The following is a 72,089-nucleotide window of genomic DNA, read 5'->3' on the forward strand; positions in this document are numbered from 1 at the left end:
TTAGAATAATAGAACAATATAACTTAATTAAAATTTGAGGATGAAACATGAGATAGAAATGAATACAATAATTTTATCTTTCTAGATAATTTTAAAAAAGATGAAATATACTTTTTGTTCCTAATATTTTCAAAAAGTTTTAAAATTAATCGTAACTTTTAATTTGATTCAATTTTATCTTTTATATTAATTTTTTGTCAGTAAAAAACTTTTCTTCCAATTATACCCTTATCACATACTCATCAACACATCATACTATCTTTTCTCATTTCTCCTCATTTTAGCAACCTCTTTCTACTTCTATCATCTCCATCAATATCCTCTCTTTATACCTTCTTCACTACATCGCCACTCACTCTGCCTCCACCACCCACTTCTATCATCAACATTATCCTCTCATCTCTCTAATCTCCATCACCACACCTTTCTCACACTATTGCCACTCACCCACCTCCACCAAGCCCACCTTTGAGGAAGAGAACCCAAGCTCAGCATGTCCACTATCTTCTCTATCCTCCTCTCCCTCTCCTGATCCTTTCGCTATCCGCCATATCTTCGCTGAAATCAACCCTAACGACAATAGCATCCTCCACAAGTTACGAAAAGGACTTGATGACCCTAAGCTCCTTCCATGGCCTGAAGATGGAGGCAACCCATGTAGCACTCCTTGCTGCGACTACATCTTGTGCGACAGAAACAAATTTGCTCAGATTCAAGCCAAGAATCTCAATCTCTCTGGTTCCTTGCCTACCACCTTCAACCAAATTACCACACTCACCAACGTTGACCTCCAGATTCTCTACCATTAGATTGCTTCAACGGTCTCGATAGCTTGGAGGTTCTTACATTGGATCACAACAACCTCAATACCACTTGTTCCTGTCTGGAACTAGGCTCTAAGGTATAGGTCGTTTGCAACCAGAAGAGTACTATCGGCATTGTCCCCCTGTGTGCTGCACCACGAATTCCTCCTTCGTCCGAGCAATGTGGAGAACCTGCAAAATGAACTCCGATACTTAAGTCAGTTCGTGATCTCGAAAAATAATCATAATATTCGTAGAGCTCTGTTTTGTGATTTGTATGTTGCGTGTGCTAGGTCGTTCGTGTTTTGCTATTTATCTTTAAAAAGTGCGTTGGTTGTAATTCCGAGATTCTTGGGACTTGAACCGAGGTGTATCGCGGATCCCTTTCTTTTAGTTTGGCTCAACCGACTTTGACCTAGCAGTTCTGAGGTATAACGTCGGCCTGAATTGTCTGGATACAGATCACAGCCCCCAAGCTTGACTTGCTGATGTCGGTAGCAAGTTGAGCTTTTGTTTGAAATTTTGATGTTATACCTATTTTACTTCTATCCCCAAGCTCAACATGGTACCGATATCTTTGTTACTAGAGCTTTTGATGTTTGACACTTAATGTGCATTTATTGTTTTAGGGGGGCATGAAGGCACATTTTGCAATAAATGATTAGTGGGGTATTGGTTCGAGGTAATCATGGCCGTTAAGTTATTGATGACCTGAACAGTTTTTTAATATGATGGCCAGGAGTAATTGTTGAAGTTGATCGTGCGATAGTGTTTATTAAACTTAAAATCTCTTCAGTTTACTTGGGTTGGAAAAAGGTCTTTGGCGTACTAAAAAGAAGATGATAACGAAAGGTTAGTCTTTTTCACTTGTTCTCTGTTCTTTGTTCTACTTAGTTCTAGCCATGAAAAAACCACAAGACAAAGTAGTAGAGATTAAGGATGATCTGTACAAATGGGTGCATGCAGATGTTAAGTGTCACGCTTCCCTCTTCCAAAGTGCTAAAGCTTTAGCTGAGTTTAACCCCGCGAGTTGGGTTCATGGTGGTTCTGGTGTTGGTATCGAACTTCTTCTCTATAATGGGAAGAGAGGGTTTGTGAAAAAAGGGGTGATTGGACTTATTTTTATGTGTACACATGTTTAGTAACAAAGCTTAATGTAAGGTTTCCTTTATCAGAATTTGAGTGCATGATTTTGACAAAGTTAAACTGTGCTCCGTCCTAACTTCACCCCAACTCTTGGGCTTTTCTTCGTGCCTTCGAGTGTTTGATGGGGTTTCTGGAATTTGTCCCTTCTTTGAACATCTTCTTCTCACTGTTTCAGGCGAAAGGGATTCGTAAGGGTCTTTGGATAAACTTGAGCAATTATCTAGGGCGCTCTTTGTTTGTCTTGTATAAATCTTCTTTCAAAAACTTCAAAGAAATGTTTGTGAAAGCTCGTTCTTGTGAGACAGAATATCCCTTCTTAGATGATGAATTAGGTGAAAAATTTCCCCTCTACTGATGCCCTGAACCCATGCAGGTTCTGGATGCTATAAGGAGGTCTGAAGAGGAAGATTTGTTGTTACAGTATCTTATTGAATGTTTTTCTACCAAAAAATTATTTTCTATTGCTAATATTTTAAAGTTTGAAAATGATGTTGATGGTTTAAGTAGATACATTGGTAAGAGTCATGGTAAATTTTCTTTTTCAGTTGGATTATTTCCCATGTTGACATTCTATTGTACTTTAGTTGTTGTAGGTGGAAGGGTTCTGAGCTTATCATCGGCAAGGATGTGATCTTTTCTTGATCAGAAGAAGAAAGAGGGTAGGGAGGTCTCGGCGAGCAGGGTGGTGAAGGAGACCATTGCTGATGCCGCATAATCTGGTGCGCATCCTCGGGGTGAAGAAAGGAAAAGTCTCAAACCCGAACGCTCGCTTGAGATCCTTTATGGCGTTGACTTGGTATTTGGCTCTGGAGTTAGGAACGAAGTAAAGAAGCAAATGTGTTTGCATGGCTTTATGTTTGGTAGTAGTGTAGAGTCCACTTAGAGTGATCGGTTTCCTTTTGCTGCCCTGGCGGATAGGGTCGCTCAAAACCTTCATGATGTTCAGCTGTTAAAGGATGTTGGGAAAAGAAGTGATTGGGCAGTATCTGTAGGTGAGTTTTGTTTCTTTTCTTTTTTTTCCATCTTGTTTGAGCATATTGACTAAATTCGTGCTGTCTGAAGGTTGTTGGTACAATGTTGATCTATATGTTGGCCTAGTATAGAGTTATTGGGGGTTAAAGAACAAAATCAGGCGAAAAAGGTTCAGAAACTTGAGAGGTCAATTGCTGAGAGGGATGGAGTAGTGATCGATCTTACTAAGAGAATGAAAGACATGGAGGTGGAAGTTGGTAATCTGCAGGATCAAATCCAAACACTTCAAAGTGAGCTGAAGGAAGTTGATGTGGAAAAGGGGAAGATGACATCTCAGATCCAAGAGCTTGAAGAAGAAGGATTGGAGTTGTTTACTGCAGGATTTGATCATGCTATAAGTCAAGTTGCTGTTTTTCCTCCTGACTTTGATGTCAGTCGTTTTGATGTTAGTTGTAAATGGGCATTTGGTTGACGATGAACCTGGAGGGGAAGTCCAGGATGAAACTGCAGATGCAGTTTATAAGTAGATTTGGATTTTGGCTGGATAAGTTTGTTAAGATCTGACTCTTAACTTTTTGCTTTGTTTATTTGAAATCTTTTGAATTTGTAAAGTGATTTTGACTTTGTGTGATATTGCAACATGTTTTGTTGCTATTTTGGTTGCATAGAAATTTGATATTGTTTGCTGTATATAGTATTGATAGATGGTTTAAATAAAATGCATGAATTGGTATTCTGAATAATATCTGGTATTTGAAGTGGTCGGCCTCGTTAAAACCTCCCCGAGTAAAACCCTTTTTGGGAAAAACCTTGGTGGTAGGAAAAAGAGTGCCTCCTGATATTCAAATTGTTACAAACAGTCAAGTATGGTACAGACGTAATGACGAAATATTCCATGTATTTGGTAAATCGACCCCTTCTAAAGTCTGTAGGGAATATGCTCCTCGGCCATGAACTTGCAAAACTCGGAAGGGACCTTCCCAATTTGCGGCGAGCTTGCCTGTCTTGGGGGTTTTCTGACATCTTTAAGGCGTCTGAGGACGAGGTCTGCTTGTTGTAATGGCCGAGGTCTGACCTTCTTGTTGTACTTGTGTTGTATTATAAGCTGCATTGCTTCTTGTCGTATCCTTGCGGCTTGTTATTCCTTTTCTATGGTATCCAGCTTGGCATTCCTCATTTGGTCATTTGCCTCTTCATTGAAATGGTTGGTTCTGATTGATCCCTGGGATATTTCTACTGGGATCATGGCATCAACTCTGAAAACTAGCTTGAAAGGTGTTTCTTTGGTCAAACTTTGTGGGGGTGGTGTTGTATCCCTAGAGTATTTCTGGTATTAACTCGGTCCAATGACTTTTGGCCAAGGTTAGACTTTTTTTCTTAATGTCTGCAAAATGATCTTGTTAGCTGCTTTGGCGAGCCCATTAGTTTGTGGGTGCTCGACCGATGAAAAATGATGCTTTATGTTCAAGTTTTGTAAAAAAGATGCTATTTTCTTATCTGTAAATTGTCTACTGATGCGTGAGCATCTTTCCTATCTTTTCCTAGTGAAGTTGCATCTAATTTGTTGAGTTTAATAAAGAATTAATTATCTTTTAGCCAATATGGATGCTACTTTGAGTCTTTTGTAATTTTGTTTATTTTAGGTAGCATTCGGCTGGATTTGATGGAGTTTCTGCAGCACAAGAATCAAAGGAGATGGCAGTGAGGAGCGATGCGTATGCGTACCTTAAGCGTACGCGTGATTTAGAGCTTTTTATGGCGATGCGTGCGCATGACTGATGCGTACGCGTAATCTGAAGATTTGCACAGCGACGCGTACGCGTGACCGACGTGTACGCGTGACTCGCGAAAAAGACCATCGACGTGTACGCGTGACTGACGCGTACGCATGACATGCGTCACGTGCAAAAAACACAGAAAAATGCTGGGGGTGATTTCTGGGCTATTTTGATCCAGTTTCCAGCCCAGAAAACACAGATTAGAAGCTACCGAATGGACAAAACAAGTAGTCCCTATCCATCAATTGAAGACTTGCTGATTAGTTATTTAATTCTGATTTAAACTTAAATTAAATTTTAAAATAGGAAAAGATATTATTTTAGTTTTAGAAGATAGATTTTAAATAACTAGGATTAGATATAAACAGGGGATTCCACCTCAACATTATTCGATTTAGACTACCAAAATACATTTTATCAGAATCCTAGTTTTCTCTCTGCACCATGAGCAACTAAACCTCCATTGTTAAGGTTAGAAGCTCTGTCTATTTGTATGAATTGATTTTATTGCTTTTTCTATTTTAATTCATGTATGGATTTATAATTTAAGAATTGTTTTCGCTCTTTATCTAATGAATTTAGGTGGAACGGAAGTATGACCCTCTTTCTAATTGAGTTCTTGTATAACTGGGAAAAGCTCTTTACTTGAACAACAGCTTGAAAACACATTGTCCTAAATTTTAATTATCTGGACTTAACGGGATACATGACATATAATCCTTTTATTTTTGGGTAATTAGAGTTTTTGTGGCATATAAACTGAAATTTGATCATCACCCTCTAATTGGAATTAATTGACCAAGGAATTGGCAGTTGATGAATTTTAGAGGAGACTTGAAAGGTCTAAGGAATTAGGATCTAGTCACATATAGTTTGCCATAAATTGAATCCTGCATGATTGAAATAGTTATTAAGAAAAATTAATCCGAAAAAATAGATAACTCTGAAACCTTAACTGCTTTCTCTATATCTTATTCCCAACTTATTTATTTGCTTTTCTCCAATATTCTTGATATTGTTTAATGTCTTTGAACTCCCAACATTATTTTCTGTTTGCCTGACTAAGCCTATCACTCAATTATTGTTGCTTGATCCATCAATTCTCATGGGATCGACCCTCACTCACCTGAGGTATTACTTGGTACGACCCGATGCACTTACCGATTAGTTTGTGGGTTATAATTTTTTCACCATCTACCATTATCAGTGATAATGTCCATAGGTAACCCATATTGGTATATAATAAATTTCTAAATTAAACTTTGTACCTTGTCTACTGTTATTTTGGCGAGTGGCTGAGCTTCTATCCATTTCGTAAAGTAGTCAATTGCTACAAGTAGGTATTTTACCTGGCCTTGTGATACTGAAAAAGGACCAAGAATGTCAAGCCCCATCTGTGGAACGGCCATCCGATCTCTGATGTGTGTAGCATCTCGGCTGGGTTGTGTATTACTAGTGCACACTTTTGATAATTGTCACACCGTTGGACCTTGTTCATGCAATCTCTCTTGAGGGAGGGCCAATAATATCTTGCTCTTAGTAATTTTGCTGTTAGGCTTCGACCTCCTATGTGTGTGCCACAAATGCCTTTATGTGCTTCTGACATTGCTAGGGCGGCGTCGTCGTCTCCCAAGTACTTTAGCAGAGGTCGGGAGAATCCTCTTCTATATAGATAATTTCCAATAAGAGTGAAAAACTAGCTTTTTTTCCTGAAGATCTTTGTATTTTCCACTGTTGTTGGTATGGTTTCGTTTTTTAAATAGTTAACATATGGAGTTCTCTAGTCTTCGTCCTGTGACAAACTTAGAACAAGGTCGTTGCATATACTAGCTTGCTCCAGGGTTATCTGTGATAATTTTGGTGGTGTATCTATTTTTCTTAATGTACCTAGTTTATATAACATATAGGCCCAATTGTTTTCATGCCTATGAACATGTGTGTAATTTGAAAATTTTGAAATTATTGAATTAAATGTTATATCGGTGTTAGATATTGTTCTAACAAAGGCTCACATATCTGGAAGATATTGTTTACCTGTTGAACCACGAGTAAGGAGCCACAATAGACCTTGATGTGATGAATTCTGCTTTCTTTGGCTAGGCGTAGGCCGGCCAAAAGTGCTTCATATTCAGATTGGTTATTGCTTACTAGGAACATGTACTTTATTAATTGCTTAGCAGAGATCCCTGCTTTGTCTTTGAGCACAATTCTAGCTCCCCAACCATCTTCATTTGAAGCACCGTCCACATATAATTCCCACTCTGAATAGAGCTCGTCTATTGGGATGAATTCTGCAATGAAGTCGGCGAGTACTTGGGATTTAAGGGAACCCTGAGCTTGATAGTTGATAGCGTATTCAGATAACTCAACCGACCATTTTGTTAACCTTCCTACCAAACCGGGTCTTGCGAGTACTTGCCGCAATGGCTAGTTAGTTCGTACCACGATCTCATAGCTCTGAAAATAATGTCATAGACGCCGTGCTGTAATTAACTGAGCATAGGCTAGTTTTTTAATAGTTGGGTATTGTGTTTCTGCATTCTGAAGCATTTTACTAATAAAGTAGACTGGGTGCTGCTCCCCATCTATTTTTGTTACAAGCACAGATGAAATTGAATTAGCAGAAAGTGAAAGGTATAGATACAGTGGTTTACCATGTATTGGTTTTTTCAATATCAGAGGTGATGCTAGGATTTTCTTGAACTCGGTGAAGGCTGTTTCGCACTCGTCCAACCATACAAATTTGCTAGACTTTTACAGTGTGTTAAAGAAATGGCTTGATCATGTTTCTAGTGTTGGTAGGAATCTTGATAAGGCTACCAATATTTCTGTTAACTGTTGTACCTCTTTGATCGTTGTTGGCGACTTCATCTGTATGATCGCATTGCATTTTTCGAAATTTGCCTCAATTCCTCTGTAGGTTAACACGAACCCTAGGAATTTTTCTCCTCCCCCAAATGCACACTTTTCGGGGTTTAGACGCATGTTGTACTTTCTCAATTGCTTGAATACTTCTTTGAGATCGATCAGATGAGCTTCTTTATTTTGCAACTTGACGACCATATCGTCTACGTACACTTCCATATTTCTTCCGATCTGGTTCTGAAAAACTTTGTCCATCAAGCGTTAGTAGGTGGCACCTGCGTTTATAAGGCCGAAGGGCATTACTTTGTAGTAGAAATTCTCATCTTCGGTTATAAAGGTTGTTTTGTCCTCATATAAAGGGTGCATAAGTATCTGGTTATAGCATGAATAAACATCCATGAAGCTTAAAACTTTGTAACCAGAAGTGTTGTCCATGAGCTTGTCGATGCACGGTAACGGGTAGGAGTCTTTTGGACAAACTTTGTTTAGATCGGTGAAGTCAACACACATTTTCCATTTTTCGGAATTCTTTTTTACCATGACAACATTTTCTAACCAAGATGTAAAGCGGATTTCTCGAATGAAACCTTCACTTAGTATTTTTTGTGTTTCCTTGACGGCAACCTCTGTCTTTTCTTGTCCTAGGTGTTGCTTCTTTTGTTTTATTGGGCGAGCTTTTGGATCTAGAGTGAGTTTGTGGCATATAACTTCTGTGTCTATTCCTGGCATGTCGGTCGGGGTCCAAGCGAACAGGTCAGCATTTGCTTGGAGTAGATCAGTAATTTGTTGCGTATATCCTACAGACAAAGCGGAGCCGATGTTAGTGCTTTGGGTTTCATTGACGGTAATGCTTACCTTATGAAAGTTGTCGATCGGGCAGGTCGCCCCTCTATATTTGTCCGAGGATCTAGCTCGGCTAATCCTGGTACATCGTTGGTGTTGTAGACCGAATTGATTCTCGACATTGGTGGTTGCTTAATTTTGAGTCCGGCATTGTAACATTGCCCTGCTTCCTTTCTATCAGAGTGTACTGTTGCTATGGTTCCGTCCTGTAAGCAAAACTTAACACGGAGGTGAATTATAGAGACTATAGCTTTGAAAGCATTTAAAGATGGTCTCCAAAGTATGATATTATAAAGACTAAAGCAACCGACAACTAAATATTGAATATCTAAAGTTTTAGAATAAGGATACTCCCCTAGGGTGGTCCTCACCTAAACATAACCTGTTATTGACATTCTTTCTTCGGAGAATCCGACTAATTCGTCCGAGGATGGTTGTAACACCTTTTCACTTAGCTACATCTTTTTGAAAGTGGATAGGAATAAGACGTCGGCACTACTTCCTGGATCCATGAGGACCTTTCGGATTGCTAAATCTACTGTTGTTACCGAGATTACAACTGGGTCGTCAAGGTTAGGATTTTTGGATTGAAAATCTTTGTTTGGAAACGTGATTTTTGGGACGTGAAAAGTAGATATTTGTGATGTTGGGTCATCTTGAAATGTTAGCATAGTCCGGTATCTTCTTTTCCTGGCCGAGCTTGTGTCGCCGCCACGTGCAAATCCTCCCGATATGCAGTTGATGACTTTCCTTGGTGGGTGAGGTTGACTAGTGTTCTACCACTGGTCCTTTTCTGGGTTTGGTATCTGATGTTCTGTGGTTTCCGAGGTTGATGAATCTTATTGCATTTGGCCATTGACGTATTTGTCCAACAATCCCTGGCATGCTAGTCGTTCTAGAAGATATTTGGCTACCACACATTCATCAGTCGTATGTCTGAACTTCTGATGAAATGCGCAGTGCTTGGTCTTGTCCACATATTTTTGGTCCTGGTAAGTTCCTGCCTTACTTGGTGGCTTTATGAGTTTATTGTGAAGGATTTCCTTGATTATGTCCTCTATTTTTGTGTTAAATTGTGTGTAGGAGTTAAACTTCGGTGTCAGCTTGAAAGGCTTTTTGAGATCCTTGTTAGTTTGAGATTTGGGCTGCCTTTCTTCATCTCGGTGGCGTTGTTGTTTCTCCATTCGCCGAGCTTCGAGGAGTTCTTCATTCTTCATTCGGCCCGAGGCTTTTTCTCAGAATTTTGCTAGTATTTTTGGCTTGGTCACAACCTTAGTCTCCTGAAACTTCCCAGGGCGAGGCCACTTTTTAGTGCGTGCAAGTGCACCTCGGGACTAAGGTCGGGAATTTCCATAGTCGCTTTAGCAAACCGTGTCATGTAGTATTTCAAGCTCTCATGCGGACCTTGCTTGATGGTACTAAGGTAATAAGATCCGTGCACATAGATTTTTGAGGCCGCAAAGTGGTCAATAAAGAATCTCACCAACTCCTCAAAGCAAGAGATTAAACTTGCAGGTAACTTAGAATACCAAAGTAAAGCAGCACCATTTAAAAACGTTGGAAAAGATCAACAAAGTATAGATTCAGAAGCACCGTTAAAGAACATCATTGATTGGAATTTTGTAACATGGATACAGGGATCTCCGAACCCTTCGTATGACTTGAGTGTAGTGGGTAGTACAAAGTTCTTTGGCCTCTAGAACTTCACAATATCCTCTGAAAAAGGGTTAAGTATGGTTTTGGTCCCAAAGGTTTTCAGCCAGAATTCAAACCGTCTCTCATCTAATTTTTTCTTTAGAATCGTCATTAACGTTTTTTTTTTTCGTATTAAAATTGTCCTTTTAACTTTTTTTGGACAAAAATGCCCTTCACTACTATGAGCACCTTTATTTTCATCACCACCACCACTTTTGCCTCCACCACTACCACTGATACCTCCACCACCAAGAAAGATAACATTTCAACAAATCAAACAATCAGAAATTCAACTCAACAACCAAATCAACACACAACAACAATAAAATCAAAAAACAAATCAAAATCAGAAACTGAAGCAGTCACAGAAATAGAAGCAGAGGCAGTAACAGAAGAAGAAGCAGAGGCTTAAGAAGAAGAAGAAGCAGAGACAATCACAGAGGAAGAAGCAGCGCCGGCGGGTCCCCCTCCAAGCTTAGCCAGCACCGTCCCCCTCCCCCTCCCCCTTCCCCCTCTTCCTTTCCCCTTTCCCCTCTCCCTCCCCTCCCCCTTCACATTTCCTTTGGGCTCCCCCTCGCCCCAACCCCCAAAACGCGTTTCCTTCCCCCCACCCCACTCTTTCTTGTTGCTGCTATAATCTGTGCTCCTTGGAGAATCAGATTAATTGCTTCCAGTAAACAAGTCTCAGTAATTAAAATCTAAATTCACTTTATCTACTATGAGTTAAAATTTTAGATTCAGAAAATTGAAGAAAAATATGAGGTCTAACATTTCAAGCAGAAGCAGAGAGAAAGGTTGAGTGAGAATAACAGAAAGAGAAGTTTTGAGAGCTTGAGAGGGAGACAAGAGGTTGTCTTCCCTGGAAAGGAGGCAAACAATATCAACCATGCACACTTTGCCAACGCATCTACAGCACTCTCCTCCTTCTACTTCTCCTTCTTCTTCCTTCTTGCTGCAATGATCGCAGGTCCAGACACTGATGTTGTCTTCAGAATTGTTGAGAGCAGCCAAGGCGTGTGCGATGTTGGAGGAAGCAGAGAGGGGCCTCAACGGTGGTTTTCCAAGGCAGAGGTTGTTCCCAAGGCAGAGGTCAGATACCTCGCGTTCCTGCAGAAAGCTCACTGCCATGCACGACGGAGCGAACGCGAGAACGCAACGGTGAGGAGCAACGGCAGAGGAGCAGTCGTGAGGAGCGCCAGCGCCGCCCCCTCCTCTTCCCCCTTCCCCTTCCCCCTTTTCCTTCCCCCACCCCCGCGTCCTTTCCCTTTCTCCCCTCCCCCTCATGTCTTTCTTTCTTTTTTTTTTATTTTATATTTTTTATTTAAAATAACAATTTATAAAAGAAGGATAGTTTTGTCATTTAGAAAAAAAATTTATTAAAAAGGACGATTTTAATACGAAAAAAAAGTTAAGGATGATTCTAAATCGGAAATTAGATGAGGGACGGTTTCGATTCTGGCTGAAAACCTTTGGGACCAAAACCATACTTACCCCTTAGAGAAATGAGAAGATTATATTGACGATGAAAGTGGGGTGGTGGAGGTAGAGTGAGTGGCGGTGGAGTGAGGAAGATATAGAGAGAAGATGTTGATGATGATGATGGAAGTGGAGAGAAATTATTGGAATGAGAAGAGATGAGAGAAGATGATATGATGTGATGATGAGTATGTGATAAAGATATAATTAAAAGAAAAGTTTTTTATTGAAAAAAATTAATATATTTTTAAAATTAAAATTATTTTAAATATTAAAAATAAAATTAAATCAAATTAAACGTTAAATATATTTTTAAAATTTTTAAAAAATTTAAAAGATAAAAGTATACTTTATTTTTTTAAAATATTATAATTAAGTGAAAATTTACCAATTTTCAATTACAATTGAAAAATGTAATACTTTTATATATGCGGGAACAAAATAACACACTAGACCAAATTAGAAGAGACCTAATATTTTTCTTTCTAATTTATTTTAACACTCACTGGAAATTAGGGGTGCACATGGGTCGGGTGAAGCCGGGTTTGATGTGACCCAGACCCGACCCGAAATATATACCGGGTCTATTTATTAGACCCGAATCCGGCCCTAGACCCAATGAAACCAATACACTTTCGGGCCACAATTATACCGGGTGAAAACCGGGTAAAAACCGGGTCGTTAACATTACATTACGTTGATACCTTCTTGTAAGCTAACATGTAAAAAAATTCAAATTTTCAAGGCTCCAACTATTAGTTAACATGGTAAAATTCACTTAGAAAAATATAACAAGAACCAACCCTTCTTCAAAATTAAAGCATAACCACAATCAATACTAAAGCATAATCACAATCAATACTAATATTGTCTAATAATACCAAATATTTAAATCAATACAAATAACACAATATTATGTATTAGTCTAAAGTCTTATACATTCTAAACATAAAACATTAATTTATAGTCTTATAATGACTAATAACACAAAATATTAAAGTTTACAATACTTAAATTCCACATAAGAATAGTCATGATCTATCACTAATAACACAAAATATTAATTGTGTATGATGACCGGGCCGACTTCGGATGACCCGAGCTATGGCCCGGACCCGACCCGAAATAATGACCGGGTCTATTTTTGAGACCCGTACCCGATCCTAGACCCGATGAAATCACACCAAATTAGTCCCTAAAGTATTCGGGACCCGGCCGGACCTTCGGGCCGGGCCGGGTCTGTGCACCCCTACTGGAAATCTCCCTATACTCACTTGTGTCTCTCTCCTCTCGAACTTCTATGCTACAGATAAAATTTTCTTATCCTGTGTTTACAATTCACTGTCACAACATGAATCACAAACTTGATTCTTAGCACATACACTATGGCGCACTACAACATTTTTTGTCTATTGCAACATATATTCAAAACAACACTTTAAAAATGTTGTCTAAAATATATATAGACAACACTTGATACCATTGACAAAAAAATAGAACTATAACAACATATTTTAAATCAACACCTATAAGTGATGTCTTTGATAAATTAAAAAACACTTATTAAATGTTGCCCCATCAAATATACAAAAGCAACTATTATAAAGTTAATATCTTATTTTTTATACGAGTTGTCTTTAAATTTATTTTAAACTTTATTTTTTAAGTGTTGTCTAAAATTTTATCTTTAATACATATTTTAACTTTGATTATCATTTTCTAAAACAAATCTAACTTAATAACAAAAAAACAATAAAACACAAAGTTAATTAGGATTAGAAGATCAGAGAACACCACAAAAAGAGGATTAGGGTTCTCCATTGGACGGGAAAAAGAGAAGACAGAAGAAAAAAATACACGGTGAGGGAAGAGAGACAGAGAGTGATGAAGAGAAGAAAAGAAAGGAAGAACTGCCATCAAAGGAGGAAGAAGAGAAAGAAGGAGAAGAAGACGACGGAGAGAGAAGTTGCCACCGCCACTTTCTTCACCTCCAGCGCCGTCTCTGCCTTGCGCTGTTGTTGTTGTTTCTACCTTGCGCTGCCAGATCTGCCACTACTGTAATCCCTCGTCTCTGCTCGCCGTCGTCATGTTTCTCATTGCTCGAGCTCACGCCTTGTTCTGCTATGCTCCGTCGTGTTTTTCTGCTCGCGCCGTTCTGAAACATGTGCTCTGCTCCGCGTTCTGAAACCTTTGCTCTGCTCCACCGTGGTGCCGTGCTCTATCCTCTCAGGCAAATCGACAACTCTCCGCTGTTCACCTCTTTCACTCAAGCCTTTCGCCTCAGCCTCGGCCCTCAGCATCTCTTCCTCCATCGTCGTCGTTGAAGGCTTGTAGATTGATTTTACATACTACTTGATTAATTTAGTTGAATTGTTGAATTAATAACAATAGTTCCAGTATACATCTCTCTATCTCCATGCACATCTCTTTCAGTTTAATCGATTGAAGAAGCTCACATAATCATTTTCTTCTTTTCATTGTTTTTGCAGTTTCGAGTTCGATCATGTCGAAGGACAAAGACTTTACCGATGTTTCGCTCACCTTCAAATACCTCTTAGGTTTGATTTAAATTGTTGTTTCTTTTTTGAGTAATCACAATTTAGCAATGTGATTATAGTTTAATTGTTTCATAATTTTTATAAAATAGTATTGCATTCTTAGGTTTGTATTTTGTTGTTCTGTTTTGTGTTTGGGAGTGCTTAGTTGCCAATCTTTGAACACAGGCATCTTATGGCTCTGTGTTTTCCTCTGAAGGTTATCAAAGAAGTGTTACTAATGGTAAGCTTCAAAAAAAGATGAATGATGAAAAAAAAAAGATTACAAGGTGCTGCACTTGCTCTATTCTATTTATTTTTAAGAACATTGTCTTACTCCTCTACACAATCAGTGGTTTGAGTTATGTTCAGTTTATTTATCAATAAAAAGTTTGCAAATATTGATAGTGCACTAATTATATATAACTAATTCACATGAATTAATTTTTATGGGATAATCGATTTCCCTTTGTTCTTCACAATGCACATTCATGTATGGCATTTTACTAAGCTGATGAAAAGCTTTTTTGTTAGTTGAATCAAAATGTATTCTTATTTCATTTATTTATGTATTTTTTTCACTTTGTGTCAAAATATGGAAGATTGTGCATGTTGTTATGGTTATTGAAATTTTGTGTTGGACCATAGCAGCAATCCAACTCTGAAGCCCGTGGCCGACTTTGTCCATCTCCTCCGCAAACAAAAGCACTTACTTGTCTGGTCTGATTTTCATGTAAGAGACGGCATTGCCATATACATTTACAAACCTTATAAAAGAATGAAAATTGATGCTAGAAGAAAGGCAGAGGCATCAAGCAATAGCCAATTTCTTGCAAACATGAGGTTGATTTTCTCAGTTTCAATCTTATTGATTATACTAAACTTGTGTCTAGATTTTGGTATCTACTTTTGTTTTATCAAACATGTAATTAGGATCCTTCTTTTTGGTGCATTGCAGCCATGAATTGAGGACACCTATGGCTGCAATAATTGGGCTACTTGACATTCTTATGTCCAACGACTGTCTAACCAACGAACAGTGTGCAACGGTTACTCAGATAAGAAAATGCTCGACGGCGCTGCTCCGGCTTCTTAATAACATCCTGGATCTCAGCAAGGTGACATATTTAATTATTTTGCTCAAGAACATTCAATTATAAGTTCCTTGAAAAAAATATGCACTTACTTGTTTGGAAAAACTTTCTAAAGATTCATAGAATATAGGTGGAATCAGGAAAGCTAGTTCTAGAAGATGCTGAATTCAACTTGGGAAGGGAACTTGAAAGGCTAGTGGATATGTATTCGTTACTTTACGCGAAGCATATTAATATTTGCCATCATGTTATCTTATATTGTATTACATAAAGTGTTAAACACCATCTTAAATTATTGAAAAGCACCGTTAAAAATGTGATTTTAACATCCTTTTATATATTTCTTTTATTTTTTTTAAGTATGTTATACAAAGTGTTTTCTATAAATATACGCAGGCTTTAATAATACACATTATAGTTCCTGTATGTGGTCTTTAGACATGTTTTGTCATTTCATCTTATCTTTAATTTGATCTCCTTAATGCATCTAGATGTTAGTACCTGTCATACTTTGAGACAATTTTCATTAAGTGTTGCAGATTGGGCAGTAGTTTTGCTTTAGATCAAATGTTGATTTTGCTTATATCATAAAATGAGAGGGTGATAAATTAAATCTCTAATTAACTTGACTGTTGACAGAGTTGATGTTAGTCTATGTTGAGAAGGTATTTTGGCACTCATCAATAGATTATTAGCAATTGTAGTTTGTATTTATACAAAATATACAAATTCATATATATTACTCAAATATACTAATTTGTGAAAGATGAAAGAAGCAGCAACATGTTGATAGCTTGAGTAATTAGTAGAAAGGAAACCTTATCTGATATGAAGTGAGGCACAACCATGCATTGTGTAGACAAATAGTGTTAAGTATCAAGTTTGACCAATCAAACTTGGCACATGACGTCAGTTTGTAGGTTAATTAATGGTCCAAAATCCTTGTGGAGAATATCATCTCATAGAGGAAGAGAATCCAATCCGTTAAAATAGTTAGAAGCTCCTATTAACTCATGTATCCACCCTTGGTTTTAGTTTCAGTTTGAAGATTCTCTGAACCCTTGTGCACTGTGGTAGGTGATGGCCTTATCAAGCTCACATATACAAAGGTTCCTCTTGGGCAAGCTCCATAGTTTCAGTTCCAACTTGATAATTCACTATATGGTCTGCAGATACTTAATAAGAAGTGGATCTGTTGTTTTTTAAATTTTCTAAATGGAATCCTATGTGAATGAAAACACCTCATTTATGCTGATCCTGTTTTGAATGTTGGAAAACATAAAGTTTTTAGTCTTGTTCTATTTCAGGTTCTTTTGTCAATTTGCTCAATGTTGACGGATCCCAACTCTGATGATCCTCTTGTCCCTGAAATTACGCACATGTACAAGACTGACAGGGCTAAGTATGAAGCTACTGCACGTAGCTGAACACTAAGTGCAAATTGTGCATATAGAAAAATTGTTGCGGCATGACCTCGTAAGATATTTCTATCTTATACTTATTTGCTTTTATATGTTTATGTTATTCTTTTGCAATTTTTTATGTAACAAAATACTGATTGTTTAATTAAAAAAAAAAAGAGAAAAATTTAATATAGCAGCAACGTTATTTCCTTCCACACCAACAGTTATGTAAGTGAAGTCTCTTCCTGTGAGCTTGTTCCTTCTGATTCTATGATTCTAAATAAGAACTACTAAGCTAATACCTTTTTGGAGCAATCATCATTCTCTAAATTGCATTTCTATTTCTCAGTTTACTCAGGTACTTCATCAAACACATACCATGCATCATTTTCCGTTATTGCACCTTTTATGTTTCAATTGTTTTTTTAAATGCAACTTTAACTAAACCCCAATTCATTTATGTGTTTGTTTTTCATTTGGGAACTTCCGCTTTCATATGCTGTAACTTTATAAGTTGTTTCAATGGATTCTACACTAAAAAATTGAAGTATATGGATCCTGAATTATTTTGTTCCTTTGATTTTATTCTATTAGTATTGTTTTGCTATTTTATGGATAATCATAGAGTTAGAACTTAGAACAATTTGGGAGTTTTCTAACACCTGTATTTTCAGCTGACACAGGTTAAGAATTATTGATTTAATAGGGAAGTTTGATGTTACTCGCACATAGTTATTAGGGGAGTATAACAATGGCTACTGCAGCAGTTATTGGACTCAGTGGAGGCAAGAGGATTTTGAGTTCATCATACCATTACTCTGATGTTACCGAAAAGCTTTCATTTGGCACTGATTTTAGATCCACACACTATCAGATTGTTCCAACAAAGTTAAGCATGGATATAAAATATGCAAGTAGATTGACATCTTTTTGATAAATATTAATTACTATTTTGTTACGATAATTATTGTTAGACAAGAATTTTATTATTTTGTTGAGAATTATTGATGAACATGTATTTGAAATACTAATTGAACTTTTTAATATCTATTTTAATTAGAATTTTATTATTAGTTATTTTGTCTCTTTTATAATTTTTTTCTATTGTGCACAAATTTATTTATTAATTAAAATAATTACACATGTATGAACAAAAAATTTTATTATAAATTTTATTTTTTTGTATTTTTATTAGTTGCATATTTTGAATATTAGACAACACTTGTATGGTTGCATATCTACAAGAAAAAGCAACACTTGTATAGATTGCATATCCAAAAGAAAAGACAACACTTGTATAGGTTACATATCCAAAAGAAAAGGCAATACTTTAAAGGGTTGCATATTGAAAACTAATAGGCAACACTTCAAAGAATTGCAAATTCCAACTTATAAGCAACACGTAAAAGAGTTGCATTTTATTGCAAAAAGGCAACACTTTTTAGTAGTGATCAAAATACGAGAGAAGAGACAACACTGCAAAAGTGTTGTCTCAAACACACCTTCGAAGTGTTGTTGTTTTTCAACCAAAGGCAACACTTACCAAGTGTTGCTCTCAAAAGCGTTGCTTTTGAAACAAAAAAGTGTTGCCTTGATCTAAGGCAACGGCTGCATATGCAACACCGCCCAAAAATGTTGCCTTAGGTCCAAAAGTGTTGCCATAGATCAAAAGCAACATTTTGTCAGTCTTTAGGCAACAATTTTTAAATGTTGCCTCAACTTAAAAATGTTATAGTGGCGGTGCATGCAGAAGATGATGATTATTATTATTATTATTTTATTTTATTAGTGACATAATTATTATTCGGAGGTTTGATTGCGTTGCTTTGATTATTATTGTGGGTTGTCTTAAAAAAAATCTTCCGCCAAAATCCCATAGCTGGCTAAATTTTTTATTTTTTCACGTGAGATTTATCAACATATTAAAATTTGTTGGTAAATTTTGTCAATATATTAGTGAAAAGGAGAAATTATTAGTAATCAATTGAATAAAAAATACACATTTTTTTAAATACAAATCATTGGTACCGATTAGAATATTTAAAAATTTGATTTTTTTAATATAAACAAATTAAAAAAATTTGTGAAATTATAAAAACGTTTGTCACGATTAATATGAGGTAATAATAATAATAACCCTTCAAAATAGTTGAAAACTCTATTAACGATTTCATGAAAATTCAAAGGTAGTGTTTGGTAAATAGGACTGACTGAAAATTTGAGATTTAATATTGTATTTGGTAGTAAAAAATTGTAATTAAAAATTTTAGTTTTAGAACACAAAATTTAAATCTCTTAAGCACTGGAATGGCTGGTACAAAGTCCTCCAGCTTTTCATACTTTTGGAGAACTTCCAGCTATCAAGGAGACGAAAAGCTATGTGAAGTAAAAGAAGAAAAGGTCGCCGACTGCTACTAAGAACCTAACAGAACTTTTCCAAATTTGGGTTCCAACGAAGAAGAGTTGAGGACCAACTTCGACCTAATTTTAGAGTTAAGAAAGCAAGCACAGTTCAGAATGGCTACTTACCAATAGAGGATAGCGAGGTACTACAAGGCCGGAGTGCCATTTTGAAATTGGATCGAGCTGAGCCGGAGCAGCTCCTACTGACTATGACTGGACAGCAGTGGACTCTTTCTCAAGACCCTGCCACCCATCTTTGATTTGAGGAAGCAACCATCACTGAAGCAATGGATTTTGTAGCCAGCTCAACTCCATTTAACAGGTTAGTAGCGAAGGGTAAGGCTTCATTCCCGAGTGCCAAAAAGTGAGGACACAGAGGATTGAAAGTTTTTAGGACGATGACTAAAACATTAATAACATTTTATTCCTAAAATATCCTCATCCAAAATTTCATATTCCAAGTCTATCATTCACTTCCAATCTCACCCCACATTTCACTCCGCCACCACACCTCTACCACCAACAACAACAATATCGCATAAATCAGATTCAACAACAACACCACCACCAATCTCATAATAACTTATCGAATTCCACCACCAACAACAACAATAATACCAAAAATTACAACAATCTCGTAAACATATGTAAAAATCAGATTCAACAATCATAACATAAGAGAATTTTAAAATCAGAATAGAAAAGAGAAGAATAGAGGTGCTGCAGCAGACACAGTAGAAAACAAAGGCGGCACCGCAAACCACTACAAGAAAAGAGAGCTATTTTAACATGATTTTTTTTAACAGCCATAGTTAAGTGGAAAAATTAATATATATTTTTGACAAATATCACAAATGTCAAATTCTCTATTTTTTTTACGAATAATTTGATTGTAGAAAATTACTCCTCAATTTTGACACTCATTTGTTTTCAACTTATTCCATTATTCCTTTTCTTCGTTGAGCTCCGTCAATTTTGGCATCACACTGCTCTCAGTTTGGGATCATACTACTCATTCTTCATCTTCAAAATCTCAGTTTATTCTTCAGTTTCAAGATCTCATCTTATTCTTTGTTAAAAATTTTTGTTGAGAATTTTTTATGGTCAATAAGTGTCAAAATAAATGGTATTTTTGACGGTTAATAAGTATCACAAAAAATATATTCTCAAATTTTTCTAGCAAATTATTTTTGACGGTCAATATTTATCAAAATAAGATTTAAACTTTTTTTACAATTACTTATATGTTAAAAATACTATTTTTGACAAAACTTTTATTAACATATTTTCATAGTTAAAATAGTGTCAAAATTATTTTTTTGACGAATTTTATTTTTTTGACACATAATAATCCTAAAAAATAGTTTATATTGTTGTAGTGAACCTAAACAAAGCGAAACGGTCCGAATAGAGGCAGCACAGTGGCACGACATAACAGGAAATGGAACTCGAATATGACGGCACTCAGCAGACACGATGTCGTCGCTAGGTTGGAACTCGAACATGACGAAGAGTCTCAACAAACACGATGTCATCATAACTCGAACACAACAGTCGTTGTTGGGTGCTGGCGGAGAAAGAGGAGGACAGAGATGAGAGAAAGGGGGGAGAGAGAGAAGAACTAGGAAAGGGCAAAGGCCAGGGGAGGGGAGTATGGGGTGGTTGGGTGGCTGGGTCTGGATAGGGTTTTGTTTAAATTTTTTTTATTTGGTGAGGGTATTTTAGTAATTTTATATATTTACATTTTTATTTTATCTTAAATCAAACAAGATACTGAAACATAACTCAGTCATGTACACTTTATATCAAATATAATATAGAGGCTTGATTTAGTCTCTATCTTTGAGTCTTTGTCTCCTTTTTAAATACTACCAAAGAGTTCAGTTTGATGAAATATGTCCATATGCTTTGTTTTATTGTGGTCTTGATTTTTATTATAGGGTGATTTTATCTTTTTTGTTGCGGTAGAGTAGTAGCTTCTTTGAGTTTTTGGTTTGTGTACCAAGAAAGTGGTGGGGTTGTGTTTTTGTTTTTGTTTTGTATATTTGTAAATTATAATTATTGTTGCCCTCATGTCCATAATGAATTTTAGGGGGTGCTTTTCTTATAAGAGCTCTGCTAGGTAGACAACGGAAAATCTAAACAACGTGAATAGCGGGCAGATTTCTTGGTCCAATGAAGATAAAAAGAAAATTTACCCAAATCAAGTAACAAAAATCCCTTTTACCTTACCTTTTCAAATTTTAACCATCCGCCGTTACTGCCTCCTCAAGAAACCCTATCAGCGCCATTGCTCCCCAACCAGCCCCCTCACTAGCATTGGTCTCTCCTCACCGATTATCATCGTCGCCCTCTGACTTCTCAGTGCCGTCACTGCTTCCGTAACCAGCCCCTACACAAGCGTTGCTCTCTCCCTAGCCAGACATCATCAACGCCACCGAGCTCGTGGGTACCGTCGCTACTTCGCTAACCATCCCCCTACTGACGTTGCTCTCTCCCTCACCGGATACCAAGCTCATCGCCGAAAGGTTAGTTGATGGCTGGGATTTAATTGATAACCATCCACGTAACTATTAAAATGAACATCCAACAAATTTCATTGTATCTACTTAAATTCAATCCATATTAAATGAACACCCACTTTAGAATGAAAATAACTATCCACATAACTAGTAAAATGAACATCTACATCCAAAAAAGGGGAAGAAGAAGAGGAGGAGGAGGAGGAGAACCATGGTGGCGGATGGAGGACGGCGATGAGACAACGCGAAACAACCGCAGTGGCACATGGGGAATGCGTGTGATGGCATCATTTGCGTGGCAGTAGCCGACAGCGGCACCGCAACAACTCCATGAGAAAGTGACCTGACACCATAGCAATGCTGCCAGGGAAGAGGGGCATGAAAACAGCAAGACAACAACTGCAGCAGCAGCGCTCCTATACACGTGAATGAGAGAGACGGGAACAACATAGGAAGGTGATTGAAACAGACGGGTGTGGCTACACTGCGTCTACCCGGGCTGCGCGGGGGAGGGGGACAACGACGTTCCAGAGTTTTGTCACAGTTAAGGATGGCCTTTTGGTCTATGCCACAGAGTTGTGTTACTTCCGCCATTACCCAAGTCACCTTTTGAATCATGGTTGTCCCGTAAATTAAGAACAAACAATAATGTGAATAAAAAATTTTTTAAAAAGATGATTTAATTTAATTAATTCAAACATTGATTTTAAAATCTGATAATTAATTAATTAATTCAAAATTTGATTTTAAAATTAATTTTATTCTTCTTTTTTACTCCATTGTTCACATTATTTATAATATGCATTGTTCACCTATATTTTCTCCTCTTATAAAAACTAAAACGTTCTACATGATGAAAGAAGAGATGAGAGTGAATGTGTTTAAATGAAAATTAAACTATGTAGAAAGAGCAAATCGTAATTCACCGTTTTCATGTGCCATCTAGTCGTTACCCATGATTTTTTGTTGCACAAGAACGTAATTAAATCATCACTCACAAATCACAATTTCTTCCATAGTTATGTGTACTACACCATTCTAACCTAACTCATATTAAAATATTGTATCAATTTTACAGTCATTAAAAATAATTAGCGAGTTGCTGCCATCTTGATAGCACAAGAGTTTCATGCCTACTTGAAGATGCTGAGAAGTGTTCAGAAAGTGAAGAGGTTAGGCTAGAATTAGTGAATGAGGTGAGAGATGGCCCAAAGAGAGTGAGAAAAGTCCCAAAATGGATGGAAGACTATACTAATTGAGGGAGTACACTATACTAATTGATGAAGTACACAGTAGGAGATTACACTTGAGAGGTGAGATGGCTAGTTTGTTAGAATGATTGGAATTTATGATAAAAGGAAGGAACTATAGATTTTGAGAATAATTTGGAAATCATTGTGGAATCTATTAGGAGTTTCTCCCTCAACTCGAAGGAGGGATTTCTTTAGATTTCTTCATTCTTAAATACACAGTCCATTCATTCATTCATTTCTACCAATTGTTTCTTTTATACATTAATTTACATACAAATTATTATACAATTCTTCTTCTTCTTCTTCTTTGTAGTGTCCCTCGTGAGTTCAGAAGGTTGTCATAAGAATGACCTCCTCACTCATATAAATCAATCTTAGAAAAATAAGCCGCACCAAATAACTCATCTAATATCTCTTCTATGGTGGGAATAGGAAATTTATCCTTCACCGTGATTGCATTCAAGGCACGATAATCTACACAAAATCTCCAGCTCCCATCCTTTTTTTTTTTACCAACAGCATAGGGCTAGAAAAATCGCTCTGGCTCTCTTGAATCACCTCTGATTCTAGCATTTCAGCCACCAGTCTAGCCATTTCTTTTTTCTGAAAATGGGGTATTTGTAAGGTCGTACATTCACTAGCTTTGCTCCCGATTCAAGAGTGATTTGGTGGTCAATATCTTTAGTTAGGGGGTAAGCTGGTGGGTTCCTCAAAGACCTAATGAAACTCCTCTAAAATCTGTTAGACTTCATCCACCAGTGCAGTTACCTCGACTTTCCCTTTTTCCTCTTCCACCACTTTCAAGTGATAGAATCCGTCAACGACCTCGCTTGTCACCATCTTCTGCAACATTCTGTTACTAATTCCCTCTGATTAGAGGAGTCGCTCACCTTGCAAGGTCACTGAAACTTCATTAACCACAAAATGCATAGTGAGAAGTCCATAGTAAGTTGTCACAAATCCCAAGCCCATCAACTATTGCACCCCTAACACAAGGTCCGCACCATGTAGGTCTAACACATAGGCACCAATGTTAAATTGATAGCCCTGCATCACTAGAAACATATTGTCACATCTGGCCTTACACCCAATAACGTCTCCATTACCAATCAATACTTGAAGTGGTGTTACTTGTTGCATCGGCAAGCTGAGTTTATTGGCCACACTAGCCTTGACAAAATTGTGGGTGCTGACGCCGTCAATTAAAATCATAACAGGCTACCCCAAGTATGTTCTCTTTAGCCAAAAGGTGGTGGGATGGTATTGGCCCACCATAGCATTAAAGCTTATCTTTGGTGGGTTGGCTGGACGATGATCGGCTTCTCCGAATCAGTTGGTGCAACCACCGCTGGTTCTGGTTCTCGCAGAATTTTATGCATCTCCTCTTTTTCCACCAGTAAGTAGCAAGTTGTTTTGCATCAATGAGTGGGAGACCACTTATCCTCACAATAATAGCATAAACCCTTTTCCCATTTTTGTTTGATTTCTGCCGCGGTAAGCTTCTTGAATGGGTGGGATTGGTTTAAGTTTGATGGCTGGGGGTTATGTGGGGCTAAATGTCTAAGAGCGCCTGATTGGGGTGTCAATCTAACAGGCTTCAATGGTTGTTTAGGTGGTTATGGTCTATTAGTAGGCATTGTGTGATTGGGGTTATGGGTACTCATGATTTTTTCTGGGTTGATCTTTGAGGTTGCTTGGTGTTTTTGTTCATAAAGTTTAGCAAGGGAGACAACTGTGACATTGAAGGTAGGTTTAGCTAAGAGTAGCTCACACTTGAGGCAGTCTTGTAGTCCAGTCACAAACAAAGAAATTAACCAATCTTCGCTTAAACCAGTCACTTGATTTGATAAATCTTCAAATTGACTCTGATATTCAGCAACAGAATTCACCTGCTTCAACTCTTTAATAGCAGCTTTAGGGTCATAAAATACATTTTGGCCAAATCGAGTAATTAATGCATCTAAGAATGAATTCCAAATATATTGAATATTGTTATTGACTCCCTATTTGTACCAATTATAGGCAAGTCCAGTGAGATGGAAAGAGATCATACGTACCCTCATCTCTTCCGGAATCATATACCACTCAAAGTATTATCGGACCTTGAATGCCTACTCTTCCACTCCATCACCATCGAACAAAGGTAGCTCAACCTTAATTCCTTTCAAGGTCGTCAGCGAGGGTTGAATTGGCGATCTCGATGATGATGTAGTCCATTCCCATGGTGAGTCACACTTGACCTCCTTCAGCTTAAGAGCTCCCTTTAACGTAACATTGAGCTCTTTCAAGGCCTCTTTCATGGCAGACAATTGATTGTCATTGGATGTAAATTTGCTGCTCAGCTCGATGTGACTTCGTTGCAAGGCGCCAATCTCCGTTTGTGAGAGGGTGAGTTCATTCGAGATTCCCATACCAGAATCTCTCAATGAAGCACCAAATGATGGTTCTGATTATGTAAAGAAGAAGAAGAATTGTATAATAATTTGTATGTGAATTCAAATGTAAAAAAGAAATAATAGGTAGAAATAAATGAATGAATGGACTGTGTATTTAAAAATGAAGAAATCTAAAGAAATTCCTCCTTTGAGTTGAGGGAGAAATTCCTAATAGATTCCACAATGATTTCCAGATTATTTCCCAAATCTATAATTTCTTCTTTTTATCATAAGTTCCACTCATTCTAACAAACTAGCTACCTCACCTCCCAAGTGTAATCTCCTATTGTGCACTCCATCAATTAGTATAGTGTACTCCCTCAATTAGTCTAGTCTTCCATCCATTTTGGGGCTTTCCTCACTCTTTTTGGGCTATCTCTTACCCCATTCACTAATTCTGGACTAACCTCTTCACTTTCTGAACCATTTTTAGTATCTTCAAGTGGGCCTGGAACTCTTGTTGTGCTTCACGTTTCAAACATTATTATTATGATTTTTGTCTTTCATTGTATTTTTCAAAGATAGTGATGCGTGAGCATCTTGTACCATTTTTCCTTTATTTTCTAGTTGTTTTTAGTTGGAATTTATTAAGTTTTACTACATTTTAGTGCAAAAATCATCTTTGGATATTACTTTGAGTTGTTTTGGTATTTTTATTATTTCAGGTGAAATTTGGGCAAATTTGGCAGAGTTTTGTGCAAAAACAAAGGAAGAAAGTAGATGCTGTCAACCTTGATCTCTGTACATTCCAATGAGCATAGCTTGAGCTATAGAGGTTCAATTGATGCGGTTTCAACAGCGTTCGAAAGCCAACTTCCAGAGTTTTCTAACAATATATAATATTCTATAATTTTCTTCTGGAATCACTGCCAAATCTGCCACTAAACGCCGAGCCTGGCGTTTAGCGCCCAAAGAGGACAAAAAAAAAATGCTAGAACTTCCCCTTGCCAGCGCTAAACGCCATAAAAACGCCAGAATACGGGTCAAACTCACCCAAGAGAGCTTCTTTAGTGGGATTTAGATTTTAATTATTATCTTTTATCTAATTTTTGTAATTTTTACTTAAAAACAAAATATTTTAGATTTAGAATTGAATATTTTATTTTAGTTTCAAACCAAATTAGGTTAGATATATAAAAAAAAGATTTACCTTTGAGAGGGGCATCTTGGCTCTCTCTTCCGCACGTTTTTCAGAACCCTTGTTTTCTCTGTAAGTCATGAGCAACTAAACTTCTTCGGTGAAGGTTAGGAGCTCTGTTTATTTCTATGGATTAAGACTATTACTTTTTTATTTTAATTAATGTATTGATTCAGTTTCAAGGATTGTTTTCGTTCTTAATCTTATGAATCTGGATGGAACGAAAGTATGACTCTTATTCAACATGTGTTTTTGTAATTCTCGACAAAGCTATCACGCTTGAACAACAGCTTGAAAACAAATTCCTCCTAAGTTGCTAATTACATGAACTAATTGGGATATATGACATATAATCCTGTCAGCTTTGGGTAATTAGGGGTTTTGTAGCCATAAATTAGTTTTGAAGTTAACCCTCTAATCGGAATTAAGTGACTACGACGGTGGCGGTTAATGAAGGTTAAAGAAGACTAAATTACTAAGACATTAGGGTTTAGTCATTTACAGTTTGCCATGGAATGAATCTTGCATGATTAAAATAGTTGGTAAGAAAACTTAATTCGAAAAAACAAGCATCTCTAAAGCCTTAACTATGAGTAAATAGTCAAATTGGTCCCTGAAAGATAGCCCGATCTTCAAACGAGTCCCCGTAAGAAAAAGATAATAAAATTTGTCCCCGAAAAATTTAAAATTGGTAACGTTAGTCCTTCCGTCAAATGTTTGAGTAACGGCGTGAACATATGCTGACCTGGCCGTTAGTATAACACGTCAGCAAAGGCTGAAACGGCGTCGTTTTCGTTGCTCCCCGTTACAACGCTTGGGTTTTCATCAGAACCCCTGCAGTCCCTTCGTCTTAGTTGTTTCCTCCAGGAAGACGAAGCATTGAACGGCGACGACCAGGCTTGACCGACGACGACAGTGTGCTGGAGTTGTTGGTGACCGGTTTGCGACCACGTTGGTCAACCAAAAAGGGCACTCCGTCGCCTTGCATAAGAGGTAGGTTAGCTTTCTTTTCTTATTTTGTGAGAGTGATTGTGGTTTTATCTCCTGATCAATGTGGTTGTGTTATCGTTGGAAATCCATCTGATGAAAGAGAAAAGCAGAGTGAACTGATTGGCCTACTTTGTGGTTGCTTGCAAGTAATTATTCAGAAGCTAGGGTCTTCAAAGCCCACCAAATATGTCTTCCTGCAGTATGCTGATCAGATAATGGGGCTTTTCTACAAGGTTTTTGCTTGCAGAAACGCCACAGCACATAAAGAAGCCATGCTAGCCATTGGAGCCCTTGCCTATGCTATAGGCGCCGATTTTGCCAAATACATGCCTGAATTTTACAGGTTTCTGGAGATGGACCTTCAGAATTTTGAGGATTATCAATTTTGTGCCGTCACTGTTGGTGTGGTGGGGGACTTGTGCAGGGCATTGGAAGATAAAATACTGCCTTACTGTGATGGGATTATGACACAACTTCTGAAGAATTTGTCAAGTGATAATTTGCACCGTTCTGTGAAGCCCCCATTGTTCTCTTGCATTGGTGATATAGCTCTTGCAATAGGAGAAAACTTTAATAAATACTTGATGTATGCAATGAACACACTGCAGCTTGCCTCAGAGTTGTATGCCCACACATCAGGTTTTGATGATGAAAGGACGGAGTACATTAATTCTTTGAAAAATGGAATATTAGAGGCATATTCTGGGATTTTCCAAGGGTTCAAGAATTCATCAAAAACCCAGCTGTTGATTCCTTATGCACCTCACATCCTCCAATTCTTGGATAGCATATACATGGAAAAAGACATGTAAGAAAGTGAAAAATGTTACCTTGAGTGTTTTTGCTTTTTTTTTTTTAATACAATAACCAGTTTTAATGGCTTTTGTTGCCTTCACTATGCAGGGATGAAGTGGTTATGAAAACAGCAATTGGAGTCCTTGGAGATCTGGCTGATACGCTAGGAAGCAATGCAGGTTCTTTAATTCAGCAGTCTTTGTCAAGCAAAGAATTTTTAGATGAATGTTTGACCTCAGAAGATCATTTGATTAAAGAATCTGCTGAGTGGGCCAAATTGGCTATCAATCGTGCTATATCTGTTTGAGGTTCATCTGAGTTGCATATTCTTTTTCGTAAACTACCTGCATGCATTTGGGTGTCAAAATCGGTATTGGGAGATTGCATGAGTCAAGTTGTCACTAACACTTGCATCATCACCAATGCATCACTGACTTTTGCATGAGCACCATCGAGTCCAGTTTGGTCAAGAGGAAGAAGGTAGCAATGAGTTTGCAAATGCGGGTGTGGGTCTTCATGGGACACATAATTGGTTGCATGGCCGAGGGGAGGCGGTAACTGATCCATGATTGAAAAATTAAGATACCTTTGATGCTGGGTCTGAAGTTGGTCTTATTAGAAGATAAACCCATTATAGCCTGACAATGGTTTTCCCATAAACTAGCCATGGGTTGTTAGAATGGTGGAATTCACAGGGTTGAACTGGTTTTCATCAACACCACCAAAGTGCCTTGTTTCAAAAGAATCTCTTCCTGTTTCTGACTTTTAACACTGCATCTAGTTTTTTTTTCTCTTTAACATTGTCCCTCTGCACAACATTAGGGTACCAAATTGTCAAAATCCAACTCACTGTCTTCAGCCCACAAAAGCAAACTTGGTCGGAATTCTTCCTCCGCCACCGCAGCGAAGAGCTCGAGGCATGGCTTCCGTGTGATTGCGACACTTGTCCACTGCGACCCCCACCTATGCTACCCATCGTGCAACCGGTCATGAATTTTCGGCCTCTGCAGAATCAAGCTCAAGCTGCAGCAACAATGGCAATTTAAAACGAAGAGGGGATTAGGATTTACAGACCTAGGACTAATTTGACATACATATGGAAACATATCTTGTCACCAGCCACTCTGCGCCAAGTTGGCATGCTCATATGCCACACTGACAGCCACCTAAGCAACAGTTAACGGCGTCACTGACGGAATTGACGGAAATTTGACGGAAGGACTAACGTTACCAATTTTAAATTTTTTGGGGACAAATTTTATTATCTTTTTCTTACGGGGACTCATTTGAAGAATGGGCTATCTTTCAGGGACCAATTTAACTATTTACTCCCTTAACTATTTTCTCTTCCTATTTTTGCACCAACCTTTTAATTGCTTTCTTTATTCTCTTATTTACTGTTTTATGCGTTTTAACCATCAACAACCATTTTCTATTTGTTTGACTAAACCAATTAGATAATTATTATTGCTTAGTCCGATAATTTTTATAGAATCAACTCTCACTTACTTGAAGTATTACTTAGGTGGCCCAATACACTTGTACGAGTTCACAATTTACGCACCAGATAGTAAGATTTTGTTGATACAAAAAGAGTGGTCCGAAATGGGCAAAAGGCAACAGTAATTATAGAAATATTCCACCAAAAAATAATCCTAATAGGAAATATAACTACAAATAAAATAAGACTTCGATTTGGGGGGAGAATGCTAAGTTCATCCTCTTCCTTTTTGTTTTGTTTGATGTTATATCAAAAGATAAGTTTAATATTTTCAAAGTTACCACAATAACATTAACAACCAAATAATTAGAGTTTGTTTGGAAATTTATCAATTAAAATTTATTTAAGAATTTTTTATTTTGAAACAAATAAAAAAAATAATTTAAAGCCAACAAACTATAATTTAAATAATATAATTATTCTGTATTTATTTAGAGATCTTGAATTCTTTTGAGAATTCTAGTTTTTACCTTTTTTTTTTCAATTATAAATCAGATCAAAATGAGTCTCATTTTAAAATTAATTCTCACACTAATCAAATTTAATAAATTTTATTCTTAAAAAAATAAATTTTTTTTCACTAAGTTAAAATAGTTTCCAAATAAACAAGCTTTTAAAAAGTTCTTAGCAACAAAATGTCTAAACCATTCCAATTAAAAAAGGTCACAAGCTAAGGGACTTTATGGCAACGGTGTAAAAAATGCATGCTCATCACCGGATAACAGACTAAACGAAAGATAGCCAGCTAGGTAGCAGTTGCAGGTGCTTTGAGCGCCACAAGCTTCTGAAGGTGATCAATAAGTTCCGTCAAAGTGTTGTATGAGGACCCACCTTCCTCAACCGCTTTCAAAGCCTTCTCTTGCAACTCCTTGGCTCTTTTCCTGATCTTCTCCGCTTCATCCCCTCCGTCCATCAACCTCTTCACCGCCTTCTCTATCATCTCCGCGCTCACCACTTCCTTCGGGGTGTCGTACTGCGATATGATCCATTCCACTGCACCCACCTCCACCCCAATACCGTGCACCTCACTTATCACCTTCTCAATGAAGTATTGATCCCCAGACGCCGGCATTGTTATCATGGGAACCCCAGCAGCTACCGATTCATTCACAGAGTTGGTTCCACAGTGCGTCAAGAACGCTCCAATAGCCGCATGATTCAAGATCAACGGTTGCGGCACCCACTCTTTTATCACCATCCCTCTCCCCTCCTTCTTCATCGTCTCTTCAAACCCTTCTGGCAACCATTTCCCTTCTGTTTCTTCAACTCTGTTGTTCTTGTTCCGCGAAACCACCCAAATAAATGGGTGCCCTGAGCGCTCCAGGCCCAACGCTAACTCGTAAAGCTGCTTATCAGTTAAACGGGTCAATGAGCCAAAAGCAACGTAAACCACGGAACTATTCTTCTTGGTTGAAAGCCATTTCAGGCACTCGTCTTCGCTATCAACGGCTCTTGGAACGGTTTTATGCACCATGAGATCCGTGGGACCGATATGCCATACTCTCCGACCCGTGATCTTCTCGTAGTGCTCGGCGTACTCTGCGTCAAGCTCCTTGAAGCTGTTCACGATGACTCCGAGGCTCTCTTTCTCTGCATCAATGGTGGGCTCCATGACTTTGTTGAAAGTCGCCATGGGCTTCACGGGGAAGGTGATCTTGTGAGGTAGGCCCGGGATAGTGTACGGGCCCGTGTCGGATTTCAAGATCTCGGGATGAGCTCTAATGGCTTCTACCACGCACATGTCAAAGATCAACAGAGGGTTGAAGGTGAGCCTCGGGATCTTGAAGCGTCTCGCGGTGGCTTGGCTCCACGTGAACATGATGTCGGCGATGAGAGCGTCCGGCAGGGACTCCTCAATGAAGGACTCCACTTGCGACTGGATGAGGTGCGATGCAATGCAGAGCTTCCGGGCGGCGGAATTGTCGGCGACGTCGGAGAAGTTCTCGACGCCGGGGGGAAGACCGACTTGTTCGGCGGGGAAGTTGATGGTGTGCATGCAGATGCGGTCGGAGGCGTTGTCATGATCGCCGCCGCCTCCGATGATGGCCTTGTCAATTAGACGGGCGTTGGAAGGGGTGGTGATGATGGTCACATGCTGTCCACGTGAGGCCAGGAAGCGTGCTAGGTGGACGACGGGGATTTGGTGACCCCGCGCGTAGTATGGCAGCAAGTGTATCTTCAATGGCCGCGACGTCGACGTTGTCATTTTTGTTGCACTCCAAGAAAACTGTTCCTGTGTTAATCTCTCAAATCTCAACATATATTAGACTTGGGAGTTGGACTAAAATCATTTAAAAGTGGCATTATTTACTTGGGAGTCAGTCTAAAATCATTTAAAAGTGGCTTCACGCATTTCGCGAGGGAATTGAGTCGGACTAAAATCATTTAAAAGTGGCATTATTTACTTGGGAGTCAGACTAAAATCATTTAAAAGTGGCTTCACGCTTCTCGCGAGGGAATCTATTCTATCTATCCTATCTATCCTATTATATAAAAATTAGATTTCTACATTTAATAATAAAGTTGATGATGTAATATGTTTTTAAAAATATCTTTTAATTTATTTTTTTAATTCATTAAATTTAATTAATTATTATAAATTAATTATATCAACTAATTAATTTAATTAAATATTTAAGTATCACACTATTTATTATAATTTATATCAATCAATTATTATCAATTATTTTAATTCATTACTTTATAAGACGCATAACAAAATAGATGATTTATTACTTATTCTAATTGAATATAATAAAATAACAAATACATATTAATTTAGTTAAAAAAATTACTATATCCTATATAATTTATTATAAATATTTTTATGTAAAATTAATAGTTAAAAATTATTAAATATTATTAAATTATCAACTGTATGTCAATTTTTGATTATCTTATTACATCTACATAATTAATAACCATGACATTGAGTAGGAAAAAAAATATTATAATGATATTAATAAAAATAGAAAAAAAGAAAAAATATTCAAAGATAAAATATTAATGATATTATATGAATATAAGAGATTAATTTGTATAATAAATATATATACTAGCGGCTCAACAGGCACTATCGTGTCTGTTCAGCCGCTTTTCTATTATTTTTTAAAAAATTATTTTTTTTGTTAATATATTATTCATTCTTTAAATTTTAGATAAACATTTTTGTCATTATTTTAATATTCTCGTGATCTTATTTATATCATATTTTTTTACCTTAAAATTACTATAAAAAATTTTTAAAATATTAAATTATAAAAGCACACAATAAAGAGGTATATATATTATCAGAAAAAATATAGTTAAAAAATTAATGATAATAATTCTATTCTGATTCAAAAAGAATATGTATAAATCAAAATACATGTTAGTTATTTATAAAAGATAATTTTACTTAAATGTCATGGATATTATTTATTTATTTTTTAAATTTATTAGATAAATATTTTTTTATTATTTTAATATTGACATGACCTTATTTATATTATATTTTGTTAAAATTAAAACTATTATAAAAAAATTTTAAAATGTTAAATTATAAAAACATATAATAAAAAAGTATATATATATATATATATTTTTTTTCAAAAAATAATGATAATAATATTATCCTGATTCAAAAAAATTATATATAAATCAAAATACATATTAGTTATTTACAAAAGATAACTTTTACTTAAATGTCATAAATATTTATATTTGTCTTTATATTTTTTAAGTGGTAGGCTAAAATATGAATCTGAAGAGGTCTTCATTTTCTTATAAGTAATGAAAAAAAAGAAATGAAAATCTTTATTTTTTTATTTTTACATATCAAACTATAAGAATAATTAATAAATAAAATAGGAGAATATAAAAATTATGTACTGAAAAAAATCTTCGTAATTCATCATATATATCCTTATTAATAACTTTTTGAGTCTTGAAAAACTGTCAGATTTATTGACTATAAAAATAATTATATAAACGCTTCAAGATTATTCAATTAAATTGATTCCTTAATATAGTAGGGACAAATTCAATTAATTCAATTAATTATAGATTTGATAAAATAATTTAAAAATAAAAAAATATATTTAAAAATAAATATAGAAATTTTATAAGTTATTTAACTTTTAGGACGTTCAAAAATTATAAATTTAAATTAAATAAAATATTAAAAAATTTATTATGTTATTATTATGTGTAATAAAATCAAGATAAATATTTATAAAGTAATTATTTATAAATATTATAAAGTTTATTTATTTATTTTTTTAACAGTATTTAATTTGAAGCAAATATAAAAAATTTATATTTAAAGTATTTTTTTATTTTTATTCATAATTCTAATAAATAAAAAAAATAAATTATTTTTTAATTTTATATTCATAATAGATAAAAAATATTTTGTTTTTTAAATTTTATATTCAATTTATTAAATTATCTTTAATTTTAAGACTTTTTTAAATTATTAATGTATACTTTTATTATATCTTCTTATTGTATCACACACTATTATTTTCTCTTATTATTATTTCTATCGCACACTATTATTGCCTTATTCTCCTTTATCATTTTCTTCTTCTCCTCACACCTTTTCTTCAGCCAATCGTAATTAATTATCACCAAGTACTATTATCGCAACTTTTAAATTTGTCTATCACTTTGATCTATAATCATTTATTATGTTAACTTTTATGAGCCGTTGAAGTGTTATTAAAATAATTAGTTTTTGTGTCTTCTGAATATCTAAATGTATAAAAATAATAGTTTTTTCTTGATGTGAATTTTAAGTTGTCTTATTATTCTATTAAAAAAATATACGACATAAAACATTCAAAATTTTTGCTCAAATTATCAAAATTTAATGTCAATAATCCTTAAAAATAATATTAAAATATATTATTTCAACTAATATAATAAAAATAGTACATTATTTTAAGTTTTTAACTAATAATTATAAAATTAAGTTGCAATTTAATATAGGCTCTTAGAATGAAGACTGTCATTACTTCTTACATTTGACTACTATTATATAAGTTGTACGTTTGTTTTATTGTGTAAAATAATTAAACTATATTTTATTATTTTATTTTGCATGTTTTGAAATAATGCGATCCTACTATAAGAATGATATTAATTTTCATAATCTAATACGAACCTTCTTATTATTTTGTTTGTCACTTAAATACTTTCCATCAAAAATAGTTAGTTAAAATGAAACACAATATAAAGAGAGTCAAAATTTTTTTTTAATTCAGAGTTCTAATATGTTTCTTAATCATCACTTGATATAATGATATAACTCATATTTAATAGGTTAAAAAATTCTCTCTCTCTCTCTTATTCTTAACTTCTTCTATAATAAATTTTTTACATTATCTAATACATAAAATGTCATATCCTTACATTTATCTTAAAAATTAAAAGTTAAAAGTAAATTATATTAGTATTTTTTAATAAAATTAAAATAAAAAGATAAAAAACTACTGAAAAGAATAATATTAAGTTTGAGGTATGCTACGTGTACACCAAAATCAGCCACCAAAGTTCGCCATCAGTATAAAATACATGCTAGCATACAAATACACATTGAAAATAAATTAAACTACACATGTATTTATTATACACAAATACATTAGTAGCTGATTTTGGTGTACAAATAGTATTTTTGATTAAATTTTATGTTCTTTTGTATCAGAATATTACAATTTATTAGATTATTATATTATCTTTGTACTACAGAACAAAAAATAAAATTCTATATCTTCTTGTTGTTACTTATTTAATTTTATTTTTATTACAGTTTATTATATTATTATATTATTTTTGTACTATATAATAAAAAGTGAAATTCTATCTCTTCTTATTGTTACTTATTTTACTTTATTTTGGCTATCTAAATTAGCCTGTATAATATTGTGAAGGTTGAAACTGTTAAAAAATATATAACAGAAAATTTAGATATTTATTATGTTATCAGGTTATTTAAAAAAACTAATTCATAGATGTTATTATCCTACCATATCTTTAATGTTATATGTCAATCTAATATTTAATAAAAAAAAAATATTAACTAACATAGAACTGATTAAAATTTTAAAAAATAATTAACAAAATATCCATGAGAGTTTTTTCACTTTACTATTGATAGATACATATTTTTTTTTTGCATCTTTTATATGCCAATTAAATAATCAATACTATGTGCCAAAAAAATAATATTTAATTAATTAATTTTTTTGAAACATAAATTATTTATTTTAATTTAATTATAAACAAATTTGCATGTACTTAAATGTCAGAACTCTACATCGTTAATAATTTAAGAAATAAACATATTAATATTTTAACAAATCATTAGTAGTTGCAAAATTTTTTTTGTGTCTTTTTTATGTCAATCAAATAAGAATTTAATTTTGATGTCCTATTAGTATAAAATAGTTTTACACGTGCATATAATCACCATCAAAATTAAACTCATCAAATCATCAGGACTATATGCCAAACAAATAATATTGTGGAATACAAAATTACTAAATTTTTTGTTGTATAATTTATTTAATTAAATTTAAAAATAAATATTTATGTACTCAAATTTTAATTACAATACTTTACCTAATCAATAATTTAGAAAATTAAAAAAATATCACTAAATACAAAGCAATTTAAAAAAAATGAGATTTAACTAAAAGGTAAATATTGATGCACTTAAAATTTAAAAAAATATTCTACATAATCAATAATTTAAAAAATTTTAAAAATAATTTTATCTTGTACAAAATTGTTTAAAAAATAAAAAAACATTAACAAAATAATTTATGAGAGTTCTTCGGTTCATTATTGATAGGTATATACATGTAAAAAAAGTTAAAAAACAAATATCAGATAAAAAAAATAATTTTTTTAAAATTAAATTGATGAGAGAAAACTTTGGATGTGAAAGATAGATTAAAAATATATAAGAATTAATACAGTTTGGTAAGTGTTAGACAAAATATAATTTTTATAAGAAAATTATAAAAATAAATAATTAGTTATTTGGTAATATTCCTATATATAATATTTATATCTATTTTAAATTAAATTAGATCATTTGATAGTTGGTTATTTATTTAAATTTTAAAATTAACAGCAAGCAAGAAGTGCGGGAACAGCTACAAGAAATTCAAATTTCCTGCAAGTGGTGTACAAAGAGTAACTGCCCCATTGAGATTAGGCTAGTCTATAAATGGAGCTTTAGGAACACGTTGTAATCAGTTCAGTTCTTCTTGGAAAACACTTAGAGACCCAAAACGCTCTCAGCCCCTTGGCATCACAGAGTAAAATTGGGAATCTTAAGTAATTCCTCTGAACTCAAACACTTGTACTTTGCTTTCTTTCAGTTTTTATAAATAAAATTTCTTTACTTTTACGTCTTTTTCTCTTTTATGTTCATGTTTCTTCTTTCATCTTCTTTTTAATTTCCTGTTTGTTTTAATTTCTGCATTTTACTTTGCCTCCAGGCACCTTGTATGTTTTCCTTTTTATCTTTAATTTTACTTTCGAAACTACAATTGAGACTTTGAGACACCCACAAAAGGAGTCGTTTCTGCTCCTTGAATTAAGATTGTGAAACAAAACTCAAAAATTGTTGATTTATTTGTTGTTAACAATGGAACAAAAATTCGAGTAAAACAAATTGGCACGCCCAGTGGGACCTTGTCAATAGATTGTAGTTTGTCAAAAGAAAAATCAAGAGTTTTGAATTTGCATGTGGTTGCGCAGTGGTAAATTCGTGCGTCCAGAGCCAAGGAAATCAGCGTCAGTTGACATGTCAAATACTTCTGCAACATCTTCTTCTACTTCTAGTGATGAGATTAGAGGAAATGAATCCGGGAATTCTCCTGTGATTTCAAATGCAGAGCCTACCTTGATGTCAGTGAGGCATGATGGCGTTGGCCATGCCCATACAGGGTTAAATGCAACTCACATAAATACCATGGGGTGGCCGCCATATGGCTTGCCACCGGGGTATGTCCCCTCCATGGTGACACAAGGATTGCCTGTGCCTCTCTACTCAACTTTTCAAAATCCTCTTTATCAAAATCCATATGGCATGTCAAATGTACCTGTTTCTGGGGTGTCAGGTTTACACGTATCACAACAAAATTTTTCACATGCTATTAATACAGGAAATAACAGTGCATCTAATTCTACTACGTCCACTGTCACTAGGGTAGAAAATTCCAGACCTGTATTTCCTGACATGTCAAGAGCAATGCCTGTTAATCAACCTAGTCAAACTGTGGATCTTTAGCAAATATTAGGCAACAGATGGATGAAAGCCACCATGATCTAGTAAACATGTTAACTCATCAAATGGTGACAGTTTTAAATCCTCTTCTAGAAAACACAAACACTAGAATTGAACAATTAAATAGGCAAGTCAATAGGATTGCTACTGTGGTAAATTTAGAAGAAAATGATAACTTGGGTTTAAGATTTGATAATGTCAATCAGAACGGTAGAGCAATTCCTAATTATGATGTTCATATGCCTAGACATGATCAAAATGCTGATGATATGTTAGAAAGACTTAGACAAAATAACTTAGGGGGGCATTATAATCTAGCAAGAAATGTTGAACAAGTTTTAAACCGTTTGGGATTTAATGTTGGTTGCTTGAATAGGCCATATTTTGTGTCTGCTTTTCCTGAGTGTGTCCAACAAGCAGAGCTCCCAAGGGGTTGGAAAATTTCAAAATCCCTTACAAAATTTTCTGGAGAAGAAAATGAATCTACAGTAGAACATATTGCTCGATATACTGTTGAAATTGGGGAAGCAGCTTCTAATGAATATCTCAAGATGAGATACTTTCCTTCTTCTTTAACAAAAAATGCATTTACATGGTTCTCTAACTTGAGACCAAATTCTATTCATTCTTGGGCGCAGTTAGAGAGAAATTTTCATGATCAGTTTTTCCGAGGTGAATTGAAAGTTAGTATTACAGATTTATTCTCTGTCAAACGTGCAGAAGGAGAATCCATTGATACCTATTTGGCACGGTTTAGAAACATGAGGAATAAATATTTTACTCCGATTCCAGAATCTGAAGTTGTCAAAATGGCTACTAATGGACTAGAATTCGGAGTTAGGAAGAAACTTGTTAATCAACATACTTTAGATCTTTTCCAATTAGCTGAGAGAGTAAGACAGATAGAACAAATTAAGAAAGAAAAAGAAAATTTTAAAAGGGGTTCAAAAAAGGTTGCATATGTTGATTGTTTTTCCGATAGTAGTGATTCAGATGAAAAAGAGATTTATATTGCCGAATTACGTGGGGTCCTCCTTATGTATGCAAATCTTTGAAGCCTGTTAAAGGAAAGGAAAAAGTTTCTTCTTATTCTAAAGTTGAAAATAAGACTTATTCTTTTGATATTTCTAAGGCAGATCAAATATTTGAAGTTTTATTAAAAGATAAGCAGCTTATTTTACCTGAAGGAAAAAAGATGCCTACAACTGATGAAATAAAGAATAAGAAATTTTGTAAGTTTCATCAAGTATTTTTGCATACCACTAACAATTGCTTCCGTTTCAGGGTTTTGATACAAAAAGCAATTGAGGAGGGAAGACTGAAGTTTGAGGATAAAACTACTATGAAGGTGGACACTGAACCATTTGCTGCTGACTCAAATTATGTTGAGCCATTCTATTTGTCAATCAACATGGTAGAAGTTGATGCCACGATGGTTAGTGCTAAAAATGAAAATAAAGACCTGAGAGTCTTTGAACAAGATAAGAAGCCAGTTTATCCTCGTCCTGGTGAGGATTTGTTAGATTTTTTGTTAAGAATTAAAGAATCTGACAGCACCATTGCCATGTGGCCAAAGTGCAATGCTGTTTTTGACAAGGAAGCTGCAAAAGAATTTGAAAAGTACAAAATTGAAGAGAAAGAAAAGGCTGAGTTGAGAAAGAAGATTGCTGAAAAAGAAAATGAAACTAACGAGCTAAAGCGGAAGATAGCCGAGGGAAAACAAAAGTTGGGCGGTCAAACTCCTTTGAACAAGTGCGTCAACAACACTGGAGTACAACCTGTCAACCAGAAGATGAAGACTGTGGTCATGATTGATGGAAGACCTGATGGATTTTCTCAAAAGACAAGAGTTCCTCCCACCAAAATCTCAAACAATAAATGGGTCCAGAATGTGAGAAATGTGCAGAATCAACCTACTGCTTTTGCAAGAGGAAAAAACAAATGGGTGAAGCCTAGACCTTTCAAGCCCAGGTACTATGAGTCTCAGTTATGGAACATGAATCATGCACAAGACGGAGGTAGTATATATATTCCAAAAAATGCGCCTATTCCCTCAAAGCCAATTTATTCTTGTTATAGTCCTAATATGCAGCAGGTTCCTAATTATTCTCCTTGGCCAAATTGTCAAAACATTCCCAAATATTCTCTTTTTACAACTTTTGAGCAGAAAGAGAATATGCCTGAGTATGTTCCTTTGGATCCATACAAGGGACACGGAGTAGATTTTCCTCCTTTGCCAACCATGGCCAAGTCTGTAGAAACAGGCAATTCTTCTAATCACCCTAAATGCAATAAAAATGTCAAGAAGAATCTTGCTGGGAAGAGGGTGATGGTTGAAAACAAGGGAGAAAAGGATGAAGATTTAATTACTGATAATTTTGACACTGGTTTTGATGACAGCTTAGAAGCAATATTTGGTGTTAAGCAACCTATAGCTGTGGTGTCAATACTGCCTGAGGAGTATAGTCAAGTCCAGGAAGTAGAGTCATTAAAAGATGATTGTTATGATGTCTTTCCTGGAAGCGAATGTTTATTGCTAGACGACAATATGTGTGGTGGAGGATTATTTGAGAAGCCTACTGAAAATGATAAGGAACACTTGCGTCCACTGCATATCAAGGCTCGTGTTGACGGAAGGATAGTCAATAAGATTTTGGTTGACGGGGGAGTTGCTGTTAATCTCATGCCTGAAAGAATGATGGGAAGGCTTGGAAAGACTGAAAAAGATCTGATTAAAAGTAGCATTGGGATGACAGATTTTAATGGAAAGACTTCTTCTGTTAGAGGTGTGGTTCTGCTGTCAATTGAGGTTGGTTCTGTTAATAGGCCAACTCTATTTGTTGTGGTTCCATCAAAGGCTGGTTTTAACTTGCTTTTGGGACGTGATTGGATTCATGGAATGGGTGCTATTCCATCAACTTTACATCAAAAATTGATTTTCTGGAATAAAGATGGAGGAGTGGAAGAAGTTCTTGCTGACAATAGTACTTGTTACTACGATGAGATGCATGTGGAGTTCAGGATGTATAATCCTGGAGTCAAGCTGCTGACCGTTGACACCAATGCATTTAATCCTGAAAATATTGAGATGTACAGAATAGATATGAATGGTTTTATTTTCGTCCCTAAGGCCGGGACGGATGCGGCCTCAGAAGAAACTTAGATGAGCTTGACGAGCCAACTGGCTCGGCTGTCAGCCTATATGGCAGACAGAGAAGGGTGCATTGACAGTGTACCTTATGATTGTATATATGATGGTCCTTTAGGTTTTGAAAAAAATAATAATACTGACACTGTAAAAAAGGTTGAAGTGCAGGATCCTTTGGAGGAAGTAGATATTGGTAACGGTGATTATCCTAGACCAACATATGTGAACAAGATGCTGCCTGATTATTTCAAAAAAGAAATGGTGGAGATTTTGAAGGAATATTGCGACTGTTTTGCATGGGATTATGCAGAGATGCCAGGCTTGAGTCGTGAATTGGTAGAACATCAATTGCCATTGAAAGCCAACGTTAAACCTGTCAAGCAGCCACCAAGGAGATTTGCCCCTGAAGTCGTGCAGAAGATTAAAGAAGAGATTGAAAGACTTCTTAAGGCTAAGTTTATAAGAACAGCAAGGTATGTCAACTGGATTTCTAATATTGTCCCTGTCATGAAAAAGAATGGAAAATTAAGGGTTTGCATTGATTTTAGAGATTTAAATTCTGCAACACCAAAAGATGAATATCCAATGTCTATAGCTGATATGTTGATAGATTCTATTGCTGGTCATGAAATATTAAGTTTTATGGATGGATATTCAGGTTATAATCAAATATACATAGCTGAGGAAGATGTGTCAAAAACAGCATTTAGGTGTCCAGGTGCTTTAGGAACTTTTGAATGGGTTGTGATGCCATTTGGGTTAAAAAATGCTGGTGCAACTTATCAAAGGGCGATGAATAAAATTTTTCATGATTTTATTGGAAATTTTATGGAAATTTATGTTGATGATGTGGTTGTCAAATCAAATGCTAAAAAAGAGCATTTAGAAAATTTAAAGAAAGCATTTGAAAGAATGAGAAAGCATAAATTAAAAATGAATCCCTTAAAATGTGCCTTTGGTGTGAGTGCAGGAAATTTTCTTGGTTTCTTGGTGCAGAAAAAAGGGATTGAAATTGACAAAAATAAGGCAAAGGCTATCTTAAAGGCTCCTCCTCCAGCTAACAAAAAGCAACTGCAAGCATTTTTAGGGAAGGTCAATTACCTCAGAAGGTTCATTTCCAATCTGTCAGGAAAAACCAAGGTTTTTGCACCTCTGATCAAGTTGAAAAAAGAGGAAGAGCTCCAATGGAAAACAGAGCATCAAGAAGCTTTTGACAACATCAAGCAGTATTTGACTAATCCTCCTATTATGACACCTCCAAGGCATGGAGCACCTCTAAAACTTTATGTGTCAGCTTCTGAAGTAACAATTGGTGGAATGCTGGCTCAAGAAGATGAGAATGGCAACGAGAGAGTGATTTATTATCTAAGTCGAGTGCTAAATGATGTTCAGAGCCGTTATTCTCCAATTGAGAAACTTTGTTTAGCTTTATATTTTTCCTGTTTAAAACTTAAGTATTATTTAATTCCTAGGAATGTTTATGTAATTTCTAAGTTTGATGTTCTTAAATATATGTTGTCTTCTCCAATATTGCATGGTAGACTAGGAAAATGGATGCTAGCCTTAACAGAATTTTCTTTGTATTTTGTTCCTGCAAGAGCGGTTAAGGGTCAAGTTCTAGCCGATTTCCTGGTTGATCACCCTTGTATTGACATTGATGAGAATTCACTGAGTTTCGTTGGTTTGGTGCCTTGGAAATTGTATTTTGACGGTTCATGCCATAAGGGTGGTGTTGGTATAGGAATTTTAATTATTTCTCCAAGTGGTGAGCCAAGTAAATTCCTCTTTGAATTGAATTATTCATGTTCCAACAATGAGGCAGAGTATGAAGCATTAATAATGGGACTGGAATTATTATTAGAAAGAGGAGTTAAAAATGTAGAAATTTTTGAGGATTCACAGCTTGTAGTCCGTCAAGTATCACTCGAATATAGGTGTGTTAGTGAAAATTTGAGAAAGTATTTCAATGTGGCTACAGAGTTGTTGAGTAAATTTGATAATATCATTGTAAGGCATGTTCCAAGGGAGTTAAACCAAGAAGCAAATGAATTAGCTCAAATTGCTTCAAGATATAAGATCAAGCCCTCAACACTAGAAAAATTGGTAAGGATAAAAGACATATTTATGCCTTTGAGAGAAAGAGAAGTGTTGTCATTAGAAAAACTAGACCCAGAAGATTGGAGAGTATCAATTGTAGAATATTTAAAAAATCCAAGTCTTAGTGTCGATAGAAAACTTAAATATAGGGCTCAAAGTTATGTTCTAATAAGTAATGTCTTGTTTAAGAAATCTGTTGATGGGAACCTCTTGACATGTTTGGGAGAAAAAGAAGCGTACTTTGCTCTTGCTGAAGTGCATGAGGGAATTTGTGGCGCCCATCAATCAGGGAAAAAAATGAAATGGGTGATAAATAGGAGAAGATTATATTGGCCAACTATTCAAAAAGATTGTATAAACTATGCCAGGTCCTGTGAAGAATGCCAAAAACATGGAAGCCTTCAACATATTCCAGCGTCAGAACTGCATGTTATAATTAAGCCATGGCCATTTAGAGGTTGGGCTCTAGATCTTATTAGACAGATTCACCCACCGTCTTCTAAAGGTCATAAGTTCATTTTGGTTGGTGTGGATTATTTCTCTAAATGGGTAGAGGCTATCCCTCTAAGGGAGGTGACTCACAATGAAATAATAGATTTTATTGAGGAGCATATTGTGCATAGGTTTGGAATTCCTCAGTCTATTACCACTGATTAAGGAACCATGTTTATTGGGAAAAAGGTCATGGAATATGCCAAATCTAGGGATATAAAAATGCTTTCCTCTACACCATATTATGCCCAAGCCAATGGACAAGTAGAGGCAGTGAATAAAATTTTGATTGCATTAATTAAAAAACACATTGGAAGGCAGCCAAGAAATTGGCACCAAACTCTTAGTCAAGTTCTTTGGGCTTACCGAAATTCTCCAAGAGGATCTACTAGAACCACCCCGTATAAGTTAGTTTACGGTCATGATGCAGTGTTGCCAATTGATATTAATATGCAAAGTATAAGGGTGGCTAGACAAGATGAGATACCAGTAGTGGATTATTGGAATTCTTTGTATGACGAGCTTAATGAACTAGATGACGAAAGGTTAAGAGCTTTAGAGCGGGTGATTCGACAAAAAGAGATTATGTCAAAATCATACAACCGCCGTGTTAAAGCAAAGACATTTGCAGTTGGAGATTTAGTGTGGAAAACAATCTTGCCTATAGAAAGAAAGTCGAAAACTTATGGTAAGTGGTCTCCAACTTAGGAAGGACCTTATGTAGTGGACAAAGTTTACCCTGGAAATGCCTATAAGATTATTGAAATCGGATCAGGAAGAAGAATTCCTTCAATAAATGAAAAATATTTAAAAGTATATAGGCCAGGCATACATGAGATAAACATTCCACATGTTTAAGGATACAAAAATATCCAGTTGAAGTGTCAAAGGAAAAAGTAAAGAGCTAATTAATATTTGCAATTCAGTTTGTGTCCTTGTGATTTCTTTGAATTGCAAAGTCTACTGACAGTGTAAAGCATTAAGCTTATGAGACAAATATGTGTCCAAAGCATCAGGTTTAAAATCTTGGACAAAAATAATCTCTCATTGACATTTGGGTATGTACTTCATAAATATAAGAGCCTAATTGACTTAGAAATTCTGTTGAGTCTCTTAGCGCTTGGAGTCAAAACTATTAGAATGTTAGTGTGGAGATTTTATAGGATTAGAAATTTTATCAAATTTAATTGACACCTGGAGTTTAACATATGAAAGAAACGACTTCACGAAGTTAAGATTTTGTTACTTCTGAAGTTAGAAAAATTGTGTCAATTAAAATAATGAAAGTGTGTGTCAAAAAAAAAACTCTTAATTGAAATATTAAAGGTAAAAAAAAAGGTTAATTAATACACATTTAATGTACCGAAATTATAACAGATATCATTTGACACACTTAAAAATTTCATACAAAAGAATAGACCCCATTGACAGTTCAACTATTAATGTAAAAATTTTATAGACTTAAAAATTCTGTTAAGTCTATTACTAGTAGGCATTTAATCTGTCAAGCGGATGTGTCTAAAATGTCAATTGACTCTCAATAAAAAAAATATCAATAAACAACTAAGTTTTCTCACTTTCAATCATTACACATCTTCAAGTGAGAAATTTTGGGGGCATCTTATTAGACAAAATATAATTTTTATAAGAAAATCATAAAAATAAATAATTAGTTATTTGGTAATGTTCCTATATATAATATTTATATCTATTTTAAATTAAATTAGATCATTTGAGAGTTGGTTATTTATTTAAATTTTAAAATTAACAGCAAGCAAGAAGTGCAGGAACAGCTACAAGAAATTTAAATTTCCTGCAAGTGGTGTACAAAGAGTAACTGCCCATTGAGATTAGGCTAGTCTATAAATAGAGCTTTAGGAACATGTTGTAATCAGTTCAGTTCTTCTTGAAAAATACTTAGAGACCCAAAACGCTCTCAGCCCCTTGGCATCATAGAGTAAAATTGGGAATCTTAAGTAATTCCTCTGAACTCAAACACTTGTACTTTGCTTTCTTTTAGTTTTTATAAATAAAATTTCTTTACTTTTACGTCTTTTTCTCTTTTACGTTCATGTTTCTTCTTTCATCTTCTTTTTAATTTCCTGTTTGTTTTAATTTCTGCATTTTACTTTGCCTCCAGGCACCTTGTATGTTTTCCTTTTTATCTTTAATTTTACTTTCGAAACTACAATTGAGACTTTGAGACACCCACAAAAGGAGTCGTTTCTGCTCCTTGAATTAAGATTGTGAAACAAAACTCGAAAATTGTTGATTATTTGTTGTTAACAATGGAACAAAAATTCGAGTAAAACAGTAAATAAACTGAAGAGAAAGAAAAATGAAGTTGAAAGTTATGCGTGAAATTAATAACCGCAGTAAAACGGTATAAAATTTGCAATTGTAGTTAATAGAAGCGAGGAAAAGATGTAGGCGATACAATCACGATGTTGAAAGAAGGAGAATAATGGCAACAGTAATAATACAGAAAAGTGCACCTAACGGTGAGAGGAGAAGCACTAAAAATTGAATAATGAGATCAAATTGTTGGTATAAAGTACCCACATAAAGAATATACCCAAAATAAAACGATAAGATCGATAAAAAATTATTTATCACCCCTAATTATTTTTTTCCTCCTTTCATATATGGCGTCGAAAATCAACATTTAGTATAGTCATTATCTAGTTCAGAAAATCACAAAAACTTATCCAAATAATTGTTACATACAGAGAAGCACATTCAGAATTGGAAAGAGAAATAAGAAAAATTGAAAACAGATAAAATTAATGAAAAGGATAAATTATTGGAATAAAGAATTGAAGAAGAGGTTACAGTTCTTACAACTATCAGTGAAGTACAGAATAAAAATGAGATAGAAGAACATGTGTTGCTGGTAACGGTGGAAGTTCTTTTATTTAAATAACTCCGTATCGACATTATATATTGTTATAGATTTCTATTTACCTGTTCTAATTGTAGTCAATCAGGTTACTCCTGTGTTTGTGGAATTGTGTTTGGCATTGGAGTTGGAATTGGAATTAAAGTTGTATCAGTTGATATGACAACTTGTTTTCTTGTCGAATCATCTCCTAGTTAGGTGTTGCTGTCTTTGTTCTTCGGTCATGTTCTGTCTCTTCGCCTAGTAGATTCTGTCCAAGTGATCGACGTTGACGTGATTGTTGATTTCGTGATAGCAAGATGCAGAGAAGAAAAATAGTTGCGAGACCAAAATTGAAAGTGAAAGAGTAATTTAATTCTCTTGGGGTTAAGTACGACTGAAGGTGGATCAGTTTTTTATTGAAAGTGGGTCAGTTTTTAAATTGAGTACGTGGTAGCAGTTTTTTTGATTGGAAGTAAATCAGTTTTAAAATATGTCGTGGAGTTGAAAGTGAATTAGTTTGATAAAAATGGAGGACGTAGTAACAGTTATATTGAATTCAGTGTTTAACAAACATAAAAAAAATAGGGATAAAATAGGGAGAAGAGATTGGATACCAAACTTTCCTATTCCATTATACATTAGTATAATTCATTATATATTGGTATAGATTTATTAAGAAGTACTCTTCTATATGTAATTTTTTTTAAAATATAAATAATAGACATCAGAAAAATATATAAATCGTGTATTGTAATTTAATTAATTGGTATATATTTAATTAAGGAGTACACGTTTATATGTAAATTTTTTTAAGATAAACAATAGACATCAGAAATATTTAAACCGTGTATTGTAATTTAATTAATTTTATTATAAAATATCAATAAATTATGTTATTACTTGAAATAAAATGAATCAATTTTAAACTGTGTCATGTGTAAAGCTATTTTTTTTTTTAAAATTAAATACGTGGTGACTTTTTTTTATTAAAAATGAAGTGGGTAAATCCTTTTCTTGAAAAAAAAAAGGATAAAAGAAGGAATTGGATACCAAACTTTTTATATATATATATATATATATATATATATATATATAATTAATTTAGTGTTGTAAATATAATATTTTTAAATTTCATAATTATATTTACTTTCGTAAATAATAATAAAAAGAAAAGGTATGGAATAATGAATGTAATTTAATAGAATAAATTATTATACGAGAATCATGATAACTTGGTAAGAGATTATAATGTAAATATAATAAATTACTTTGATGGACTCTCCTTATTCTCGAACATATAAATACTTAATGCCTTCCAATGGTGGTTCTTCATATTTTTTCGAACGTGGTTTTTCGTTTTACTTTTTTTATTCTTTTGTCCTAAATAATTTCACAAACTATAATAATAACTGCATACAAAGTTGTTTATTTTATCCTTTGATTCTCATCACCATCTTCTCTTCTTCTTCCTTTTCTTCTTTGCTTTCAGGCTTATTATTATTATTTGTTTCTACAACACTCTAATAGAAAAGAGGTCATTTCTTATGATTCTCAATGCTTGACAAATATAGGTAATGAGGTGAGTTTTAATTTTCTCTAAAATTAATAATCACTTACCTAACACGTAACGATATTTACAAATTAATGTTGTATGATAAATTAATTTTTGGTCAAGTCAACCGTCCCATTGTATTTGTGACCAATAATATATATGTATGTCCTGATGAATATCTTTTTCTCTTTCATTTTTTTCCTCAACAAAATCTTTTTCTTTAATTTTTTGCATTTGAATCTTTGTTTCGTGTGCTCTGTTTCGTGTGCTCTATTGTTACCTAAAATGAGGAGTATTTTATTTATCAACAAATAATATAACGAGGATGCAAAAGAATAATACAACATTATTATTTTAGATTGACTTTTAGTTTTACGGTATTATCTTTTTTCTGCCTTGGCTCATTTCATTTCTTTTCTTTTTCCTTATTTGCTTTTGACAACACATCACAATGCATATATATTCCTGAATGTTTTACTTTGCTTCACATTATTTCATCGGATTTATCAAATGCTACATATATATATTAACAATGATTCAAGCACAACTATTTTAACAATAATAATGAGGTTTGTTTATTATCAAAAGTTTTTTATTTTTGCAATGATTTGATAACCTTATTTGTCTATTTCATTTAAGAAGGATGTGCACATTTATTATCATGTTTAAAAATTAAAATAAAGTAAGAACAATAATACATAATTACAAAAATATTTTTCTAGAGATCATAGGAACTATTTATTTCACCTTTTTACCTGAAATAGTGAAATTTTGAGAGATTATATGAAATTATTTATAGAGTTTGTATGCCATATTTTTTAGAGTGCTTTCGATTTGTTTTTTTTATTCATTAAGTATAATTTATTATGATGAATTAATTATATGTAATAATTAATTTGATTAGATATTTAAATGTGACATAATTTATTAAAATTTATTATAATTTATATTAATTTATTTTGGTATTATTTCATTCTTAATTTATTTTTTTAATATTTTGGTAATTTTTTAATTATTTTTTTTTAATTTATTAAACCAAATAAATTATACTAATTATGTGTATTAATTAATTTAATTAATTTATTAGTCATTAAAATAATAAATCTATGAATAAAATAGGTAATTGAAATATTTTTATCTAAGAATTAAATCAAATCAAATGTATTGAGCAAGATTTGGTTCCAGTCATCGGACTGCTTTCAGTTATTGGTTTACTGGTTCAATCGAAATAACTATTTTATAATAAAATAATAAATAAAATATAAATAAACACACAAAAGTATAATTATAGTCTAATATAAACTTTTAAATATTATTCAAATTAAAAATACATCAATCACAATATCAGATAAAAACTGATTATGCTAATGTATAGCACTATATAAAAATGGATTAGATTATATTTATTTCCAATGAGGTAGGCGAGTTTAATTTCTAGGCCTAATCATAGTTGGAGCTGAGAAAAGTCTGAAAAATACTAATAATACAAACATTGTTTATTTTTAATATCCAATAATAATAAATATAAAAATTAAAACTAATATTATTTCGTACAAAATAATAAAACGTATATTATACTCAAAGTATATTCAATCTGTATCAGTTATCATTATTTATTAATTAAGTTTTGACAAATTTAGTTATTAAAAATAATTAAAATTAAAACACACTATTATTCCATGTGCTTTCTATTTTTATTTTATTATTATGAAAAGTCATATATACTAGAAGAGAACTTCATCTTTTAATCAATGGTTCTTCTATTCAGTAGTTTTTATAAAGAAAAGATGGATAATTTTGTTCTTTCAGTTCTTTAGTGTGTACAGAGGTAGGACACATAATAATATTATATTTGGCAAGAATATATAAAATTTTGAAAGGTTTAAGTAAGGGTTTGGCTTTTAGCATATTTGTAGATAAAGTGTAGAGTGGATAAAAATATGGTTAATAAAAGAATAAATGGTTAAATCTTTCTCAATTCTAAAAGTTGTAGTACATCATCATGTTCTATAATTTTTTTGAATTTGATTGTTTCTTTATTATTGGATGTTAATCTGTTTAATTTGTGTTAAAGGGGCTTATGATGATGATCTTATTATATTAGTGTAAGGAGTAAGGTTATATTTATTTTATGTGCTCTTAAACTTTATGTCTCTGATATATATTTGTGGCTGAGTAATTATTAAAAAAATTTGTTTAATATCTATTTTATATTTTATTTAAATAATAATAGTGAATAAATAATTTTTTTTGCTTTTTTTTTCAAAATAAATAATTCAATTTTTTTTTATAAAAATAAAGTTTAAATAAGATTTAATTATTCTGTTGGTCCTTATAGTTTTGTAAAATTTTCAATTAGGTCCCTATACTTTTTTTCTTTTTAATTGGGTCCCTACACCAAATTTTTTTTTCAATTAGGTCCCTCTTAGTAGTAATTGGCTTCATTATATAGGGACCCAACTAAAAAATAATTGGTGCAGGGATTCAAATAAAAAAAAATGTAGGGACTCAATTGAAAAAAAAATTAGTGTAGAGACCCAATTAAAAGGAAAAAAAAGTATAGGGACCTAATTGAAAATTTCGTGAAACTATAGGGACCAACAAAGTAATTAAACATTTAAATAATTATGAGTTTAGAATATTCTACAGATGATGATAAGTATTTTGTCATTAGATTTATTATAAAAGAAACTTATAAGAATATTATGTTGTATTATATAATTTAGTTATATTTTTTTATTTCTAATTTAGATTATTTAGATAGAGTGACATATTTGTGGATAAAGTGTAGAGTGGATAAAAATATGGTTAATAAAAAAATAAATAGTTAAAGCTTCCTCAATACTAAAAGTCGTAGTACATCATCGATGTTCTATAATTTTTTTGAATTTAATTTTTTTTATTATTATATGTTAATCTGTTTAATTTGTGTTAAAGGGGCTTATGATGATGATTTTATTGTGTTAGTGTAACGAGTAAGTGTTATATTTATTTTATACGCTCTTAAACTTTATGTCCCTGATATATATGTGTGGTCGAGTAATTATTAAAAAAATTTGCTTAATATCTATTTTATATTTTATTTAAATGATAATAGTGAATAATAATTTTTTTGCTTTTTTTTTCAAAATAAATAATGCAATTTTTTTATAAAAATAAAGTTTAAATAATTGTGAGATTAGAATATCTTACTAATGATGATAAATATTTTGTTATTAAATCTCTTATAAAAGAAACTTATAAGAATATTATGTTGTATTATATAATTTAGTTATATTTTTTTATTGTCAATTTAGATTATTTAGATAGAATGACATATTTTTGAAAAGTGTTATTCAATTTTTTAAATTGTTAAATTAAATCAATTACAACTAATTAATTAATTTGATTAAATATCTTACAATTTAATATAATTTAATTTATATAGATACATAATTTTTACTATTTATGTCATAAATTTTAGAGATAATTTTTATAATTTATAATTTGTTTTTTTTATCTGCATATTATACTTTTAATAATAATTTTTTTATTTAGGAATTGATTATATATATATAATGAATATGTAATTTTATAATTTTAGACTATTATATAAACACTAATTAATATGATCTTATTTCTATTATTTGAGTATGAATACACTACAATAATCTTATGAATTTTTTTTATTGTATAATTTACTTCAATAAAAAATAATAAATTTTGATTTATGAAAAATTAAACTTGAGCACTTATTATAGTTGAGTTGAAATTTTAGTTTATTTTATTATATTATATAAATATTAAATTCTTTAATTAAATACTTATTTGATTATAATATAATATTATATATAACTTTATATTAGCAATTAAATTTCAATTGTTACATAGATGTTATATTTTAGATAATTGTATATTTTTTTATATTTTAAAAATTATTATATATTTTTAGGATCATTTAATTATATTTTTTTTAAAAAAATTACTATTATGAGAGAACAACTAATATTTGTGATGATGTAAAATTGAAAAAAATAAAAAATACAAGATATTAATAATTTAAATTTTTAAAATATAAATTTTAAAGTAAATATATATGATTATGATCAATGTCATAATTCAAGGCCTTTATTTTATTTCAACTTTTGTGAAACATGTTTACCTTACTTAATTTTTTTTATTAATTGCTAATTTTTTGGTACATTTAACTGTCATTAATTTATATCAATTAAAATTTATAATTTAAAAAATAGATATGTGTCTAAGAAAATGAACAAAAAAATATATTCTTTTAATAAAAAATTATGTCATTTTAATTTTTTTTGGCATCATATCTTATAATTTTATTATAATTATAGGTTTTATAGATACAACAAATTAACAATTACATTATTAAATATAATAAATTATTAAAAAATATATAATATTTAGGTAATTATCATAAACACATTTAAAGATATTTAAGTTATTTTCATATAATAAAAGTGATATGCTTCAAAAGATATTTGTATATAAAATCATTGATGTGTTCTAATTTATATATACATAAATATATTTTTTGAATTTAGTAATTTCTGTAATTTTTATCTCCAATTTGAATTTTTTCTTTTTCTTCTAAACTCATTTTCAGTCTCACTTCTCTCTTTCTCTCTCATACACACATTCTTTGCCTCTCAAGTCTGTCACTATATCGCTTAGTATCGTTCAAAAATATATGTTATGCTATTATGTTAGATTAGGTTTTTATATTTTTTTTCTTTTGAAATATTTTTTTCATAATGAATATATTATGAATTGTATTGAATTATATTGAATTGATTATTTGATGATTATTATATTATGTTTTTTTTTCAACAATGTCCAAATAATATTTGTAGATATTCGATAAAATTTGCGATTCCTAAATAGATAATTAAATAAGGACTTGCAAAGACGGAGACGGGACATGGATATTTTTTTAAATGGAAGTGAGGGACTGAAAAAGGCCTGCCACACTATTTCTGAATATCCATGATCATATCTAAATAGCAATCGAGATTCAATTTGAGCCAATTTGAAAGAAAATTTGTGGACTCCATTTACATAGGTCTTAAGATAATGAACCTAAGTCAAATTTGGAACCCTAACAATGGATTTAGGACTTAGGTTGATCTTGCTTTTTTTGAAGTCTTACTAAACTTAAAATATATTTTAAATTAATATTTTGAGTCAATATTATAACAAATATTATACTATTAAATATGATAATATTTAGTATATGCAAAAAAATTTGATATAATTACAAGAGAAATTTTTTATTCAAATTAAGAAAAATTTTTAATTATTTTTTATAATTTTAAATATTATTTACTAATGTAACGAAAATGTAAAAGTAACAACACTCACATAATTAAAATAGATAATCCTAATATATACATGACACTATATATATCAAGAATTATTATATATAATAAATATTTTTTTATTTTTTGTAATAACTATTTATATGATTTAAGAGACAAGATATTATTTAATATATAAAATAAGTAATTTAAGTCATCATAGAAGATAATAAGTATAAAAGTGTAAATACCTACTTATTTATTAGTATTAAAAAATATATAAAATGTATAAACTAATATTTTTTAGTAAAAAAATAATAATAAAAATTATTAATTAAGTTAATTATATAATTAAAAAATTATGAATAATTTTTTAAATAATAATAAAAAATAAAATCATTATTTTCACATACTACAAAGTTTATTAAAAAAAATTGACAATAAATCAACCTTCAATAAATTATATATTAGCCCTATCAAAAAAATAAATTAAATAATTAATACATTAGATATTTTTATTTACGTACTAATATATATTATCGATTATTAAGTTATAATTTATTTCTAATTTAATTTTTGGTAATTAAAATTTAAATGATCGAAATCATTAAATTCTATATATTTTGCACATAACCGATTTTATTTTTTTATTCAAATTAAAAAAAAATGAGTTGTTAATCAATTTTAAATTTAAATTTGATTAAAAAAATAAAAAAAAATAGTTTTGAATTTTATTTCATTAATCATAATTAATTTCAAGATAAAAAATTATTTTGTATGTCATATTGTAAGATAGTGTGGTCATTTACTATTTTTTAATGACAAATATTATCAAATAAATATTGTAAGAAATTAGAAAAAAATATATTTAATAGTTCAGGTGTTAGGTTTAATACTTTTTATTAAGGTGGTTATTCCAATGAAAATTTCATGATTGTCGCCATGTGAGATACTTTATTTTGACTATTGGATGATAAGTTGTAGGATTTGATTTTTATTTGAAATAAAAGTATTATCATTATTTAAATGTTGCTAAACAAATAAATCACATTTTTTAAATAAAGATCATTATAAAAAGATATTTTTAACATTTTCATTAGAGTAGTTACCTTTTATTAATACGTAGTGAGTTGCAGTACTGTTTCTAGCTAGTGTGCTCTAATTTTCTTCGAGTAAAGTTAGAAACATAATAATTTAAAATTATTTATTTAATTTAATATTTATAATTTTATGTATATAATATTTAAAATTATAAATTTATTACATTTAATATTATATATTATTTAAAAATAATTAATAGATATAAAATAAGATAACTTTTGATTGATTTAAACTTGTTTTATTATTTTTTAAATATTTTCATTTTTTTGTTTGATCTCTGCATTATTGGCACTACTTTACTTAATTTAGAAATTAGGGTATCATAATATTGATTTGGGATTTTTATTTTTACGTTTTACACTGCAAAAATTAATTTAAAATGTTTCTAACGTAATATATCTTTAGAATTAGTTAGATTATCTCATTTCGGTAGTTACATGAGCATTATGCTTAATAAAAATAGGCTTCGAAAAAGACGATGATCACACTTATCAAATTTTAAAATTTTTTAAAAATTATTTTATTATTAACATCTTTTAAAATTATTTTTATCCGCGTCTGAATATTTCGAAAATAATTTGGCAATTAACTTTTATTAATATTAGTTAATATTTTGATTTAGTAATATATATAAAGAAAAAATTTTAATTACAGAAATGAAAAATTTTGGAAAGTGTTACAATAATATGATGTTTGAAAGGTGTGTTATAAAAGAGTATGAAAAACACGATAAAAAATATGTAATGTTTTAATTCATAATTTTTTTTTTATTTGTGACTGAAATAAATTAAACAAAGAAAAACAAAACAAACAAAATAAGGAACTGCCTAAATAGAGGGACAGTCCCGTTTAAGACTACTCTTAAACTCCTCCCAAGGTGAAAGAAGCTCCACATGCGAAAGTTGTAACTTCATCGCCATCTTTGCCATAGTATCTGCCACCGTGTTTGCATCTCTCATAATCAAACGAAAGTCAACCCGCCAATTCCAATGCATGATATCTCTTATTTTGAGCACCAGTGGATCAATAAACCCAAAACCATCTTGAGTAACAAGATTAAATGCTTCCACACAATCCGTCTCACAAATAACATCTCGTTGACTCACATCCCAAGCTAAGAGATATCCTCTCCAAATAGCAAACAATTCTCCTTGAAGAATACTATTACTCTCAATCATTCCCAAACACCCCCTTTGCCAGCTCCCATTACAATCTCTAATAACACAAGCAAAACCAACACTATCACCCGAACCAAAATAACTAGCATCACAATTAATCTTAAAAGTACCAATGGATGGGGGATTCCAAAAACCATTTAGAGTAGAGGGAAGGGACATACGTTGTAATTCAAAGATATTCCTAAGCTCCTTTTCTGAAGTTAATGCCAGACAAATCACTTTTTCCGGAGGCCAAGTTTCATCGGGATTAAAGATGTCATTATTCCTTGCTCACCATATCCACCAAAGTCCCGAAAAGAACTTGAATGGATGCTCTCTGCTATGATACAAGAACCAGTTCTTCAAATCCAAAGGATGACAAGAAATATCCAACCTATGCCAGACAAGCTGAGCTTTGGGACAATCCCGAATACAATGTAAAACCAATTCCTGGCTAGAAAGACATCTTGGACACTTATCCGACGACGACATCCCTCTTCTAAAGCGAAAACTTGCAGTAGGAAGAGCCTCCTTAAGACACAACCAAGCCAAAAATTTATGCTTTTCCGGAACAAGCTGGCGCCAAAGCCAAAGCCAATTCTCCCGCTCCTCCCAACCAAACAGCTGCTTACACAACCACAAGTAACCATTGCGAGAGTTATAGACTTTGGCAGCAGACCCACTCCAATACCAACCCACTTCCGGACCTGCTTGTTCATCTGGATTGTAAGAAAGAATATTATCTTTCAGATTTTGAGATAAAGGAGAATAAAGAGTATCCAAATGCCACCTACCAACCGACCAAATATCCTGTATCCAGAGATTCGAATCAGAAATGTGAACATAATTGATCTCATTAGATAACCGTCCTTCTTTTCTCCAGCTAGAAAACCAAAAATTCTGGTTCAAATCTCCAATACACCAAGCAAACCCATCCTTCAACACTTCCCAAGCCTTACAAAGACACCTCCAAATGGGAGAGTCCTTGTTCTTAGGATAACTAAAACAGTCATATAGAGATGATCGGTATTTGGCATCAACAATTGGACCCATAGCTTGTTTGGCTGCTGGAAGAAAGTCCAAACTAGCTTCCCAAGAAGAGCAATATTTACACAATAAGGATCTCTAATCCCTAAACCTCCATATTTTTTTGGAGTAACCAGTACCTTCCAACTAACAAGATTCAATCCTCTTCCATCAACTTGTCCTTTCCAAAGAAAATTCCTCATCATAGACTCCAATTTACTAATGATTCCTTTGGGAAAAATAGAGACCTGCATCTGGTACGTGGGAATAGTAGCGACAACAGAATTAACCAAGCAAAGTCTACCAGCCCGATTGAGTAAACTTCCTTTCCAGCTTGCTAGCCTACTCCGAATCTTATCCAGGACACCATTGAAAGCTGAACGAGTCACCCTAGAATGGCTAAGGGTAACTCCAAGATACTTGCCCAAGTCCTGGACAAATCTGATAGAGGATACCCCAGTGAAAACCTCTTTCCTTGTTGCAGAGACATTCTTGGAGCAAAGCGCTTTAGACTTCTCCACATTAATCTTCATCCCAGATGCTTTGCAAAAAGTCTCTAAAACCAACATCACATTTTGCACTTGTCTCTTTGTAGCTTTACAGAATAGAAGCAAGTCATCCGCAAACATTAAGTGGGATATTCTTGGTCCTCCTCTAGAAATAGCAACAGGTTCCCACAAGCCCAAATCAACCTGATGACTAATAAAGCATGCCAATTGCTCCATACACAACACAAAAAGATAGGGTGACATATGGTCTCCTTGTCTAAGACCTCGGCTAGGAGTAAAGCCATTCAGACGACTTCCATTTCAAAGAATAGATAAGGAAGAAGCAGTGACACAATTCATAATCAAATTAAGTGTAGGAATAGGAAAACCAAAGCTTTTAAGGGTATGAGCTAAAAACCTCCAGTCAACTCTGTCATAAGCTTTCTCCAGATCAATCTTAAATGCCAGTGTGCCTTTCTTTGATTTAGTCTTCTTCATAAAGTGGAGGACTTCTTGGGCAATAATGATGTTGTCAGGAGTTCCTCGTCCCGGAATAAATCCTCCTTGAAGCGGGCCAACAATCTCCGCAAGATGAGGACGAAGCCTATTAACAAGGACCTTCGTGATGATCTTGTAAACTACATTGCAGAGACTAATCGGCCTGAAATCTTTCATAGATACCGGTGATTCAACCTTTGGAATGAGAACTAGTAAAGTCTCCAACATTCTCGGATCAAGAGGAACACCGAAGAATGCCTGCTTAACCATCTTCCAAACATCAAGACCAATGATCTCCCAATATTCTTTGAAGAAGAAAGCTTGAAACCCATCAGGACCCGAAGCTTTAAAAGAGTTCATGTGAAAAACCGCTGCTTTGACTTCCTCCATAGTAACTGGTGCCGTAAGGTTATTGCAAGCTTCCTCATTTAGAGAAGGAAGAGGCACATCACCAAGGCAACCCAAATCAACATCATCCAAATGACAGAATAAGCTTTTATAGAAAGACTCTGCTTCTTGACTCAGAACCTCTGGATCAGTTTTCCACACTCCATCCTTGAGAAAAAGGCCATGAATCTTATTATACTTCCTTCGCGCAAGAGTTTGAATATGAAAGAATCTTGTATTCCTATCCCCGAACCTTACCCACTGCTCTCTGGACTTTTGGAACCATAGGAGCTCTTCTTGCACTAGAGTATTATTATAATCATCAAGCAACTGTCGCTCTTTCTGACGCAAATAAATACTATCCACCACTTCCAAACGCTTTTGTAAATAATTAATCTGCTGCTCTAATTCACATTTCTTAACAAAAATGTTACCAAATACCTTCGAGTTAAACTCTAGTGAATTCTTCTGTACTTCCGAAAGCTTGCCATGAATTCCTCTATTACCAGACCACCATGACTGGTTCACAATATCCCTATACCCAGGATGAGTAGCCCAAGCAGCAACAAATCGGAAAGGTCGATTCCCTTTAGGCTGAGGACGACCTTTACAACGCACCAGAATAGGGCAATGATCAGACTGAAGCCTATTTAAAACTTCTGCATAAGCCTCTGGAAAGATAGATAACCAACTATTATTTATACAGACTCGATCAAGCTTTTTTGCCACGTCAACATAATTTTTCACCCTCCTGTACCAAGAAAACTGCCTCCCAATAGTCTTCAGATCAAACAAACCACTATCCCCTAATGAAGTAGCAAACATGTCTGCTCTTTGATGAGAAAACTGACAGCCCTTAGATTCATGAGAAAATTTGACTTCATTAAAATCACCAAGAACAATCCAAGGTCCTTGAAAACCATGGATTGTGCATCAAGATAATCCCAAAGGAGAACCCTTTTATTAAATTGAGGTCTGCCATAAATACCACTACACCTCCAAATTAAATTATCAAAGTGAACCTCAACAGTAACACCCTGATCAAAAGCATCAATGAACTTACAACAAACACCCTTCATAGAGGATAGAAACCAAATACCTCCCTTATGCCCCTCTGCTTCTACTATACCAACAGAGTGATACCCCAATCTTTCCCAGAATAATTTTAAATGCTGAAAAGGGGAGTGAGTTTCAACCACAATAAAGAAAACAGGTCTAAATTTCCTAACAAGTTCCTTGCAATGCACACGGGCTAACTTATTAGAAGCACCCCTAATATTCCAAACAATCATATTTAAACTATCCATAGATAATAGGGACAGAATAAATAAGAACATAAAACTCTAAACAGAATCACCAACCTCAATAGGTGGTTTGTCCTGCGGTACTGGCACACTCTGATCCTCAATAATTGCCACCTTCGGACCTCCTGACACTGCACCTGCCATGCTTCCATCTACTAAGGTTTCCTCCATTGTGCCACCATTTTTATCAACTGGCGAGTTCTGCAAGGAGGAAGGCCGAGGACGCTTCCGTAGAGAAATTCCACGACGTGCAGGAGTTCTGCGTGATGTAGATGGCGCAATTTCATGTTTTTCTCGCTTCCCCATCCTAATGCCAATTGATTTACCTCCATCACCATGCAAATTGGGTCTTGGAACCCTTCTCGAACCGAACTTGTGCTGCTTTCCATCTTGGTCCTTCAAACCTGATGACTGGCCCATTATGAATTTTCCCTTACGGAGCACTTGTTGCCAACCCTCTCCATCATCCATGCATGCCTCATTAACATGACCATCAGGCACGTGAGGAGCTAATGATTTCGTAACCACATCCTTCCCTTTAACAACTCCTAATTTCTCACCCAAATTACGAGGATTCTCACCCAAATCACGAGCTTCTGATTCAGCCTCTTGTTGAATCTCATGATTGTTGTGTGGCACTAGTGTCGGGGCTTCATTATTTTTTTCATCACCAAAGGAATTCCCGTTTCCTTCCAAGGACTCCTTCTCCATGCACAACAATTTATCATGCCCATATCGTGCACAAGTAGCACAAATCAACGGTAAACTCTCGTACTCCACTTCATAAGTCACACCCTCCACTATAATATGCTTGATTACAGGCAACTCAAGATTAATTTGAACACAAGCTCGGGCATATTTTCCTCTTTCTGCAAGCTTAGTAGCCAAATCTACTTTCATCGGAATCCCTATTGCAGAAGCAATTCGCAGCATTGCTTGTTCCTGGTAGCACCAAATTGGAAGTCGCGAGACTCGAATCCATACCAGCGTTGATCCAAAGGATTTTTCGCATGGCCTAAAATCCACATCCCATGGCTTTACTGCAACATAGTGACCGTCTATCAACCACGGGCCACCAAGAATGACTTTCTCACGATAAAGAAATACGACACCTTAAGTGTAATAAATACTAAACTTAAGATAGTTATTTTTTTTCCCCTAAGGTAATCATTTATTCATTTCATGAAGTAAAATGAATACAGTGATATGATCTAGTCCTTAGTTGAACAACAAAATATAAGAGAGGAGTTTTTCATAATGTCCGATCCTTGTAAGTTGTATCAACTAATCAACTAAAATAATCTAATGAGAAGGAAAGGGAAAGTAATTTAAAATTGCATGGTTGGACTAAAAGAAAGCTAACGAAAAGAAAGGAAAAGTAGAAAACTAATGGAAAAGCAAGAAATTATTAGGGTTTACGTGTCTGATATATATTCAGTGTGGAGTTCATTAGCTTGAGCATATTTTTGCGGAGGAGAAATATCCCTTCCTTTGAAGACTTTGGCGTTTCTTCTCACCAAATTGTCTAGACGAGCATCGCCAGCCATCCCCAGGTCCTTCTTTCTTTGCGGTCGTTGTCTTGTAAGCTCGCTCAGTTTCAACCACCACGCCATGATTTTTTATTGTTGTTGACTATTGATGTCGCATAGAGGGAGCTGAGTACTAAACAATGAAGAGTTGTTCCTCTCTCTTTTCCGCACTTAGAGCACACATCTTCAACAAATTATTAATTTCTAAAGTTTTTGAAAATTTACTTTATTTATATAACTTAATAATATGTTAATTTTTTATTTTATTCTCTTATAGCTTTACTTATCATATTCTTAATGACTTTTATACATTAATTATAATATTATATCTCTAATTATTAGACATCTTTTTAATTATTACTTAATGTTTCTTTTTACAATTTGAATTTTATATTTAAAAATACAATAAAAATTAATAATAATAAAAAATTATATGTAATAATAATATTCATTAGGTGACTGTAATTGTAATTGATTTGTAATTCCTTTATTTCATTTCATTATCATTCAAGAGTAGAAAAAACCTAAAGGCCTTGTTTCATTTTATTATCATTGCTAGAAGAAATATAAAGGCGCATAGGCTTAAAGTGAGGCAAAATTCACTTTAGTGCAATTTAAGCACAATCAGAAACGTCGACCTTAAGTACCTAAAAATCACGACTTTAGTTCAATTGGAAGCACAATTAGGATATACCATAAAAATTTATAACAAGTTGTAGTTATCACTTTAAATAGTATGTGAATTGAATTCTACTTTAACACGGTGTTTATATCAAAAGGAGTTGAAAAATTTGAACAATAGACGAACTCATCTAATAAAATTGTTGTCAGTCAACCAATTTCAAAAATATAAAAAATCACACTAACTCTGACGAGTTATGGTAATAAATTGATTTAATTTTTTTGTGTTTTTATGTGTAGTTATAATTGTTAAATTTGAAAAACTAAAATATGATTAAAATGATGACAAAATATTATTAAGAATATTATCAAATTATTTGCGTGATATATTTTGTTTAGTGTGCAGAAAGTTAGTTAACTAAAACTAGCTAAGAAAAAAGCACTCAACTCACACACACTATGGCCCAAATACACACCATCAAAGTCCAATGTTCATTTGCTTCTACCACAAATGTTTCTCATCTGAAATAAAAGCGGGCACTTAGAAAATTAAAAGAATGAAAAACACACTGACCCAAATAAAGATCCAATCCCTATTCGGTGATCCACCAAAATTCACTCTCCTTAAGCTTGAACTCCAATTCATTTGAATTCATTTTCACATCCACCAAACCATTAAATTCTCTCTTCTCTCTCCACTATAAAGTTTTTGTTTATTTGTGACAGTTTTTTTTTTTATTTGTGGAGGTTTATAACCTCCATCAAATAATTTGTGGGAGTTTTTAAAACCCCTAAAATTTGAGGTGCCACGAGATTTTTTGTGGGGGTTTTGTATGTGTTTAGTAGAGGTTTTATATTAGATTTTTGTGGCAATTTTAAATTACTTTTGTGGCAGTTTAAAACTCCCACAAATTGATTTTTTAATTTAACAAAAATTAATTATTTTGTGAGATTTTCAAACCTCCACATATTCTGTAATTATTTATTTATTTTTAATTTCAAGTCATTTATTAATCTCATCTCATTTACATACTCTCAAATTAAAAATTTATTTTTTAATATCAAAATTTAAAAACTAAATCTTGACAATTCAAAACACAGTCAAAGAATTCTTGACAATTTAGAGAGACACCCCATCCAGATCGGTAATACAGCCCAAAAACAAAAAGTATTTGATTCAAACATTCATGATGGTAGAATCTACAACTTAATATATATATAACTTGAAAATTAAACATGAAGAATGCTCCGGATGTATCAATTATCAAATGAGATATTTCAAAGAGAATCAATAACCTCTCATTTATCAAGCAGCAAGAAATACAATGTTCTAAGTATAAGGTGTAAAATGGAAAATCAAGTACTTTACAAGTCTTCCTTACAAGTTAGGTTAAAGGCTTCAATTGTGTATTCAGGAACGTGGCTGGGAAGGGTGGAAAACAACCATCAATTTTCATGAGTGATTAACTGCTTCTTTATATTAATCTGTCTTTTGTGTCCAATGATGCAGGTTGCAAAATATTCACAATTGTAGTATAATTGAAACTGCTTTAGTATTCAGGAGAAGATAGAGTGATATAATATCTCTAAAACTTGCAAAGATCCAATGATTCTCCATGATTGTGGAGAAGGCGAACAGCAGCATCAAACATGGGCTCCTTACCATCTTGTGGATCCAAATACATTTCAAGCAAACTGAGGCCATCATCACATTTAAGAATGCAAAATTCCATTATAATGTGCAAAAGAACTTCTAAATAGATAAATAAAGTATTGAAAGGGTTCAAGGGAGACATACTGCATGTAAGCATCAGGTCTGCCAATTTCAGTACAATACTCCTCAGCAGCCTCGCTATCTTCCAACTTCCTGTGAGCCAATAGACATAATAATATTTTAAAATATAAATAAATAAAAATAAAAATAAAAATATTTTTCCAATCTAACACCTTGTAATTGTTTGCATTTAAATGTTCTATTGCATGTCACACAAATTAACCAGAGAATTACAGAGAAATTGGAGAGCTTTGCTTCTATCATTTTAATGAATTTTTATTTACTTATTTATTTATTGAGGATACCTGGTCCTCAAATATCTATGTAATATCCTTCTCTTCTTGTTAATGATATTTCTTCTTTTGTCAGATACTAATAATATTCAGAGGAGTCACGTGAAAGAAATTAAAATTTTGAAGCTAGCTGGGTTACTCACAAAGCCAAAATTTGGAGGACCAAAGTCTACCCCAGTATTCTATACAGAATAGCCTGCCAGTGTCATATAAGCTCAATAAATAAAATCAGTGTATGATAATGATCACAGACAAAGAACTACGTATAAAATACATACTAACCAAAGTCAGATAAACAGAGTTTAAGATAACACAATTAGAAGACTTAAAATTTACCTTTTCTAACCATAACTCTGACCCTTCAATCAAGTCAAGAATTTCTTCTGGATCATACAAGTTAGAGGATTGCAAAAATACTTGCAATCTTTTTCTTACACTAGTCTGAAAGATTGATATCCCAGAGGTATTCTCAGTATTACCACTATCAAGATTTTCAGACTCAAATGCTTCAATAGTTGATTTAGAAAGTGATAGGGCATACAACGTGTGCAACTGAGTGTCATTACAGTCTTGCTCTTTGATCAACCACTGGAGAAACCTACAATGAAAAGAAATTAGGTCAACTGGAGGTACATAGAGCATGTTTGGGAATCATTGGGAAAAGAGTAAAGATCTTAAATATAATAATGTTTTGGTAGAAATGAAATATATTATAATCGAAACTGATAACCTTAAGCTAAAAACAATTTATAAGCGAAACCAATATTTTGAAATTTATGAGTATATTAAACTGCATATATACATTAGATTTTTAGCAAAAAACTTTTATCGTTGCATTTATTGTAAAATAGTTTATTCCACATAACCACACATTTTATTAATCTGAATAAATTCATTCATATAGCAAATACAATGGTAAGCACAAAGAGTCATAGGGTCTAATCATGGATGACGATGCTGCACCATCGCAGCACCAATGCCGTATTTAAAAGTATGGAAAAAGATGTAAAGAAAGGAAAGACATAAAAGGAAAGACTATAGCATGCTCTCCTTAATAAAGGGAAGAATACAATTGAAAGCAGGAAAAATCAGAATCAGCTGTTAGCATCTTTCCAAACTTTAAAATATTAGAATATAGAAGTTTGACGAGCAATACCTTTCTAGAAGGAGATTCTTTGAGATATCTATACAAAAGAGGAAGTTCTCGTTGGAATTGGCTTTCAAATGTTGCAGGTGCACTACACAAGATATATCAATGACCATAGTCATCAACTGGACATGACCTTCTATATTCATATATCTTGACATAGTAATTTTTGAAGGACAAATATAATGCATTTCTGTTTTTTCTTTTGCTGTCAGGCAGGGCCACTGGGGGGGGGGGGGGGGGGGCGGGGTACTAGACACAGCATGTATACCAACCAAAAGCAAGGAACTTGAAAACAGGCATTGCATTACAATTTTAGGAAGTTTAACAATACATAAAGAGGATTATGAGCCAATTTTTGGATGTCAATGTGACCTGTGGCAGAAGTCCACTCATGTATATCTGAATCAAAATAATAAGTAAATTTAAGGCAAATATAAAATGATATAAACCCACCAGCAAGGGCAAATTGAATCTCTTTATAAATTTGACACATTTATCATGACCTGTAAAGAAGCATCAAAAGTTTATGTTTTAATCAAGTTAAGCCATCAAATAATTGAAAAGGATACTAGCATTTGTATAGATGAGCTAACACACAACCCACCAATAACATAGAACAATGACACTTTCAATAGAAAAGAAAATTTACTGGGAGATATGCACCATCAATAGAGAGATTGAAGCAGCCCAGGCGATCTCCAACAAGTGAATCAGCTCCACACTGGAGAACTATTGCACCAGGTTGATATGTTTTTACTATTTTAGAGATGATTTTATAGCACAAAAATTTTCAAAGTTTCAGATTAAACGCAATCAAGTAAGAAATAATGTACAGAGACAAAGTGGGTGTTCATACCATGGGTCGAGCTAGGCAAGCTAACCTGAATGAAGACATAAACGACCGACCTCTTATAAAGGTTAGTCGACACCGACCTCTTCCCAAAGAGCTCGGCCAAATTGCTATAAGGGCCCAAGTAGGCCCAAAGTAGAAGATCACAGCCCATCTAAAGGCAGCTGGCCAAAGATAAGGGGACTCACCCACAAAAGATAAAGATAAGATAACTAACTTATCTCAAGGGAGGTCACTCCACAGTACTATAAATACACTGGAGCACCCAGGTATATACTCATACTCTGATTCTACACAAAACCTGCTTAAAGTCCGTGCTAACTTAAGCATCAGAGTCTCTTGCAGGTACCACCTCCTGGTGATCAAGGTCCAGCCGCATCTCAAGCTCCAAACAAGTCGTACACGACAGCTTCAGTCACCTCAGAAGATCTCGTCCGAGATTAACCTCAAAGTTTCAGGTAACCCTCAGAACATTGGCGCTGTTGCCGGGGAACCTGGAAGTCATCTCATCATCATGGCGGACAACGTTGACAATGATCACAACTCCGGTTTGGAAGAAAGAACCCCACTTAAAAATACAGATCTCACATCAAAGGATGTGCTTCAAACCAAGGGGGACAAACAATCTCCAAACACCGAAATCTTAGATGCCCTCTATGAACAACAGAATTGCCTCAAACAGCTCGAACAGGAGGCCGAACATCAGCGGGAAGCCAAGAGAGACCTCCGGAGGGAAACGAGACGTTGCCGAGAGCTAGAAGACAAACTCACAAAACTCGAGGCCGATCTCAAAACCAAAACTACTCGTTCCAGTCATGAAAATAACTCCCACAAGGATCAAGATCCATTCACTAAAGAGATCATGAAAACTAAAGTCCCAAAGGACTTCAAAGCTCCTGACATGACTCCATACGATGGTACGACTGATCCAAGCCATCATCTCAGCAATTTCAGAAGTAGGATGTATCTCACAGATGCTTCAGATGCAATTCGATGCAAAGCTTTCCCGACTACCTTGACAAAAACAGCAATAAAGTGGTTCGACAGTTTGCCTCCAAGATCAATCACAAGTTTCGACGACCTAGTAGAAAAGTTCCTCACCAGGTTCTCCATCCAGAAGGACAAGACCAAACACGCGCCAAGCTTACTGGGAATTAAACAAGGAGATCGAGAAAGCCTTCGCAGCTACATGGAAAGATTCAACAAAGCATGTCTCGACATACAAAGTCTCCCAACAGAAGCGGCCATCATGGGGCTCATCAACGGTCTGAGAGAAGGACCTTTTATTTACTCAATATCTAAGAAACATCCAACATCCCTGAACGAGATACAAGAATGGGCCGAAAAGTATATTAACATGGAGGAGAATTTTTGACTAGGAGAAACCTCAAAAACCAGATTCTTCTACCCCCCTCAAAACAAGGATAAAGATTCCAGAAAGAAGGAAGATCAGCCTACTGAAAAACCTAGAAAATACCACAACTACACTCCGCTCAGAGTGTCCCTTGTGGATGTATTCAGAGAAATATACAACACTGAAAAGATCCTACCCCCTCGTCCGATTAAACATAGAAGAGGAGGAAGTCGGACAGAGTATTGCGAATACCATCGGATCTACGGGCATTCTACCAACGAATGCCATGACTTGAAAAATGTCATAGAAAAGTTGGCACGAGAAGGTGGATTAGATCGGTTCTTAGAGTGGAGGAACCAAAGAAGAGAAGAAGGATGAAGAGATCGAATGAACTGAACGTCCCCCTCACACCCCTAAGAGGCATGTTCACATGATAAATGGGGGATTCGCAGGAGGAGGGATCTCTAAGTCAGCACGCAAGAGACACCTCAAAGAGGTATACCATGTTGAAGGAGTAATAAACTCCGATTTTGTGGTTTATCTTGTGCTTATTTTGGAGAATTTTAGCAACTTTTCTCACATTTATTCAATGAAATAGCATGGTTTTGTAATTCTCCCTAGATTTGTGCTTAAGTGTGAAAACATGCTTTTTAGGGCTTAAAATAGCTAAATTCAATTCACTTTAATTCCATTCGATAGCTTGATATATTTGTTGAGTGATTTCAGGTTCATAAGGCAAGTATTGGATGGAAGAAGTGAGAAGAAAAGCATGCAAAATGGGAGAACTCATGAAGAAATGAAGGAACCGTAAAGTTGTCAAGCCTGACCTCTTTGCACTCAATCGATCATAACTTGAGTTACAGAGGTTCAAATGAGGCGGTTCCAGTTGCGTTGGAAAGCTAACATCCAGGACATACAAAATGATATAAAATTTGCCATAGTTGACTGACGTATAAGGGCGCGCACGTGCCATGTACACGTGCGCACCGATGGAGCTGCGTGGGTCCACTTTAAGCAACTTGTTGGGGGCAATTTCTAGCTCATTTTGGGTCCAATCCAACTCATTTATGATGCTATTGAACCCAAGGATTAAGGGGGGAAGGAACCAAGTAGTCATAGTTTAGTTTTTATCATGTTTTAGGGTAGAATTCTAGAGAGAGAAGCTCTCCCTTCTCTCTAGAATTTAGGGTAGTTTAGGTTTAATTCTCTTAGATCCAACTTTCAATTCTTGTTTTGATTTAGTTTTCTCTTCTAATTTCTTGTTGTTACACCTTTGTTCTTCTAGTTCTTGTTGTTAATTTTCCTATTTTGCCATTTTTATGTTTATGAACCATTGTTGAATCTTGATTTCTTTGAATGTAATTTCATGTTTCTATGTCTCTTTTATGTTACCTCCATTGTTATTGTTGATTTCTTGTTGATGATAGTTATGGATCTTGTTAATTTTTGCATTTGGTGATGTTTACTTTTCTTGCACTCTAAGTGTTTGATGAAATATTTACACTAGTTTTTGAGTAGTTTTCTTTACTCTTGGCCTAGGCTAAGGGAATTGAGCGACCTTAAGTCATTGGGTCTCATTGAATTGGTGATTTGAGAATCCTTGGTGATCAATTTGATACCCATTGATACTAACCTACTACTAATCTAATTAGTAGATAGGTTAGAACCTATGGGTTGATGTGATCAAAGCCCTTTGATATACTTCAAGCATAGAAGTAAACTTAATGAGCTTGGTTCCTCATAATTATCAATATTTGGTTTGTAGACAAGGATGGTAATCTCAATTACCTATGTCTAGCCAAGAGTTCTTTTCTTTTATTTTATTAGTTCGTATTATTTACTTTCTTGTTGGTTACTTTTTTTTTTATCAAACTATAAAAATCAAACCCCCTTGCATTTTCATAGCCAATAATTGACCACTTCATTGCAATTCCTTGTGAGACGACCCGGAGTCTAAATACTTCGGTTAATTTTTATTGGGGTTTGTACTTGTGACAAAACCAAAATTTTTTATGTGAGAATTGTTTGTTGGTTTGGAGCTAAGCTTACAATGAAGTTCTTATTTCTAGAATAGAAATTCTAAACCATCGAGCAAATCTCATTATCAAAATGGCGCCGTTGCCGGGGAGTTGCAATGGTGTTACATTATTGGCTATTGTGAATATGTGAATATGTTTGCCTTTTGTTTGTTTGTTAGTTTTTGTTAGGTTTAGGACTTTGTTGCTTATTTTTGTTTGCTTTTGTTTTTATTTTCTCTTATGAATTCTCATCCTCACTTTGGCTATGAGTTTGGCTCAAATTATGTTGTAGGGAATGGGACTACAATGGTAATGTTCCGAGGGTTACCTGAAACTGTAGGTTGATCTCAGACGAAATCTTCTGTACTGGTCGGAGATGACGTGTTCGGCTGGTGGGTGGTGACCGGAGCTGTCGTGTCCGACTTGTTGGACTGACTAGGCAGCTGATCCTTTGTCACTGGAGGATGGAGGTACCTGCAAGGGACTCCGATGCTTAAGTTAGCAAGGGTATTAAGCAGGTTTTTAGTAGAATTAGAGTATGAATTATACATGGGTGCTCCAGTGTATTTATAGAGGTGTGGAGTGACCTTTTTAGATAAGATAAGTTAGTTATCTTATCTTATCTTATCTTATCTTTGGGTGAGGTCAGCTTATCTCCAAGGGAACCGCCCTTATCTCTATAGGCTTGGGCTGCATTTTGGATTTGGGTCATGTTCCTCTATTCGGGCCCTTTATTTGGGCTTTCTTGGTAATCTGGCCGAGCTCTTTGAGAAGAGGTCGGATAGTCGGACCTGAAGAGGTCGGTCGCCTTGTCGGTAAACATCCCGGGTCGGATAGCTCGACCCAGGGTATGAACAGTGCCCCTGCTCGAGCTCGGTCTTTCTTTCTGAGGTCGAGTCTTAGTTTTAGGACTTCGATCTTTTTCTGCTGAAGCCGAACTCGAGCATCTTGTCGACTTCATCTTTGTAGTGTTTCTCCTTTTTGAATATGGAACGTTTTTTTGTTTCTTTCCATTTCTTTAAAAAACGCGCGCCTTTGCCTTAGCGCTCTGGCCTTGGGAATGTGTGAGGGTTTAATACCCTCATTAATTATTTTTAATGCCCCGTTTCCCTTGCTTCTTCATTTTGAATTTTTCATTCAGAAAAAACGGTTTCCCCTTCTCTGTAACTTCTCCTCTTCTTTCTCGCTTTCGATTTTTGCTTGAGACTTGCATCTTTGCGTTTCTTTCTGCGACGTCGTTTGGCGATTTCTTGGTATTTTTCTTGGCTCGAAAGGCGATTCTGTCTCTCCGTCTTCAAACTTTCTTCGAAGTTTCTTCCTTTGTTCAGGTTGGTTCTTCTCTTCGTTGTTCTCGTCATTTTTCTGGTAAAGCTTTGATTCTGACTGAATGCATGTTGAAAAGCTTGAACCTTTTTGTAGTCTTCTATTTGATCGTCACTGTAATGTGTTTTTTCTGGCTTCCTTTTCGTCTTTATGCATACTCCTGGTACTTCTGTTGAGGCTTTTTAGGGCTTTGCATGTTTTGCTGCTGCTTCTGGTTGTTCTTTGATACTTTTTGTAAAACTGCACTTGTTTGCTTCTGCAAAGATTGCCCCTTGATTTTTGCCCTATCGATAGCTTTCCTTGCTGCTGTACTTTGTAGGAGATACTTGTTTTGATTGTCACTTCTTCTTTTTCTTTGCTCATCGTCCTGGGTGGCCAGATACCGATCTAATTTCCCCTCTTTTACTAGTTTTTCTATGACATTCTTTAAGTCAAAATATTCGTTGGTGGAATGCCTGCGGATTCGATGGTATTCACAATATTCGGTCCGATTTTCTCCTCCTTTTTTGCCTTTGAGTGGTCAAGCTGGGGGTATCTTTTCAGTGTGGCAAACTTCTCTGTAGACATCCACAAGGAACACCCGAAGAGGGGTGTAATTGTGGTATTTTTTTATTTTTTCCCCATGTCGATCTTCCTTCTTTTTGGACTCTTTATCCTTATCCCGGGAGGGATAGGTGAATCCAGATTTTGAGGTCTCTCCTAGTCGAGAGTTTTTCTCCATGTTGATGTACTTCTCTGCTCGTTCTTGCACTTCGTTTAGAGATGCGAGGTGTTTTTTCGATATAGATTGGCTAAAAGGTCTCTCTTGCAAGCCATTGATGAGGCCCATAATAGCGGCCTCTGTCGGTAGGCTTTGTATGTCCAGGCATGTTTTATTGAATCTTTCCATGTAGTCGCGAAGACTTTCCCGATCTCCTTGCTTGATCCCTAATAGACTTGGGGCGTGTTTAGTCTTATCTTTTTAGATGGAGAATCTGGCCAGAAACTTCTTGGCTAGGTCATCGAAGCTTGTGATGAACCTAGGAGGTAGATTGTCGAACCATCTAATTGCCGTCTTTGTTAAAGTAGTTGGAAAGGCTTTGCAGCGAACTGCATCTGAGGCGTCGGTGAGGTACATTCTACTTCTGAAATTACTGAGATGATGGTCGGGATCTATAGTGCCATCGTACAAAGTCATATCCGGGAGTTTAAAGTCTTTTGGGATTTTGGTCTTCATGATCTCCTTGGTAAATGGATCTTGGTCCTTGCAAGAGCTATCCTCATGAGAGGGTCGATTAGCTTTGGCGTTGAGATCGGCTTCGAGTTTTAGGAGTTTGTCCTCCAATTCCCGGCGTCGCCTTATTTTCCTTTGTAGGTTTTTCTCGGCCTCTCGCTGATGTAGGGCTTCTTTTTCAAGTTATTTTAATCGGTCTTGAAGCACCTTCATGGCTCCCATGTTTGGAGAATTCTTTTCGTAATTAAGTTGAGGAGTATCCTTTGGTGTAGTGTCCGCATTTTTATGCAGCGTTCTATCCTCTAGATCTGAATCGTGGTCGTTGTCATGGTCGTCCGCCATGGTGATGGGATGACTTCCAGGTTTCCCGGCAACGGCGCCAATAATTCGAGGGTTACCTAAAACTGTAGGTTGATCTCGGACGAGATCTTCTGTACTGGTCGGAGATGACGTGTCCGACTGGTGGGTGGTGACCGGAGCTATCGTGTCTGACTTGTTGGACTGACTAGGCTACTGATCCTTTGTCACCGGAGGGTGGAGGTACCTGCAAGGGACTCCGATGCTTAAGTTAGCAAGGGTATTAAGCAGGTTTTTAGTAGAATCAGA

The 72,089-nt window shown here is 34.1% G+C and overlaps 3 protein-coding genes and 1 long non-coding RNA gene across 19 annotated transcripts; 2 read left to right on the forward strand and 2 right to left on the reverse strand.

Moving 5' to 3' along the window:
* The first annotated feature begins 13,322 nt into the window (after positions 1 to 13,322).
* On the forward strand, positions 13,323 to 17,686 carry LOC112776726 (histidine kinase 1). Of its 15 annotated transcripts, none has more exons than XR_011877392.1 (8): positions 13,323 to 13,904; positions 14,068 to 14,136; positions 14,333 to 14,402; positions 14,764 to 14,955; positions 15,071 to 15,230; positions 15,337 to 16,315; positions 16,514 to 16,682; positions 17,284 to 17,686. XR_011877392.1 is itself a non-coding variant. In XM_072227372.1 (7 exons), exons 2-6 carry the CDS (start codon positions 14,082 to 14,084, stop codon positions 16,631 to 16,633), a joined length of 597 nt encoding a protein of 198 aa, XP_072083473.1. In that variant the 5' UTR covers positions 13,323 to 13,904; positions 14,068 to 14,081; the 3' UTR covers positions 16,634 to 16,682; positions 17,284 to 17,686. The 15 variants fall into 15 exon arrangements, 10 of the variants coding, with proteins under 10 accessions (XP_072083473.1, XP_072083477.1, XP_072083475.1 ...); XR_011877394.1 differs by having other exon boundaries at positions 15,337 to 15,398; XR_011877395.1 differs by having other exon boundaries at positions 13,340 to 13,904; positions 14,302 to 14,402; positions 15,337 to 15,398.
* On the forward strand, positions 17,361 to 31,884 carry LOC112778104 (importin subunit beta-1-like). Its single transcript, XM_072228331.1, has 3 exons — positions 17,361 to 17,523; positions 27,228 to 28,158; positions 28,254 to 31,884. The coding sequence occupies exons 1-3, from the start codon at positions 17,361 to 17,363 to the stop codon at positions 28,450 to 28,452; spliced, it is 1,293 nt and encodes a 430-aa protein (XP_072084432.1). The 3' UTR covers positions 28,453 to 31,884.
* Positions 30,158 to 31,906, reverse strand: LOC112776923 (UDP-glucose flavonoid 3-O-glucosyltransferase 7-like). The gene has a single exon (XM_025821194.3). It carries the CDS (start codon positions 31,904 to 31,906, stop codon positions 30,392 to 30,394), a length of 1,515 nt encoding a protein of 504 aa, XP_025676979.1. The 3' UTR covers positions 30,158 to 30,391.
* A 30,876-nt stretch (positions 31,907 to 62,782) lies between these two features.
* LOC112776740 (uncharacterized) lies at positions 62,783 to 64,576 on the reverse strand. Of its 2 annotated transcripts, XR_003190165.3 has the most exons (4): positions 63,912 to 64,576; positions 63,719 to 63,771; positions 63,307 to 63,375; positions 62,783 to 63,203 (listed from the first exon to the last, which is right to left on the reverse strand). It is a non-coding gene; the product is annotated as an uncharacterized lncRNA (long non-coding RNA). The 2 variants fall into 2 exon arrangements; XR_003816079.2 differs by lacking the exon at positions 63,719 to 63,771.
* Positions 64,577 to 72,089: the final 7,513 nt, after the last annotated feature.

This window comes from Arachis hypogaea, chromosome 19 (genome assembly GCF_003086295.3).
Source record: "Arachis hypogaea cultivar Tifrunner chromosome 19, arahy.Tifrunner.gnm2.J5K5, whole genome shotgun sequence".
NCBI classification, from domain to species: Eukaryota; Viridiplantae; Streptophyta; class Magnoliopsida; order Fabales; family Fabaceae; genus Arachis; species Arachis hypogaea.

Bases quoted from the DNA above. Each gene is read 5' to 3' on its own strand.
- LOC112776923 (XM_025821194.3), bottom strand. From the start codon at position 31,906: ATGTTGAGATTTGAGAGATTAACACAGGAACAGTTTTCTTGGAGTGCA.
- LOC112776726 (XM_029295842.2), top strand. From the start codon at position 14,082: ATGTCGAAGGACAAAGACTTTACCGATGTTTCGCTCACCTTCAAATAC. The intron at 14,956-15,070 runs GTTGATTTTCTC...GGTGCATTGCAG, and splicing joins CAATTTCTTGCAAACATGAG to CCATGAATTGAGGACACCTA. The intron at 15,231-15,336 runs GTGACATATTTA...CATAGAATATAG, and splicing joins ACATCCTGGATCTCAGCAAG to GTGGAATCAGGAAAGCTAGT.
- LOC112778104 (XM_072228331.1), top strand. From the start codon at position 17,361: ATGGCTACTGCAGCAGTTATTGGACTCAGTGGAGGCAAGAGGATTTTG. The intron at 17,524-27,227 runs GTAGATTGACAT...TGTTTCCTCCAG, and splicing joins CATGGATATAAAATATGCAA to GAAGACGAAGCATTGAACGG. The intron at 28,159-28,253 runs GTAAGAAAGTGA...TTCACTATGCAG, and splicing joins ATATACATGGAAAAAGACAT to GGATGAAGTGGTTATGAAAA.